This window comes from Lottia gigantea (assembly GCF_000327385.1).
Source record: "Lottia gigantea unplaced genomic scaffold LOTGIsca_78, whole genome shotgun sequence".
NCBI classification, from domain to species: domain Eukaryota; kingdom Metazoa; phylum Mollusca; class Gastropoda; family Lottiidae; genus Lottia; species Lottia gigantea.
Window position 1 is genome coordinate 139,136 of NW_008710601.1, and position 69,798 is coordinate 208,933.

The following is a 69,798-nucleotide window of genomic DNA, read 5'->3' on the forward strand; positions in this document are numbered from 1 at the left end:
GTGTGCATTCAAGAAAAGCGTTTCTACAACTAATATATGCTCAATGTAAACATGTTGTTCAAAATATAGATGCTGCATCACAAAAAGTTTTCAGAACGTCTTTAAATGATGAAGCATTTTGAATTAGAACTTTTTACCAAAAATTCAAATCATGAGAAATGAGAAATCATGGGATGGCAGCATTGTAGTTCATAATTCAGGAAGATTCACCACTTTAATACACAGTGCTGTCTCTTTCTAATCATTATCAAGCTGAAATTGATGAGAATTTTTTTAAAACTTAAAGAGGTTTCTGTAATCAATTTTCAATATTCATGCTAATGAAGGCATAAAGTAAAGTTTGTACAGGGTCAAACTGGCAGCCAATAATAGAATAAATGAGAAAGAAGGAAGTTTCCAGCATGAAAGTCATTTCAAGATGTCAGACTGGAATCAGATAAGGGATGACTTATTTCAGTGACACCAGACTATTCTGGAACATTGTTTATTGAATACAAGATTCATAAACCATTCCAAAATGGCTGATTTTAAGAATTTCAATTTCAATTTCCAACTTTTGAGGGATTTTTAACATGCACAGCCTGTAGCACTCAGGACCTCAATTTATTGTCCAGTCTAGACAACTAGGTGCTTCTCTATCTATGCCAGCCCTAACAAGCTGCATCATTTTACAGAAGAGAAACAGTTTGTAAAATTGGAGGCTTCCAACTTATGACAAATGATATCCATGTCACCAGTTTACGGTACTTGTATCATGAACGCACAAAGTCACCATGGGTACCTTTAAATCAGATTTATATTGAATTGTTTACAAACATAAAGCCAATAAAGATCACCAAAATTTATATCATAATAATAGAGTAAACCATTATTATAAGTTATCATAATATGTTTATCTTTTCCTTAACCTTTTATTCCACTTCTATCTCTTTAGATGAATGAAACAACAGTAGAAGATTAGCATCAAGAACCTCATCAGTTTTCTTCAGTCCCTTAGGTCATTACCAAGCTTATAAACATATGGTAAATATTTAGAACAATATAAGAAATAAGACACTAATATTCTGATATTCGAGGTGGAATTGATGTAGATTTGCCAGTAAATCACTAGGTATATACAAAATATTAGAAAAACTCTCTAGTCTTAGAGATAAGAATTTGAGGTGATTTAAACCAACATTAAGGGATTTTAGATTTAGTTATATTGACAGACCTAATATCTTAGGTGTATCAAAGGATTTTGTCATTTAAATACTTGGATTCCTAGTGGATAGAGCTCAGATCATTTAACAGAATGAAAATCCGAGATTTGGTCAGTCTACAAAAAACCACCAAAAACACAGAGTATTATGGACAGTTGAAATTAAAACCATCAGATGGAAAAACTGTTTAATTCTGATGTTGGCCTTGAGGTGCACTTAAAAATAAAGCATACCCTGTTTGCTCAAAGGTATTCCAAAGAGTAAACTCTTCAATAATCAGCCCCCTTTAGTGTTTTTGTAATCAAAATAGCATAAAAAGAGTGAGTAGGCCTCTATATACAATGTGACTACTAGACCAAAAAATTTAAATTTAGGCATTATCATCTACAAAGAGGTATTTAAAATAACATTAAATTTTATATGAAAATATAACACATCCCTTCTTCAAGAATGAACATGTGACTTGACTTTTGACAAATATACTCACAAAATTTGAACTGGTAAATTGAAATGTTACACCATGCATGTTGATATTCTAGACCTATTTTACACATTTTAATTAATTTATGACTTAAGGTCCCTTCAATTTAAATTAACCTATTATAAGACCATAACATAAGGTCATATGTTACATAGTGTACCATAGATTCTATTACAATCCACTCAAGGGATAAATTAATCTGCTCTGCTCTAATTGTTAGTATGACCCAAGCTGTTTAATACAATATTGCCTTCTAAAAGAAGCTTAATTTTCTTAGGATGCAGCCACGTGTTCTTGAAACAATCTTAGCACTAGGATGTCCTAGGTTCTTATCTTCTAACATTGATTTTAGAACATCCTAGCTCTAAGATTGTCTCGAGAATACGTAGCCTGCTGTTGGGAAAGAAAAGCTACTATGAATAAATGCATTCATCGAGAATTCTGACTCAAAAGTCTCAATTATTCCAACTGTGTTGTGGAATACGACCAGTGGCTGACTCTGTTAATTTGCTAATGTTCATATAAGTCCTCTATTCTTTTTTTTGACAGCTTGCCTCATGTCTCAAACCCACCTCTTAAATCTTAGTATCCTTTTAGGAGTCCAAAGCTTTTTGGTACAAAATGAGCAGAAAAAGAGGATCGTAAGCTTTTGTCCATATGAAGGTAAATGAGTGATAGAAACGGTCGAAAAAGTGAAAAAACTAGGATCAAACATTTTTCGTTCAAAACGACCAATCTCAGTTTAATTCAGGACATATTTCTCATAGAAAGAAGCACCAAGGTGATATATAACCTGTACCTTTCTTCAGTACAAGAAAATCTAATCAATGCTTAGAAAAATAACAAAGCTATTGGTAAAAGAAAATCCTGGTTACGCATGATGTAATATTTATACAGAATTAATGGTAAAAACACACGTTTTATGTCTCGAAAAATACCGAGAATTATTTATCTGGGATCATTTGCTACCGTTGTTTGGGTTAACTTGACTGCAAGAAGAGCTGAACTAACTTTGTTTTAGCTATAACAGGCTTTTTTCTCATCAACCTCCTCGTTTGTCCCTCAACACCTTCAAGTTAGAATGTCAAAAAAACATGACCCAACTAACAGAGATTTGTAGTATGTAGGTAAATTTTCTGTCAACTTGTATGAAGTCAAGTTAATTGTGACATGATAAATACTGGTTTTTTATACCATTACTATATATAAATAAATGGTCAATATTAGCTTTTATGCCTCCCACTTTCTCTATGTGTATAATCTCTAGATATGTTTATAGCATTTCAAATAAAATCATTGTTTGTATCATTCAACAAATATTACGTTTTTGTTTGAATGTGATTTATGTGGACTGGCTTGATTAACTACCAAAAGCACTGGCCATAATTTTGTTCTCAACTAAACCAAAGCTTCACTATAAAGCAAATAAAATTCAGTTTCTCAATCTTATTATTATGATTAAAAGTGATCACAAGTGTGGCCTTTTGACAATTCAATTCATGAAATTTTTTCAGAAAAATGACTGGTCACAATTTTCATGCATTAAAACTGATATATGCATACCAAATTGAGCACCGTATAAAATAATTCTGTTTACCATGACAATCTGTTGAATATTTATAAATGAAAACAGTTTGTATTAATGATGGTGTCTAGAACCTGAGGGAGGAGTGAGACAAGGTTCCTCACTTTACCTTTACTTCTTGACTAATATAACATTATTAATATATACTCTAGTGTAAAATACCTGTACATTATAACAGTTTCATCTTAGAATCATATTACTCTCTACAGACTCAAACATAGCTTTAGGCATGACTTCTTTCTGACCTAAATTCTTCTTACATTGTTTTATTGTATCACTTCAACACAATGAATTCCTCTACAGTATTATTCTACACTTGCATGTAAGATCTTTCAGCAGTCAAGCAACCATCATTCAGATGACCTACATTCTTATGAAGACTACATTCATATTGCTGTTTCAAAACAAAACATAGACCTCCAGCATAGCTTAAGACACTGCTTTGAGATTCAGTCTCACATAGTTTCTTTTCAACAAATCTACACAATATATTTCCCCCCTCAGTATCTGTTCTACTGAAGGTTCTATACTGTAGCTTCAAGTTATGAACATTAGCAATGCATGAAACACTTCTGACTGACTTTCTCTTTTTCAAAAGACTACATTATCAAATAGGCTTGGATTTACTCTCTTTGAATCTTTATAATTTAGAATCATCAAAATACACAAGGTTTTTTAGTATTGGCACTGAAAAATATGTTGCCTATTTTCAATTAATGAAACAGTTAGTTGCAAAGAAAATCTGGATTATTTTCTGCCACAGGATTAGATGACAATATGTTAGAATCAGCATCATGACAAAGACCAGTACCTTTGAAGGTTAGCTCATTTGACTCTCAACTTTCTTCCACCATACTTGAATGAGACCTTGAACCCTGACCCTCGTAAGAAAGCAAGTGCTGGTTTCACTCAGACACTACAGGTCTCAGTAATTAATTCAACATCCATGTCTTGATAACATGATGGAAGACAAAAACTGGATTCAGACACTGTCAAAATTAAAGTCTGTTGACAAAGAGCGTAGCTAGTTAAGTTGTCAACTAAACCCCACCAATATATCGTTAACATAGACATGAAATAAGAGCCAACTTGTTAGACTATAAAAGGGGGATAATTTTAGGGACCAGGGGTCAAACACAGATCAGGTGACTCTTTTTGACAGAATGATTGAGAGATCCTTATATTTTCATAAAGATAGCGACCCCATCCTGGCTTAAACATCAGGGGATCACTGTGGCCAAACCAGGTGTATACAAAATGTAATAATAGCTCACTTCTAAAATATTTATCATAGAAAGTATGTTTTGATGTAACAAAACCCTCTTTTACACTGAACTAAATCTCTAGGTTTGGAGATTAAAAAGGTTTCATGTTCAGGATAAAAGAAAGTCTTCTTGACATTTGACTATTGTCTGCCTACAAACAACCACCAAAACAAGCTCTCTTTCTTCTAAAAATCCCTCTTGAAATTTCTCCTCAATCCTTCTTTCTTCCGATATCCCTCCTTGAAAATTTCTTTCCTTTTAGGTCCTACCTTAACTTGAATAGAGTCATCAATTTAAAAGCTTTATAAAATGTCAGTTTTCAGCTTTAAAAAAAATACCTTCAGTTTGGTGTCTCAAGTGTCAGTTTTTTGTGATGGAAATAGTAAGAAATACAATAAGACTGCATGCAATATTAATCTCTTTGTAATAAAAGTCTTTGATGTCCCAGTTCAACCCTCTTACATGACACATTTTTTCTTCTAATCAAAATAACATTAAACCTACATAAAATGATGAAATATGTTTCCATTTCGTCAATAAAAGACTGGTTTTATTCTTATTCAATTCACCTTGATTTCTATTCATTGGGTATTTGTATGAATTTAGCTCCAATATAACTTATGAAGTGTAAAAATATGTACAAATTACTATATATTGATACAAGCTCGTGAAAATATTTGATACTTTTGATGCAATAGATTCTTATTACAAAGCTTTCTTACAAGATATCTTAAACCAGAAAAACCATGTGAGCATTGATAGGGCTTCAGGATTCAGAATATTTCATCTGATGATGACACATGTAAATTGTATTGAAATGTTATGTTCTTTGTTATTAAAGTGTTATACCATAATATATTCCCTTGTGTTTTTTGTTATATGTACTTTGTGCTTCTAGATGTCTTCAAATCTTATTGGAACCTATTAAGTAATTTTTGATGCTCAAATTCAAGGGGTTTTGATATACATTCAAAATATACATAAGAATAACTTGCAGTATTTCAAATCTACTGTCAAATATTGGTAATTAGGAGCTTATTTTACAACTTAACAGTAAGATTGGGAATACACAAGGTGTGAACACTGACAGACTATCCGTAAAGCAGTAATCTCCAGAAAATATGATCAATTCTATAAATCATAGATCAGTGTTCGCTTGTTAACACCTTTCTTAGTAATAATGTACTAGAGCTTACATTTCCTGACACCCTCCCTCCGTATTCCCTTCCTATTGACAGTCCTAATCAATCAAATGTCTAATCAAATTCAATTAACTGTAAACTCTTTGTATTGAGGCAGAAATTAGCCCGGCTTTCTCTTCTCTTCAGCTGTTTTTATATTGGGTAGGTGAGATGGTCTCTTGGCTTCTATTGAGGTTTTACACAATGAAGATTTTGCCTGCTTAATTAAGTGTTATGCCTTTTTTATGTCAGCAATAGAGATGTCTTTCCAAATGAGATTTTAAAGAATGAATTCAGAGGACTTTCGGTACACATCTGTATCAAGATTTAAATTGATGGAAAATCATCATGCATAGTGAACATTGGTAGTACATTATAGATCATGATAGTCATTGAATTTCACTCCACATTGCATTAGTTCCTAAGTTTTTCTTAATGATTTACAAGCTTTCTTACTGAGTTAATAGAGGACACATCGAAGTCTAACAAAAAGCTGATGATTTTATCACATGGTCAGGCTTTTGCTATTTATTGCTTTGAATTTCTTGAAAATTTTAATTATCTATTCAGTAATATAATATATGTTAAAGATTTCCAGAGAATTCAAAATAATGAAATGAAGTTTTAGAATATTCTACTTTTTTAGCTAGGCAATTCTACTTTTCTGCACCTGATTGAGCTAGGCAATTCTACTTTTCTGCACCTCTTTGAGCTAGGCAATTCTACTTTTCTGCACCTGATGGAGCTAGGCAATTCTACATTTCTGCACCTGGTAGAGCTAGGCAAATTCTGCAGATGATATTTTGGTTTGACATAAAGAATGAGGCCAGCTTAAAATAACTGGAATGTAATAAAGAATATTTATGTACTGTAATACATGATAAGAGTGCTATCTTGAAGAATTATAAGACAAAAGAAGAATGTAATATTTGATATTTTGGTGAGGTTTTTAAGTTTATGATCTGTCAGTGTTATCATATCATTCATAACTCATAGTAAATATACTTCTTTTCATATAATCTAAACAGTATGTTTTTAAACTACCTTATTTCTATATATCTATATTGTATATCAGGCTTAAAATAAAGTATTTTGGATATAAGCATTGGATGTAGAGGAAAAGTGATATAAGGTGCACGGTAAGGGCTCAACAGAATCTCCTTCCAGCTCATACAAATCATGACAAAATTGCAAATGAGGCTTCCTGTTCCCCTGGTAAAAATTTAAAAAGACTTCAGATTTGCTTTTGTACATAGTTCACATTTCAAGTTTTCAAAAAGGTTAGAAAATGGCTGAACATAAAAATTCTACAAATAGTTTTATATTTTTCCAAATTTCATGCAATTGTTCCTATGTTTGCTTACTCGTTCTAATTTGCATGATAATTCAAAGACAAACAAATTTTAGGAATGTTTCTTTTGTTTTTATTCACATGAAATAGACATAAAGTTTACGTCTGCTGTTTTATATAAAGATTAAGATAGGGATCTAAAGACATAAACAACATTATTTTCAAGTTGTCTAAACAAATGCCAGTGAATTTATGACATTTCACTTTTGCTTTCACCCAAAACATGTTTGACCATAGTAATAATAATCTAACCTTTGACCCCCAAATTACTATTAGTACACTTAGGTATTGTGATGTATCTGTAACCAAACTGAATTGTGTTTTCACAAAGGAAACTCTCAATTGAGGCGAAAAGGCCAGGATACATACAATTAATCAAAGTCAATTGTAATATGTCTGAAGTTGGCAAAGTTTACCAACTCTAACAAGGTTTAAGTTGTAACAAGACTTTGATCTGCTGGATGGTACAGATGTTTTTTAACCATGAGCTGAGTTAAAGTATTTATGATTGATTCAAATACTGGTGTAACAATTCACCTTTCAGAGGATTTAGTACAATGTCTATTTATACCAACAAGTTTGTTAAGCATTGAAAACTTTCAGTCAATGACCTTGAATACAAAATCTCTCCAGAAGTAAGTAATTTCTTATCAAATTGATGTATTCTAATGCTGAAATCCATAGTCTCTACTTAATTGTGACCTTGGCCAGTGCTTCTATAAGAGAATATCTCTCATAACATCTAGTACTGCAGAAAGGTATGTCTGAACTTAGATCAGTGGATTAATTTCATCAAAATTTATTATATATCAGGAGTACAAAATTGACTTGATTTGCTAAATTGACTCTTCCTTGAGAGTAAACAGAATTGTCAAACCAAGTTGCAAAGTGGCATTAGGTGTTCTGAAACATGCAGTCCAACCCCTTCACAAAACACAATGATTAACAAATCAGTGATTCTTAACATTTCTAAATATCTAAATTCGGGACAAGTTGACAATCAGAGATTCTGTGTGTATCAGAAAAAAGCCAAATGACATACATGGGATTGAATTAAAATTTAAAAAGAGTTCATAAAGTTAAATCAAGAACAACAATAAAACATTCAAAAGACGGTCTAAGAAAAACATTGTCACGAAATTTATTTCATCATTGTGTTTGTGCTAGACAGAAAAAACAATTTGGCTGAGATTTTCACTTAAAAATGAGCTTTTATGTAACCATTAGTTTAAGCTTATAGCATGATTATATAAGATCAAACGACACGACATGTGCTATATGGACTGAATTTAAATGTTGTGTCGCTAAACTGCTATCTAGTTACGCCATTTTTGTGATATCTATTAGACCACTGGGACCAACCATCAGTTTTTAATGAGACTACAGTACAATAGGATGGCAATTAACCACACTTATTTTCCCTCTTAAACAGATTTTAATATTCTTAATTTACATCATGTTTGTGTGCCTTAACTTTCAGGACACATGTCTGCTGTTGGCGCTTAAATGATCTTACTCTTATCAGAACCAGAAAATTGAAATGTTCCGGAAGGATTCTTCAAAAAAGATTTAGCATTAAATTTCAAATACTACCCTTTTGAAATGGTTGGTGCCTCTTACTATCAAATGGTTGTTTTGAAGGAAAAAAGTGTCACATTTTTCTGGAACATGCTATTTACCAAGTAAAAATTGAGTTGGTTTATGTCATAGTTATTTTGAATTAAATTGGACAAATTCCGATGGTCTACATACAAGCACTATCCGTATTGTGACAACAATTCCTGAATGGCATGGACTTTGATTCTAATTCCATTTAAAGGTTAACATGATCTGAAAGTTCCATTAGTCTGCAACTCTAATTCTGGTTAATGTAATTGACATGCAGAAGTTGAAAAAACTGGTGCATTTATTTGATGATTTTTCAAGATTTTTAAGATATATTTTTTTTAAATGAAAGCGTTGTTAGAAGACATGTTTTGCATGTGAAAATGAGAACTTTCTCTTGCTTTCAAAAATTAAGTTTTTGTAGTTGGTGTTGAAGTTTCTGGGTGAATGACATTTATGGAGTTTAAACTAATTGTGTGAATGATACCATCCTGATGCTCTGTTTCAATTTGGCAAGTGTAAAGTATTTTTTTACCTATTAATGAATTTTGAGAACGAGTTGAGTTGCTTTTGAAGTTTCTACAAGACAAACTATCCTTATTCAATGATGATATTGATGCTATGTTCATATGTATTCACTCATGTTTCAATAATTTAATATTTTTCAAATAAAGAATCTTAATGATAATTATTGGGTTTTTTTTAATCTTGCAAAATATTTTTGAGATTTAAAAAAAAGGAATTGTCAACCAAAACCCAGCTAATTGGTCAATTCTTGAACACTAATTTGCAGGCTAACAGAAGACAGGCTACATTATCTGCCCAAAAATTCACATGGCTTTACTATAAGTTATTAAGAATTAACAGTGAGTGCCACGTCACAGTTTAAAAAACGAATTTCCTGACAAATTTTGTTGAGTATGGGATGACAATTTGTAATCGTGCTGTATATTATGTTGTAGAAAGTGATTATATTGTGTTGTGTTAAATACATTGTGTTGTAGAAAGTGATTTTATTGTGTTGTATTAAATATATGTGTTAAATATATTGTGTTGTAGAAAGTGATTTTATTGTGTTGTTAAATATATTATGTTGTAGAAAGTGATTTTATTAGATTGTGTTTAATATATTATGTTGTAGAAAGTGATTTTATTAGATTGTGTTTAATATATTATGTTGTAGAAAGTGATTTTATTAGATTGTGTTTAATATATTATGTTGTAGAAAGTGGTTTTATTGTGTTGTGTTTAATATATTATGTTGTAGAAAGTGGTTTTATTGTGTTGTGTTAAATATATTGTGTTGTAGAAAGTGATTTGATTGTGTTGTCTTAAATATATTGTGTTGTAGAAAGTGGTTTTATTGTGTTGTGTTAAATACATTATGTTGTAGAAAATTATTTTATTGTGTTGTGTTTAATATATTATGTTGTAGAAAATTATTTTATTGTGTTGTGTTAAATACATTGTGTTGTAGAAAATTATTTTATTGTGTTGTGTTAAATATATTATGTTGTAGAAAATAAAAAGACTTACATTGTATATTGAGCATGGACTCTGAACTCTGGAGGGAAAAACCAGTGGTCACGTTGGTAGCTATACACTGATAGGGTCCTTCATCTTCACCACGTAACACACGTAATATCCTTAAATGACTTCCCTCTTGAAACCGTCTGCTTGTGTTAGGTAAGAGGTTGCCAGATTGTGTCCATTGAAAAACAACATGGCGTCTGTCTGACACATCACATAATAGTTTGATTTCTGTTCCTTCCACCACATCTAGATCTCTTGGTGATAAACTAAAGTAGAAATTATCTTGACCTTCAACAGCAGTTATTCCTGAAATGATCATTATAAAGTCTGAATTAAAGTAACTTCAACATAAAAATTCTTATGGAAATTTTTGTCAAATCAAACTTGGTTGTCATGGTTACAAGAGGGACAAAATCTGTTATATTTTCATCAGATCGTACTTAATTCCACTGCTGCGTCATACATACTACTGTTAAGTTGTATGCCTTTTAGGTGACAGCTAATTATTTGCAAAAGTTATCTTATGGTTTGGTTCACAAGAATTTTATTTATTGTTTATTTTTTGCTATATAGATTTCCGATAATTTAGGGTGTGCATTGTAGTTGTAACCGTAGTTGTAACCATACACTAATGTATTTGTTTGTGAATTGAGTAACCGTATAAAGATGTGTCATTTTATTCTAAATCAATATTAATGGCTATCATTCAAATTCGACATCAGGCTCAGTTACCAATAATCACTCACTCACTCACTCAGACAAACAAATATTGAAAGAGATATTGTATTCCTTAATCTGCTCTTGAAAGTAAAATTGGTGAAAGCTGGAAGAAACTCTAGTCCTTCACCTGTTAAACCCTATTATTACTAACAAATATTGAATCTTTGCTGACTAATATTGAACACTTTAGCAAAATTATATGCAACAAATCCAGTATTTTTGAAATTGTCAAATTAAATGTACAGAAGTCTGGTTGGGAACTGGAGTGGTTAGTAAGATTTTTTGACTATGACTGGGAAATTTAATTTTAATTGCCCTGAAACAGCTTGTATGGCTCCTTCTGAGTCCTATTTTCAAAATGTCAAAAACCTTAATGTTGATAATGAGTTGAAAAGCATATTAGCTTCTTTGAGAAAGGGGGAGGAGCTTAAGTAAACTATTGCCGTAATCCTGGCAAAATATTCCTTATTGCAAAATACTAGACATTACCCTACTTCATTAGCCCAATATAGAGTAGAAAAGACACAAACACATTATTTTCATTTCATTAATAACATAAAAATGTCATAACTGGCTAAACAACCAATAATTCAACAAGTCTTATATTCAATTTATTTGATATGCCATTCTGATTCTCAACTGATACTTTAAAAAAAATCTTTGATTCAACATCACGAATATAGGGTCAAATGAGTGTAGGCAATTCTACTCAAGAGGCATGTTAAAAAAACAAGAAATATTGGCATAAAGCAAATTCCTGTCAAAACAATGATATATGGAGACAGACATGAGTTTTTGATGATCTAAAAAATGACCAAATCCAATGAAAGTTTTTACAAAATCAATACCAATACCATTAACTAAGAGACATTGTAGAAAGATTGTGACTCTAAATTTAGACACCAAAATCTCGTTCTACTGAAGCAATGTACTGTATACTTCAATTTCAAACATAATAAGACAACTGTGGTACATGCTTTTATTAATATTTACCAAGCAGTGATCCAACGAACTTTTATGATATGTACATTTAAGCTTAACTTTAAAATATTCTCTGACTTAAAGGAACAGTTTTGCCGTTTTCCAGGGTTGATTTGGGTCTTGAATACATGTAATTAGTCTTCAGAAGTACCAGAAATGTATAAAAATCACATAATTTCTTCAAAAATTCATCAAACTAGGAGTTTCGCCTTCTATTTCTACATAATTCTGGACACTCATGGATTTGAAGGCTCAAATTTCGATGGTGAGCTGTGAACACTATTACTGATTAGCTAATCTAAAAAATTCGGAGACTAAGTTATGATTGGTCAAACAAATGGCCAACCTGTACCTTTAATAAAATCATAATAGTTTTTGTAGCACCATAAAATGGTCAAATCAACTGAAGTCAAGGATAAAATTTCATAGTTGAAAAATTATGTAGATGGTCAGAAACATATGGGGGAGGGGTAAATAGCACCTGCCAGAAATTAACTGAAACCTAAAAGGTTTTGCTTATTATGTTTGACTCTCGACACAGTAATAAAGTCCCACCATCTCAGCTCGGCAAGTAAAAGTTATGTTCATCTCAAGTGTCTTAATTAACTTTCTACACAAAAAACCTGTTATTAATGTCAATGACATAATGTTCTCTCATAAATCATACATATATTTACAATTTATCGTCATTCTGAGACATATTGGAAAGACTTGCTATGGTTGCTCTGTTCCAAGGAATATGAGGTTTAGATCCAAATTTAAATGCTTTTTGTACTGCATCAATTGGACAGAAATAATTTCTAGAGAAAAAAGTGGACCTTCATTGCTTTTATTTAGGGGTTTGCTTCTATTTCGGAAAGAAGAATATGTGAAATTTACTTATATGAGACATAAAGCAAAACTTTGCTACTGTGGTGCCGGTAGAAGGTTAGGGGAACATTGATCCAAAATCAGACATTCAATTCCAACTCTTAAATGTCCATCAGTTGAAAAGTGGATCTCAGTGAGTAGCAATATTGGTGAAACCTTGATCATGGCACCAATTTTGATGATATTCTATGTAAAACAGAGCTATTAACAAACGCCATGCAAAACTGAGTACCAAACATAACATGGGTTCATATTTCAATTTGAATGAGTCCTACAATATTCTACATTTTTCATTATGGCATATAGTGGGAAACAGCATTGTCTGGAGTTAATATTTCAATCTTAAAATATTACATAAATTTTGCCAAAATATATTTCTTAAAAAAAAAAAGAACCTGGTCTCATTAATCTTAGAAAATGTCGGAACTTGAAGGTTAACAGCAGAGATTAGACCTATATAACTAAATAACTATTTACTTTACCAAGATACTTAAAAACACTAGCTTGAAAACACTTACAATGGGCTTAATAACCTGGTAAAATTAGACGGTTAAGTCAACAGAAGTCATGGAGGTCGAAGGCTTTCTATTTATTGTACTGAAGAGGTGACCTACCTACTAGTTATCATATACTAAACCATAATTTGACAAATACTAGTATCTAGATATGGATCACGTCCCCATTCAGATCCAATTTTGGGCATAAAATACCAGACGTCATTTTTGCACAATACCACCTTGTAAAGTTCAAAACAGGATGGATTTTCTTGCAACTCAACAAATCAGGAACACATGGAGCGCAAAGGCAAAAAAATGAAATTTTATATTTCTGAACATTATTGGGCTCATGAAGACTGAAAAAAAGATGCTATGCAGTGTGCAATGTCAAAACTTGATGATATCTGCCTGTCGCACAAAGGTCCTTAAAGGGACAGATAGGCCATTTTTTTGACCAATAATACTCTCAGAAACTTTTTAACTGAGCTAATGAGTAATAGTGTTCACAGCTCACCATGGAAGTTTGAGCCTTCAGGTCCGTGTCTATCCAGAAGTGTCTGTGTTTGAATGTTAAAATAAGAAATAGTGAGTAAAATTCTTAGTTTGAAGTATGAACTGTTAAAGTAGAACATCAATGAAACTCCTGTTATCTGAAATGCATGGACAAAGCCTCTGTACATTCATCTTTTTCTTATCCAAAGTATTAGTCTGGTTAAAGTCTCTTTAAAGTACATCTAGACAATCAAGGTGAGGTAAAAAAAATAGTATAATGTAATATCTATTTTCAGTCAGATTATTGTGAAATATGAAAGATCTGTCAGTACTGTAATCTAAGAAACAGCCTCATCTACCATCATACAGCTACAAGACTAGGTCAAATATTCCTGGTTATTTCCTCTCAATTCATACTCTAGTATTTCTAATATATGAAGATAATGGTAAAAAAAAGGAGACATGGTTTTACTCTGTCAATGATGAAATTTGGAAGCGGCTGACTTAGAAAGACTTATAATCGTTCAGATTGGGTATGAACTGTGGTCCTACTTTATACATGCTGTTTTAAATCTGTAACAGTTGTAAAGAAAGTATGCTTATGTCACAGTTCATAGTAAAATGTCCCATTTTACAATGCATAATGTAGAATGTGACACAGTTAAATGAATGTATGAGCTAGGTTGAATGAAGAATGTGACAAAGTAAGAAGCTTGAGACAAGAATAGCTTCTGTAGAATGTGACAAAGTTAGATGAATGTATCAGCTATGTTGAATGAAGAATGTGACAAAGTAAGAAGCTTGAGACAAGAATAGCTTCTGTAGAATGTGACAAAGTTTGATGAATGTATCAGCTATGTTGAATGAAGAATGTGACAAAGTAAGAAGCTTGAGACAAGAATAGCTTCTGTAGAATGTGACAAAGCTTGATGAATGTATCAGCTATGTTGAATGAAGAATGTGACAAAGTAAGAAGCTTGAGACAAGAATAGCTTCTGTAGAATGTGACAAAGTTTGATGAATGTATCAGCTATGTTGAATGAAGAATGTGACAAAGTAAGAAGCTTGAGACAAGAATAGCTTCTGTAGAATGTGACAAAGTTTGATGAATGTATCAGCTATGTTGAATGAAGAATGTGACAAAGTAAGAAGCTTGAGACAAGAATAGCTTCTGTAGAATGTGACAAAGCTTGATGAATCAGCTATGTTGAATGAAGAATGTGACAAAGCAGAGTGTCAGAAACACTGCTTATAATGAAGAATGTGACGAAAAGAGACAAATATAACAACTAAATTAATAAAGAATGTGATTAAGTAACAAGAATATGACAATTATGCTTATTAATGAAGAATGTGACAGTGCTTACTAAGAATGTGACAAAAAAAGACAAATGTAACAAATATGCTAATGAAGATTGTAATAAAGTAAGAAGAATGTCAGAGTTATGTTAATGAAGAATGTCACAATGTAAGAGAAATGTAATAAATGTGTTATAGTGTGTATAGAAACCTGTTATTATTATTATTAATTATAAATAATGAATTAATAATAATAATATAAAGACTAATAATTAGATACCTGCTGACAAATATAATATCAACATTAGTAAGATAACAACTACTACAGTTTATCAGGGTTTGTATTTTTAACTTTTGTCATTCTTGATCAAAACCATTTCTTATTGGATATAATTTTGCACAACTCATCCAGCTCTTTGCATTTACTTTCCATTCACAGAATTTGCAAAGTTAATGTTTCATAATTCTTAGAATTCACATAAAAAAAAAAATTCATTATTATCATATTATACTACTTTGTGTTCTTATGCATAGTGTTTCAGGGAGCTGCGATGGCTCAGTGAGTTAGACGCTTGCTCGCTAACCCGAAGGTCCAGGGTTCAATCCCGGCATAGGTCGAGATAATACCTTCGAATTTTTCAACCGGGTTTCCTCCTGTCAGTGATGCAGGTAAGGGGGGCCGACATGGAAAAAGCATCTAGTCGTTTGGATGGGACAACAAACCGAGGCCCCGTGTGCTACTGGCTATGCACGTTAAAGATCACTCGACAGTTTGAAATCGAAAAAGAGCAGACTAATGCCGCTGTCCTGGCAAAATTTTCCTCATGGCACTCTGCATGGCGTTGCCCGTCTTCATTAGCCCACAAGGTGAAGAAAAGTAGGACGTAAAATTCCATTCATTTCATCTCATTTTCATAGTGTTTCAACAATTTACATTGTTACCCTAAGGTTAATCCATGGTTTCAACCATTCAAATATGAATATTGTTAACCCATTGTCCAATACATCAAAAATATGTGTCTTATATTATGTAAAATTCTACGAGCAACCCAAAATCAGCAAGTATCAAAAATGTTAAAAAGGAACTAGGGTAGATAGGACAGATTATCAGATATCAGATTATGATACCTATATCTGTCTATATACTACAATATCTTTATTACCATTTAACCTAGTTCCTGAAAGATACCAGGTAAATTTCAGCATGTTTTATATCAGTTTGTAAATATATGAAATAGTTAAAGACTCTAGAATCACTGGTATAGTACAACAAAAATATCCACTATGACCTCTTAACTCCATCAACACCTAATTCTTCATGGAAACAGACATTTTCTTTTCTCAATATCTAGTCTTATTCATAAGTTCAACTTCAAGTTACTTGGTACACTATATTATTAGTCTGGGCCAGTTTTCAGATTTTCTAGTATTCCAACTGAGTTGCTTTATTAACTTAGGTGCTTGTCTGGGCTTCTCAGTCAGGTAGCCTAGATTAGGTAAGGTTCAAGCAGAAATTTGCTTCACATAATTTTATGCTTTGGTTATCAATTTTGAAGAAAGGCTATTGTAGAATTTCTTTTTTGAATTGTAAAATTATCATTCAAGTGCCAGACTTTCCGAAGTCATTCTGGAAAATCAGTTTTTTTGTGGTACACAAGAATTCATTGAGTCACCAAAAAGTTTTGGTCTGAACAAAAATTTTTCAAAAATATTGTTCTTCCAAGATGCATTTCTCCCTTGTTTAAGACAAAAAAGAAAAGAAAATGTCATTAAACACAAGAGTCCAGAGTGAATCTTAATAGAATCAGACAAACTTGTCATGTAACAATGTGTAATAAACCACAGCAGTTCAAACAAAGCCAAATTTAATATGTAAATATCAAAGAAATGATTTCCTTTGTGTCAAAACCTGCACCAAATTTCATAGCAATCCACCCGAAATTTTGAGTAAACAATGAGTGAAGATGAAAAGATGATGAGCCTATAATAGTTATAATGGAATGAAATTGGATACACTGGTGTAATAAATGAGATGGGTGGGGTGGCTAATTCTTACCACCAAAAGGTCAAAGGTTACTGTCTTTAAATTATTATATCATATCTGATATTTGCAAGATAATTATCTAATTAGCATTTTTACTTAATTAACAATTATCTTGTGTTTATCAAAGGTTGAGTCTCCAGTAGACATCAATATTACATCACAGTTTACAAACAACAGGAAGCAATTCAAATACAAGGGGGAACACACCTTTATATTGCTTGATTCATGATTCATTTTCTTCTTGCATGAAACGGAGTGCTTATTCTTAGTAACTCCCAAGAAGCAATTTTACCTCTTGTTCTCAAACCTAGCAATTTTGAAATATTTTTTCAAAGATTTGACCTCAGCTTAGATTAATCAGTATGTTATCTTCGGATATTTCAGCCTAGGTTCCTCTTTTCAGTGATGCAGGTGTCAGAGGAGTTAACTATGAAAACCTTTACATTTACAACCCTATCATGGGGATTTATCCTTCAATGGACCTGGACAGTAATTTTTCAACCTGAATTCCCCTGTCAATGATGCTTTATGCTCACCATCACCAGATCTGCTCTTAAACATGATCTAACTGTGCATCACTATATCTGATACAATATTTTAGGCTGCACCAGAACTGAAACTTGCAGCAGAAATCTTAGATTACCCAGGAGGGATGGAAGCAGTACAGATTGTGCACCAATATTATGAGAATTTGATCTGTATATTTGGTTATTTTCAATGCTGATATTTATTATGAAACTGAGAAAGGTTCAGTACGTTTCACCTCCACAAACAATTTTCAATATAAATATATCATAGCAAACATCTGGGTAATTTGAATAAGAGACTGTATTAAAGGGGTACACCTGGTAAATTAGAATTTATATTTCTTTTGTCCAATGTCAATATTAATAAGAGGATCTTAGTATATTAATTGTCTAGCTTGATATATGGCCTGATATACTTCATAAAAGTTGTTTTGTATAACTGCTCATTTTAACTCTAAGGGTTCACCCATTGGAATTGGGTAAATTAGAATTATTCCTTTTGTCCAATGTCAATATTTAATATGAGGATCTTAGTATATTAATTGTCTAGCTTGATATATAGCCTGATATACTTCATAAAAGTTGTTATAGTTGTCTATAACTGCTCATTTTAACTCTTGGAAAGTTTGGACATTTTCTGTAACAATATATGGATGAACCAAATGGGTCTTTTAGAAGATACCCTACTAAAGGTACATATAGAGACAATGGATTTCAGTATGAAACAAAACTATTTCAAAAGATTACGGCTTACTAAAAAATGTCCACAGAAGTGAATTTAAATTATTACTTCTGAAGAGACTTACAAAATCCATGTTATTGCTTCAAGGGAATATACATGTGAGTCCATTCGGCCATTGTTATGCAATTTTTGGTCATTTTTTCTAAACTTTTTGTTATGCAGTTCATGCATGTAACTGACCCACAGTTATGCAAGACCTGTCAATATGCACAGCAGATGATTTATGTTGCCAAATTTCTATAAGAAAGTCAGCAAACATGTTTGTACAGCTGTCAAAGATGGCCTTCTTGATTTCATTTTATCCAAATCAACCTCTCGTAAACTTGCTTATACACACTCTTAAAATAATCTGAACACACGTAAATTGCTTGTATAAGAGAACCCTCCCCTAGGTTGGTACCGGTGTAAAACAGCGACTTGTACCTCAAGGTGATTGCCATTACGATGTTTTTGGCACAAACTTTCACTGGAAGAACAGAAAACATGGCGTGTAATGTAAACTGATAGACATTTTCAAATCTAAAGATATCTTACTGAAAATAGCTGGGCCCAGGTTTCAAGATATTCCAGATTCCAGCTCTACCCATTACCACCAACGATGCCATCTTTTTTCTGATAATACCTGTTGGGTGTCACCTGAGACAGGTATGAATTAGTCCGAAACTTTCTGCTTAATTAACTTTTTTTGACAGGATCGGGTGTCACGAGTTGCAAAAAGGAACACTAATCGAGAGAATTCGGTACTTTTTTTCCATCCACCCAACAAATACAAATTGGTACAAAATACTTAAAGCTAGGTTTACTGTATTATATACCAATTCATTTTTATCTAAAAATAGAGAAAAAAGAAAGAGACCCTTTTTAGCGAATAGCTAAAGAAACGACCAACGACGAACAGTCGACTGTGTGGTAGCAATTGATAAACTGAACAGATGAATCTGGAATGTAACCTGTCTTTGATCTATGGGTCAGTAACGTTTAATAGTGTTCTTAACACAAACATGCGTCCAGTGCAAATTCATATACAACCATAATATGGTGCACAAATAACACTTTCTGTTAAATTAAAAGTATCCTTGAGCCAAGAGCAAGGCAATCGACATTTCAAATGAGAAACAAGACGAAACTCCCATTATACTGCACCAATTTACTGTTATGTCTGCATTTAGGCGAATCTGCATCTATATATATGTACGAAGATAATATTTATATAGGAATTGAAATGAGAAGAAAACAATTGAATTTATTTTGCTTTCGAAGAAGAAATATGTGATATGGCAAAAATTAATATCTGACGAAATTCAATAATAATCCGTTAAAACGAGAAACATCAATAAATTTTGCTAGGATTATATCAGATCGATTTCTTACTATTAAAATAACTGAAACATTGACTAGCTTTATAACTTGTGCATTAACTGGAACTTATCTAATCAATGGAAATCGAAAGAATTCTGAGTTAACATTGATGTTCTGTTAAAAATGCATTTCAGTTGAAAATTATCACGTAGACTTATAACATATTCTGACTTACGTTGAAAATTTTTTCAACAGAAAAATACATATTACATTGCATTCGAAAATAAGTGTTCAACGATCAAGTTCATTTGAGCTAAAATTGGTAGTGAAAGTATCCAACATTTCAGTAACTTTGAGACTTAAAACATAAATACCAAAGCCATCATCGATGATGTAAAAGAATTACAAAATTGTAAATGTTTGACAAAGCTTTGCATGATCAAAATATGCAGATCTACACAGCACACACATTTCGTGTATGCTCTAATGGTCGAATTCTTCAAATATTCATAACAGTAATCCCCTGTATTCTAACGGTAATATTTCCTTAAAACCACTTAATCCCCCTATTCTAAACAACTTTTATATATTTTCATAATAAACTCTAATCTTACACTTTGCTGTTTCGTGTTTGACGCAACAATTTATACACAAAATATGAATTTTTAACGATATTTAGACATTGCGTGATAGTGAACAAAACAGACTTGTATACGTTTCTTAATCCCCCCTCTTACATTTAGATGATGGTAAAATGTTAGGAACTCGTTTTGTACGAAGGTATATCTCTGAAGAGTGATTTTCTATTATCGATCTGTGAATTATATCAATTGCTATCCTATAGTTCATTCATTAACGTTCACGTGTGAAAAGGTAAATTAATTAATTAATTATATGAAAATTGAAAGTTAGATGTCATGACAAGGTAGTGAAAACTGTAATTTCTGACTGATCACAATGTCTCTTTCCATTTCATTACTTTTCAATACAGATAGTAACCACGCGTCAATACTTTGACTTCGTCATATCGTAAATGAAATGGAATTGAGTATTATGTCCTACTGTTTTGTTTCCGTTTGGACAAATGAAGACAGACAATGCTATGCAGTGAATAATGAGGGAAATTTTAGACAGGACAACGACATTACCCCACTACTTTTTAACTCTAAAACTGTCAATGGAATTCTCATATGTACAGTCTGTGACAAATATAGGACCTCGGTTTGTTGTACTATCCGACTGACTAAAGAAGCTGTTTAACGAACGAAATTAAGCGAAATTTCGCCCATTCGTTCTCGATATAGGTGATTTACAGACTAAACCACAAAATCAGCCTGTGTTTCAATCCTCTTTAAAAAAAAATATAAAAACGACATTATGTTAAAACAAAGTTATTAATTAAAGATCGTCTTAAAGTAACAATGTATACAAAGTGCAGTATTTTGTGTAAGAATGAATATTGGACCTCAGAATTGCACGTGGTCTAAGAGAGTACTAAAGCTAAATTAATATCAGTCGTAAATCATCGAAAAATGGAAAGAAAGAGTTGAAATAAATTGAAGATAGAAGATAAACCGAGGTAAAAACGAGGAAGTTCGTAAGGACGGTAAATCATGGTTAACTTGTTAAAATAACAGTAAATTCAGCGTATAACATGATATTATACCAGTGTTATATACTAGTGTTATAATATACGGGGTTATATTGTATACCAGACAGTATTCGTTATTTAACTACATTTCTGTTACAAACTTTGTAATCCAATGATCAATTTAGATTCTTCACACATTTTTTTCAAAATATATCGCAATCTTTGTTTTAACTTCGATAATCTTGCTGACTTTTTTTCGGCACGATCAAACCGTTATACTAGAGTTATCATTTTATAGTACGTAATAGCTGTATTATGTAGTAGCTACATTCAATGTTTGTCGTAACGTAGCAGGGTATGCTCATCTTTGCGTACTACGACGATAACACCAAATTAGCAACATTAGTGTGCACAAAAAAAGGCGTCGCTTTTTCCTACTCGTACGTTTGAAAAAAGTTGGTAGTTGGTAAAAAAAATATTTTGTTATTTCTGAATATATGACAGAAGATCGAGCTTGCTCAAATTGAATTATATACCCCATTATATGCCTAAATACCTTAATGTTTAGTTAGTTACTTTTGATATACTGAAATAAGCAATCGAAGTTAAATCTTATCCTCGAGTTAAGACAGAAAGGGTTCAATATAAACTACTTACCAGCTAATATAAGAAATATCACTATCATTTTGTTCACTTAACTGCTATTACTGCTAAAAATCACCGAATATATAACCTCATTGAATACAAAATAACATTTAATTCATAACACTTCGAATATCACAAGCTATTTTATTATATCACTACTGGCACAATGGTCAGTTGTCACTTTCAGGCCACAAAGTGCTGACAATCGGCTTTAATACAGGCTAGATGCCTTGATCCATGATCAGCTGACGACACTAGAACGTTGATGGTCCAAATTGACAACACTTTATTAAGTAATGGATAGTGTAGGTATAAATGACTTGGAAAGAAAATCACTGATAATGATTGTTCATTGATCAGCTAAAGCTATAAAAACGGTGGACATGTTGTACATACGCTACCACACGACTAGTTGTAACTTTTACAGTAAAGTACCATTACAGAGCAAAACTCCTCAATACTCTCCCTTGCACACCTGTCAATATCACATAGACCCTCCTCCTTAAACCACCAATCAAATCACCGTAAATTTGACAGTTAATGGGGAAAAATGGAAAATCGTCTGCTAAAACCACGTGAACGTTTTCTTTTCCATTGCCTTGACGAAGATTCCAAATCAATGCTTTCAAGACGAAAGATTCACAAGTTAGTTCACTATCACTTCAGTTAGAAAATTCAAACACAATATTTCCTCATAGAACGTAAAACACAAGCTATTCACAGTGTAGCACCATCTCGTTAGAATAAACGCCAAGTTCCCTGTTTTAAGTGAAATATCAGCGTTGATCAACGTTTTACGTCTTTTTACGACATAAAACCAAGTTATCCTATCGATTTCCCAAAAGCTCATTAAAGAATATCCCGTTAGTTATTGGCCTTTAGGAACGGGCTCAGTCAGACGAGGCTTCTATAACCGTGTGGACAAACGAGCCGAGCGTGGCAATTTGTTCAACTTTCTTCAAAGTATATCTTTAGTCTCGTTTCAACTTCTGTTATTTTCTTCTTCGATGTTCAATGTTGTTGTTAGTACTGATACATCTTTTACGATGCGTTGAGCAAAGAAAATACACGGAACATGAAACTTGGCTATACGATCTCAGCTCAAATTACATTAGACAAGTGTAAAAGCTTCTTTGATTTATTTCTAAAGGGAAGTAACCTAAAGTTATTCTTTGTTGTTTAGATATATTATTACCTGCTATATTACCTGCTATATCAGGGAATTTCTATATTTTTCTTTCTATTACCCCTTTTAGGATCCTTGGTCGTTTATATTACACACATTCCTCCTATAAATCCTTACTATTTCGTGATTTTCTCTGTTTTTCTCACTGATTTTTCTGCAATCTTTTTCATGTCTGAGAATATTATCCTCTATTTAGATTAAAAAAAATTACCTTCTGCAATGGGTAAGGATTTGCTGTTAGTAAAGTGCTCTGCAAGTTCAGTTGTATATCGAATTCTATCACTTATTTCTATGAGAATTGGAATATCAGCTTTTGTGTTCTTGAAGACATAAACATGAGCGCACATTAGCACTTCGAAATTCGTTTTTAAAGAGGAAAATTGTCAGCCAAAAGTTTTTAGTTGTAATTTTTAGAAGAAAATATATTTCCGTGTGAACTAGCAAAAAATATAATTTTATCCTCGCAAAGTCATTCTATGACTGTTTTCAGTTGAGATTTAGAATTTACTAAAAAAAAAATCCACAAATTTAGATTTACCAATGATTTGGCAAAGAAAGTGGTTCTGCGCTGGAATGCATCGTAGGGCCTACTGTTATGACGATAGAAGAATAATTCATTCTAAATTTTTCATAATCAAATTTATGAGTGGGTCAGCCCCTCTGTCGTGCCTCGCCGATCGACATTGCTTTCAGTCCAGAAGTCTTTTACTCGACGGTTCCCAAGTAAGTCAAGGGAGAGCACTGACGATGATGTAAAAGCGGCTACGATGGAAAAAAAAGTCGATGGAGTATTCTTGATATGAACTTGAAGCTTGAAATTGCAGCGATTCTTATAATTCCGACGTGCCGTTGACTTTTATTATGTTAATCTATATATCACAGAGTATCTTAAAATGATGAGTCGTCATTTTAACATTGAAACGCAGATAATTCTGGACAAACATGGATTTGAGCTGTGAACACTATAACTGATTAGCTCAGCTAAAAAAAAAATCCAGTTTCTGAGACTAAAGTTTGATTGGTCAAAAAAAATGGCCCACCCATCCTTTAAATATTCGACATACGAAAATAAAGGATAAAACATAATATCCCCAATGAACATTTTTGAAAAAAAAATATGATAAATTCTTATGTATCTTGTGGCTATTTGTCTAATTTAAAGTGTGTCGTGTTGTATTTGTAACGCCATGATGATTGTAATATCTATCTAGCCATAGGATTGTTTCCTTTAAATTAGAATATTGCCGATAATTTACTCAATTATTCGCACTGTCAATTTATAATACAGACTGTGTCCAGTCGAATAATGATAATTTAATTAAGAAAATACTGTAAGTTTATCCTCTATTTGGCAATTTCCAGTCCGTTGAACAAACGAACTATTCGTGACACAAAAACTTCCCGATATTTATGTCAGGAGACCATAAAGATGGACTCAGACCAAGTGGCCGAGATAGTCTGTAAATGCTCAATACGAGACTATCGAGACCGCTCAACTATCCGACTAAGATACCAGTATCTACAGGAAGCAGAACACCAGAAACTGAAGTTGTCAGTGCTCTTAAGGCGACTAAATTCATTAAGTGATCTGGTTCTTACAGACCTTACCCATTACAAGCAGTCTTTGAATAATCCATATTCTAAGATTATAGAGTGGCAGGGAATTTTTCAAGTGGGACTTTCTCGTAAAACAAGCGAAAAAGTCACCAAAAAGGACTCTACAGCACTTGGTGTTCCTAGACAATCACCCATCCAAGTACTAATGTACGCCGACGTTGCTTTACTTCAGTGATCAGACGAGAACTGTTCTTTCAGCGTGGTATGGCTCTTGACATTATAATACGAATGCCATAAGATAACGACAGAGATCCAAGAATGAATCAAAGTGGCCGTCTTATATTGAATAGATCAGAGAAATTGATTGAATACTATAATATTGCAATTTTTACTCAATAAATGGTATTACAGTTTTTCCTCATCTACACCACCAAACTTTAAGGCCGACCGGTTATCAGAATGGGTGCAAATATTGAGAATACCATTAGAAGAATAAACTGGAATAATTCCAAAGAAGGAATATGCAATGAATTTCATGTGAGGGTATTCAGACTCAAGGAATTAATGTGAAACATATAGGTGTCTTTATGTCTTACGATCTTGAGATCTTCAGACAACTGTCCCAAAAACAAAACCTAAAAAAACATGTTGTTACTCAGAGTTTCACGCTATGCGATCTTCAGACAACTGTCCTTAAAACAAAACCTATAAAACATGTTGTTGTTACTCAGAGTTTCACACTATGCGATCTTCAGACAACTGTCCTTAAAACAAAACCTATATACCATGTTGTTCATGAATTTCACGCTATGCGATCTTCAGACGTATGTCTTATACATTTGGCCAACCTCATTGAACATTTGTGTAACTTGACCTCATCGATACTTGAAAATGGTAGTGACTATTTGTCACGACAAACATCAGAATACAATAGTTAAAGATCTTAACACGGGATACAGCCTTTATATTGAAACATTGAATTTCAATTTATTTCTGTTGTTTCAGTAATCCTTTAATGGTCACCATTTCCTTCTTCACACCTTTACAATAATAGGTCATTTGAATGAGTGAAATGTATATCATAAGCCAACTAGAGTTGGTGACCATCTAACCAACCCATATTCCTGATGACGGTGTGAGAACCACATTGAATCGTTGAAGTAATACATATTCCAGAAGTATATATCCATATACTTGTCTTATTTATCTATATACACAGTAATAATTTATCTTGAATTTTAAACTAATTCAGCTAATAATTCGGACCAGTCTAATAAAATTATACTGATTTTTTGTTTTAATTTTATACCTGTTATGGTGAATTGCAAATTGAAATTCCCAGTAAATAAATGACATCTGCAATTTTTTTTGCTGTTCAGTCAAAAGTCTTCAGAAGTACTAGAAATGTACGAAAATCATATAATTCCTTTAAAAATATCTGAAACTAGGAATTTTACTCACTATGTCTTTTCTGTGTATCACAGAGTATCTTAAGATAGCTTGCCAGGCAAGGTAACATACGCCCACTGGCAGCTTTTGAACATAAATATTTAGCAGTACAGTAACAATCACCAGTATGAAATATTCAACCTTCAGTCATACACTTCTTTTGAACTCTTTAGCACAACACTGAATAATATTGAGTATGAGTTATTGCCCTAGTTCTTGAAAACGTGTTCAATCTTTAGCTCTTGAAAACTCTAGAAGGCAAATATTCAATCTTAACGACTGAATAATAAAACCAAGTTTTGTCAAAATCCAGAATCATGCCTTTTAGTGTTTAAGAGCTAAATTTGAAAGCGGTTCAAGAACAAGGGCAATAACTCATACTAAATTTCTTTTAATTCTGATTTTCAATAGGGTTCATCCTTGGATGATTACGAACATTCACACCAAGTTTCATCAAAGTGATTACGTGCTAAAAATTGAACGCGTTTTCAATAACAAGGGCAATAACTCATACTAAATATTTTTCGATTTTTCTGATTTTCAATAGGGTTCATCCTTGGGTGATTACAAACAACCATACCAAGTTTCGTCGAAATCAGTCAAGAATTGTGCCTTGTGGAGTGTTTACAAGCAATTGTGGACGGACGGACGGACCGACCGACATGGGTGACGGCAATATACGCCCCCCATGTGGGCGTATAAAAAGTAAATGTAATGTTTGTAACATATTGGACTGAATTCTTTCCTTTTGATCGTGGTCATTCAATATTTTATATATATAATTGACCACCAAGATAATTCAACACTTGTTTCATACAAATGAGTATAAATATGAGTGGAATAATAGAGTTCCACAGTTCCAGTTGTTTTCATCTTACACCTCGTATGTATATTTGAATCTTAACTAACTAGTTATGGAGAACAAATAAAGTTGTTGATATTTGAAAAGAAGTCTTAATAGATATACGGGAGCAGAATTTTATAGAAAAGAGCTACAGGTACGTAAAATTTTATTAAATTTAAAACATGTCAAAAAAGATGTTATATTCCTTTAACTATCAATAAGCGGCATAAAAATAAATATAAATATACTATTTACATAAGAACATATGTTCATTGTAATCGATACCGTCTTGTATAGTATATTCTTTTCATTTTAATTATTTTGATAATGAAAACACTTTAAACATGGGTGAGTTTTTTTGTTATCTTTTTTTTATCTTTCTCCACTTAAATTTGAATTTTCTCTTTTTTCTGTGATCTCATTCATTCTTCTGTTTATTTTCTCTCTTCTCCCGACTAATTTATCTTTTCTCCTGTCTACCTCTCTTCTCCTGCCTATATTCTCTCTAATCCTGATTACATCCTCTTATCTCCTGACTACTTCTCTTCTACTGATTATACTCTCTTATCTCCTGACTAGAAAAGTAGGACGTAAAACTCCATTCATTTCATTTCATTTATCTCCTGACTACCTCTCTTCTACTGATTATACTCTCTTATCTCCTGACTACTGATTATACTCTCTTCTACTGATTATACTCTCTTATCTCCTGACTACCTCTCTTCTACTGATTATACTCTCTAATCTCCTGACTACCTCTCTTCTACTGATTATACTCTCTTATCTCCTGACTACCTCTCTTCTACTGATTATACTCTCTTATCTCCTGACTACCTCTCTTCTACTGATTATACTCTCTTATCTCCTGACTACCTCTCTTCTACTGATTATACTCTCTTATCTCCTGACTACCTCTCTTCTACTGATTATAGTCTCTTATCTCCTGACTACCTCTCTTCTACTGATTATAGTCTCTTATCTCCTGACTACTTCTCTTCTGCTGATTATACTCTCTTATCTCCTGGCTACCTCTCTGACTAAATTCCATCTTCTCCTGACTACATTCTATCTTCTCCTGACTAAATTCTAGCTTCTCCTGACTAAATTCTCTCTTCTGCTGACTAAATTTCGTCTCCTCCTGACTAAATTCTATCTTCTCCTGACTAAATTCTATCTTCTCCTGACTACATTCTATCTTCTCCTGACTAAATTCTCTCTTCTCCTGACTAAATTTTCTCTTCTCTTCATAGGCCTATAAACTTTTCTGACTAAATTCTATCTTCTCCTGACTAAATTCTATCTTCTCCTGACTATAGGCCTATTATCCATTCTCCTGACTAAATTCTCTCTTCTCCAGACTAAATTCTTTTTTTTCTGTTTATTTTCTCTCTTCTCCAGACTGCAATTTTACTTCTTTAACATCTGCACTCTAATTTAAATTTTCTATAATATATTGTTGCAGCAACGATACAACAAACAGCCAAATCAACTCTGCACAGTCTGGTTCTGGTTGTCGTCGTCATTCTGTTAATAATGATTTCCCACATGTCCTCATGGTATCCAACACCCAACATCAGAAACGTTATTTACTCGGAATCTCCTATTCACCAGAAAACTCTACGGAAAATTGTAGCAGCTTCATGGTCTCCGGATCATGATAAACTTCTAAATAGGCAACAGCCGACAAAAAGGTTTCGACCGAACTGGAATTCAAGCTCTTCAAAAGATTTCTACGATCAATTCCGGAAGGACGTTTTTCTTATGCTTAAAAATGACTCCGCTGAGCAATCACATCGAGCATCACCAGAATTCAAATTCAATCGAATTAGTGACAGACGAAAGGAACCAGAGTTCAGCAGCACAACTGGCCATCCAACTTCATTAACTGATGCCAAGAATCAGTCAGAAACATCGCCTGACGACCTAACAGTAGACGAACAACCTAGATACTCGTGTAGACACAATAAAAAGTGGAAACTTCCGTCATGTAGTAAATTAATAGCTGGTAATGAAAGCGAACAATTGGATGCCCGTTATTTTACCAGAGCGTGTTGGAAAGAAGTACCAAGTAACGAAGATTTGATCAAAGCTACTTCAAATTGTGAAGATTATCGTATGACTGGAAAATATATCATGGATTTTACTGAAGAAGAAGCGAAATTTCCTTTGGCATTTAGTATCATGATGTATAAGGACGCAAACCAAGTTGAAGAACTATTAAGGGCCATATATAGACCTCATAATTATTACTGCATACACGTGGACGCTAAGGCAGATTTGGGCGTACATCACGCCATACAAAATATTACCCGATGTTTAAAAAATGTACAAATGGCTTCGAGAAGTATAAAAGTCGTGTGGGGCAAATTTTCGGTTCTGGAGTCAGAGTTAATATGCATGCGAGACTTACTTAGTTACAGTGATTGGAAATATTTCATAAATTTAACTGGTCAGGAATACCCTTTAAAAACTAATTCACAAATAGTGAAAATATTGAAATTGTTTCATGGTGCCAACAGTGTTGATGTTGCTGAAGACAGGTAAGTTACTAGTTTATTATATCTACCAGATGCCAAACGCAAATCCAAAAAAAATCATAAAACTAAGTAATAATTAATTAAAGATGGGTTCCCTTGAAAATGCTAATACTTATATTGATAGAAAGAAGAGGTGTTCTAATGACAAATGTCCATAATTAATTCATAATTAGCTAAATTAGAAGAGAATTATCAGCAGAATTCCAATGAGTGACCGATCAAGAAAGGTCAAAAAGCCTTTTTTTTTTATTCAGACTGTACAAACATGGACATTATGATTGGTTAAAACTCTTAATTATATGCAATAAGAACATAATGATATGATTAAGAATTAAGAAACCCATCTTTACACTAAGTATTATTGGAACATACTTTGAAGCGTGTTTCAAGAATTATTTAGTTTAATGGATATATCGTCTTATATAGAGATTCTATTCTTTAGTCATGGTACCTGGTAAGTCCAACTGATGAATATATACACTTGTTGACCAAGTTTGAGACTTTAAATTGCATGTCCATTCTAAGGGCTAGTATCCTTTTTAAGAATGTCGATGCTACTAAGTGTAAGTGGTCCACTGGTCGTTGGCTTTACTCCTTTAAATCTTCAGATCAATATGGAGAGCAAGATGGAGAAGAAAAGGCCGACCACCTCATGGTATTAAACCAAGGAAAGGAAATATTCACGTTGTATTAAATAGACAATTTGTAAACTATACAATCATCAATCAGGTGTCTAAAGATTTTATAAAATGGTTGAACAATACTATTGTACCCGATGAGACACTGTTTGCCTCTTTGAATCATAACCCACAACTTGGTATACCCGGTTCCTACATAGGTATGTATATGCCTCTCTAGTACCATATCATTAGAAAGCCTAAGGATATAATGCGACAAACACTCTGTGAACGAGTTCCTCGGCGTGATTTGCAATTTGTCGATCAATATACCCCTTTTCAAAAGTATGGTTAAATTTAAAACATACCAATGTCGCCTTCCTCGGACTCATAGGCTATGCTGCTACCAACAGATGGGATAATGTATCAGTTAGCTCAGTTACTGTCCTCTTAGGTCTGAATATGTAAACTACCAATCATTCTCAAACTCAAAGCAGCAGTCTACCATCAACCCAGCCGACAACTGTCAAAATATCTATCAGAGGCTGGAATAGAGGCAGATGGTACGGACTCAATTCCAGGCCTGTAGGCTCAGCTGAGGCTCTGGAACCTATGTTCAGGAGTCACCTCTCCCGCCTCACTTGAATGTCCTAACATATAAATTTGAAATTTTATTAATTAAAAGTGGTTTCTTTTCAGGAAACGCTAGCACGACTAATTGGAAAAACAAACCTTACATAAGTCGCTTTAAAGTGTGGAGACATTGCATGAATCCTTATTTTAATTTTTCGTGTGGAGGTAAATGGGTACGTGACATCTGTATATTTGGCTACAAAGATCTACCCATGTTGACTCACAGAGTAGAACTGTTCGCCAATAAATTCCATTGGCAATACCAGTCTATTACTTTAGATTGCATGCAAGAATGGTACAGAAACCAGGTCAAGATGGAAGTGAAGAACCCAAACAAAATGTGGATAAATGAAACATATTACAAGAATATTCCTTATTTGAAAGATACTATTAAACTTTCAACGTGAACTATTTATGAGAATCTATGTACCATCATTTTGAGATCCCCTTTCATAACAAAATAGCGCTGTTATAGGTGTCGCTGTAAAACTTCCGGTTTATATTTTGGTACACAAGAGTTAGGAAGAGATAAAGGAGTAGACGGGAATGTAGTCAGAAGGAGGAGGAACAGACAGGGAAAGCATGAGGGGGCTGAGAGACGGGTAAGAAGTTAGTAGATGGGAAGGCAAGTAGGGAGTAAGGGGAATAACAGACGGTAGTGGGTACGTGGAGAAGGGCGTCTGATTATCGTCAAAGGGATATTCTGTTATATTGGGAAGTAGTCATCGTACCTTCGTGCAATGCTTCGAATTACAGTACTTAGACGACTTATCATTGGTTACCTTCTCCATTGTAATACCGATAACGATAATATAATTGAATTTTAAAAAAAAAATCATAAATAAACTCAGTGGTCAAAAAACAAAACTTCTGTCTCTTGAATGTAGACTTATATAAACATTGCTATTTAAATACAAAAATTTGATCCGCAGTTTATAAAAGATCCGCAGTAATTCAAAGTGTTCTAATGCAATACTATACAGGTCATAATGAAATAATCACATCGAAAGATCAGGTTTGCTAACTGAAATAAAAATCCGTGACAATTTCGTTAATCAAAATCTCGACACAAGTATGTCAAATGCGAGCGTAAAAGTTGTATAGCTTAGCAGTGAACTCCTCCACAGAGAAGTACCATTAGATGTTTCGAAAAGAGTAAGCATGCTTCACTTTATATGTTAATATGTTATGTTTCTGGATTGTTACCGGTTCGTAAATTTGATCGTCTCAGCTATTTTAAGTATATACATGTACCAAGTTCAGAAAATTTTCGGGGCATAATGCACCAAAATCATCTTTTCCTGCAGAACACCCTGTATTTGTTCCAGAATGAAATGAAATGAATGGAGTTTTACGTTTTTGCACCATGTAGAATAATGAAGACGGACAACGCCATGCAGGGTGCAATGAGGGAAATTTTGCCAGGACAGCGGCATTGGCCTAATCTTTTTCGATTTACGTTCGAGGATGAGGCATCTTTAACGTGCACATCCTGTAGCACACAGCGCCTCGGTTTATTGTCCCATTCGAACGACTAGACGTTTTTTCCATGCCAGCCCCTCTTACCTGCATCACTGACAAGGGGAAACCGGGTTGTATTTGTTCCACCCATCACACAATGTATGTAATGCTGTACATGTTGTATATTTATCTATATTACCAATACCATCTTACCTTAAAGAACAGAAATTTCGTAACATAAAGATAAGATAAATTGATATCTTAGTCAAAACAATGCAAGATGATTGATGCCGAATTTGACCACCCCATCAACCTTCAGATGTTAATATCATGAAATATGGCGTATTAAAACTCATCTCGACAGATATTATTTCAACAGACGTCAATATTGGCGGGAAGACAAAAGGCTAATCCATCATTTGCAGGAACTAATCATTTGGTCGAATTGTGGCAGGTAAATGTTTGTAGTTAGTTGTCAAATCTTGTAGGCTAGCATTAATTTGATGATAATAGATGGTGCGATGAGTAAGAAGTTAATTGTATTTTACCTGTAAATAAGGTAGCGGGGTGCCAAGATCTAAATTTTAATTAACTCATTCATCTGTCTTAATCTATAAAACTGTTGAAAATGTATGTAGATCTACTAACTATTTTAATATAGGTAAAGCAAGGATTCATTATATATTTCTATATTGGTTATAAACCTTCTTTCCATGTTCTTCGTTAAAAGTTGTAGGCATAGGTAAAGCCAGAAACAAGGCCTATACTCCATATAAATACCTAGTATTTGGTATGGTATTCCCATAATATCTTGAAAATAGACAGTTCTGATTTGAGATTCTGAAAATAGGATGTATATACCTTGCTGAATGGAGATTTACGTACTATTGTCTGCACCATGTCGGCTAATAACGTCGTGCAGAGTGCAATGAGGGAAATTTCGCCAGGACAGCAGCATTAGCCTGCTCTTTTCTGATTCCCAACTGTCGAAGGATCTTTAACGTGCATAGGCTTTAGCACACGGGGCCTCGGTTCATTGTCCCATTCGAAACTATGCCGGGATTGAACCCTGGACCTTCCAACCACCACCACCAAAAGGCTCAATTCTGTAAAATTTCATCTGAGACTGTTGTGGAATGCTCGATTCGGGTAACAATTCATGTGAAATTTTGGTCGATAGACTCAATAGGTCACCTTTTATGGAAGATGTTGGATCGGTAGATTTCGAGAAATTGCACATTGATTTAAGCGAAATTTGACAAATATTTTGATATCATTCATAGCTAAACCATTCATGAATCCATCAAGACATTACCGGATATTCAACGATGTGCCTCATCCGGTATCATAATACAGTTGAAGGGAAGGTGTACGAAGAAGGGAAAAGCCTACCGTTCAACTGTTTTGTGATATGGATACCCAGTTTAAGATAAAATAAAATACTTAGTTTTGGTTCCTGTCTCGTCTTGAGAGTCGGCTGTCATGTTACTATTATATATACCACATTTGTTGACAATTTATTTGATTTAAATGTTGAAAGTGTTAAATAGGTCCAATAAACTGGTGAAATTAAAGATCAGGACATCAAAAGATGTTAATAGAAATGTCCTAGTTAATGTTTACAGTTCTAAAGATTGAATTGAACTTCCTTTATGAACTATTTATTTCCTCTTAATTTTTCATATATACAAATATAAACACGAAAAAAAACAGAATGGGCTCTGTACATTTTCATGTTGGTGAAAATCGGTCATTGGTCGTTTCAGTGGCATGAAGTACAACATACAAGATGATAAAATTTACCTGGACGAAAAGTCAAGTAGTCACAAAGACAAATTAACAAAATGACTTAGAATTTAGACAAGAAGATTGGCCAAAAATAGAAATTAAGACACTACGAAGAATTAACCAGATGAAGAAGCGATCCACGAAGAAGAACGAACAAGCTGAAAAATTGGGAGCTTAATGGATAACAATAAAACAACGTGAAGAACTGGACAAGAGTGTAAGGGGGGGGGGGGGGAGCAAAATACCAGATGGAAATCACGAGACGAGGAATAATGGTCAAGATGAAGAATCATTGAATTAAAGGGATTGTAAAAGAGGTTTTTTAAACTTTTTATGTGTATCGGGACAATGATAGTATCAATTTGCGCCATTCCAATTTTCAATCAGACGTTTGTAGTTCTAGCAATTCCACTAAAACTTAGTGTTTTATGATGTCACCTTAGCAAAGGATGTGATACAAGCAAATTTTGCGAGGGTGAGGTCATAAAACCACAGACATCTGAATGAAAATTGGATTGGTGCAAATTGATGCTATTAGTGTCCCCGATAAGCATAACAATTTAGAAATCCTCTTTACATTCCCTCTAAGAGGAAAGATGTATAATCTAAACATGAAGAAGGAAGGTTTGTACAAGATGGAAGCCGCAACATGCAGAAGAATGTTCAAGATGAAGAAGCGACAAATTAATAAATTAATAAAAAAGATACTTTAATTTAAGCCTATAGGGAAACTTAAACTAATCTGTGCATGTATATTTGCAATGAGAGGCAATGTAAAAGATATAAAGATATACATGAAATCCCTAGTGACAAATTAAACAATATGTAAAAGTGATAACAAATCAGGACCACCGAAGCCTAAAAACCATTAAATAATCATAAAATACAAATTACCACTAACTTTAAAACCATAAACTGTTTAGTTTATTCGTTACCTTTTACAAATAAGCATTTACAAATATGGCGGTTTTCAATGAAATTAAAATGGTTGTATCCAACACTTCTAAGTTAAGTCAACAATGGTGTGTTTATGTAGCTTAGCAAATCGTATTTAAATCTAAAAATATTGGACTGAGCGTCTCCTAATAATTAGATATTATTTTCCTGTATATACAATCCTTTCTATTCTCTCGTTGTTTCTAGCTTTTAGCACATTACAATTAATTCACTTTATTTCAAAACGCAATTATCATTACGTAAGTAACACATACATGTACGATCATAAATGAAATTTCCTCTTTAAATATTACAGATTATTGAGTGCTGGTTGAGATTTCGCATTGGGTGATATTGGCTAGTGGAGACTTATAAATAGTTTTAGTTGCTCAGCACATTGTGTTGGTTGTTGTAGATTTAGACCTGGTGAATTGAGTTGGTTGTAGATTTAAATCTGGTGAATTGAGTTGGTGGTAGATTTAGATCTGAGTGAATTGGGTTGGTAGTAGATTTAGATCTGGTGAATTGAGTTGGTTGTAGTTTTAGATCTAGTGATTTGAGTTGGTTGTAGATTTAGATCTGATGAATTGAGTAGGTTGTAGATTTAGATCTGTTGAATTGAGTTGGTTGTAGATTTAGATCTGGTGAATTGAGTTGGTGGTAGATTTAGATTTGGTATATTAAGTTGGTTGTAGATTGAGATCTGGTGAATTGAGTTGGTTGTAGAGTTAGATCTGGTGAATTGAGTAGGTGGTAGATTTAGATCTGGTGAATTGAGTAGGTGGTAGATTTAGATCTGGTGAATTGAGTAGGTGGTAGATTTAGATCGGGTGAATTGAGTTGGTTGTAGATTTAGATTTGGTTAATTGCGTTGGTGGTAGATCTAGATCTGGCGAATTGAATTGGTTGTAGATTTAGATTTGGTTAATTGCGTTGGTGGTAGATCTAGATCTGGCGAATTGAATTGGTTGTAGATCTAGATCTGGCGAATTGAGTTGGTTGTAAATTTAGATCTGGTGAATTAAGTTGGTTGTAGATTTAGATCTGGTGAATTAAGTTGGTTGTAGATTTAGATCTGGTGAATTAAGTTGGTTGTAGATTTAGATCTGGTGAATTAAGTTGGTGTAAGACGCGTCGTTATTTTTACATAAATAAAACATTGTGATGGTTGTAGATTTTTGCATGGTGTTTGTTTGTAGACGTAAACATGCTACATTGTGTGGATTGTGTTGGTTGTAGATTTTCGACCGGTATCATATTGTGTTTGTTGTAGATGTTGGCCAAGTATATTTGTTGTAGAGTCAGACCACAAATTTCGATTTAGCGTAATTATTGAAATTGTTGTAGATTCTGTCGTGGTTCATTGGTATAGATTAAGATAGGTATAATTTGCTGGTTGTACGTTTAGTCCCGATATATTGTGATATCTATATTTCTAAACACTACTCTTCAACGAGAGTATACACTGAAATATTATAGATGTTAGTACATGACCCACAGTAGACCTAATATCTGGAAAACTAGAAACAAAACGTACGCGAAGGTATCATTAGATGTAAAACTATAGTTGTTCCGTATCATTAAAATACAACATATGTTTTTACCATGGTATAGGTAATTTATAGTCTTTACTAAAATAACATTATTAGTTTACTCGTCTTTTACTATAGTTTTAACGATATACTAACTAGCTTTTATGGTACCTCCGATAACTGTTCTTGGATTCGGTACTGAAATCACTTCGATTGCCGATGACATTAAAATCACAATGCCCAAACTTCTGGCCTCTGGTTTAGTCTCAAAAGGACAGATGAAATAGAAATAGCGTAGAATAAAACGTTCATTGAGATCCTCGATTGTCTTTTATATATATAAGAGATGTCGATAAAATTTACCAATAAGAAACAACAAAAGAAATATAAAATACCAAAAAGATCTTGACAAGTAAACATACTATAGGAATCTTTCCGCAGAAATAGAGCTTATTAAACAACATCAAGGAGGATACAACAAAAAAAGGCTACAATACTGTAGTCAGTGGGCGTGCATGTAAATTGTACATACATGTGCTGCACACATTCTTAATCTATTCATCTACCAATATCAAAAGCAGATTTACACACTAGTATAGATTGTTTACTGATAAAATGAAAAGATGAATTAACACTTTCTTCTCACGGTGCTAACCAAGCCAAAATATTTCCAAATGTTGAAATCGATGCCAGTTATTCAAAACACCGTAACGACCAAACATATTCTGTTTCTACAAACAGTTTTCTCTATATAAAAATAATATAATCAACCTGTATTTCTTATATTACTTGCTCTAAATCTATCATTTTCACATTGCACAAAAAACTCTAGCCCAGTTCTCTAATGTCTAATTTCAATCAAAGAATGTTATTCTAAAGTCACGGGGTGTCGTTTTTTCTCCAAATTTCATTGCTGTTTAAATCATTTATGGGACTTGTTTGAAGCGATGCGTGAAGGGGGAGGTACCAAACTCCACGTGATCTATCATATGATTTGTCAATGCCAACCCTTACCATTCTGTAGAAGTAATACAATCACCACAGGTGCCGTCTTTAGTGGACCTACAAGGCAGTTATCATCGAAAAACCAAAATAATTACCTATTCCAATCAAAGTAGAATGATGTACTGCAGATTGGACAAGTACATCAGATGTGTACAATCAATGGTGTGCTAGAAAACCAAACAACACTTATCAAAATATCTCTTCTAAAGAATCTAGGAAGAAACTAACCTGAATGAATACAAGGTGTGGAAACCGTAGAAGTTGAACTTAAAGAATGGTTTATGGCATTCAGTGGGTTTTGAAAACGGGAATGCAAATTTTGCTAAAAATTGAGAAACAAGTCAATCGACACACAACTGAAATAAAACTCCGTACAAGCAAGATGATTCCGTCAATCAAAAATCTCGTCCAAAGAATGGCAAAGTCTGTTGTAAAAGTTGTATGTATTGGACTCCAAAGAGAAGTACCGTCATGTGTTTCGAAAAGAGTGAGCCTGGTCCGATTCGCGCGCGAAAGTTTTGACATTCGTTTCCCTCATTGCACACTATCTCATGAAGGTATCTGCCTTGACAGTCCTGTGCAATTCAGTGCAGAAAACATAAATCTGCACTTTGTTTCATTTATAACTGTATTCTGTGTGAAGGCATGATCAGACGATAGAAATGATGAAATAGCTGGTAAAATAATTATAAATGAATATCTGACTGGTTTTTTGATATTTTTATACTTGTAATATTTGTCTTGTAAATGTTTAATTATAAGCACAATATTTATATATAAACTGACATAAGACTTGTATATTTTACATAAAAACATGCCATATTACTAATTCATAAAACATTCTTCACTAATTGAAGTATACATAAAGGTCTATGATCTATATGAGAGGAATATATGAGAAAATGTATCTACTAATTGAAGCAGATTTACAAATAAGCTCCAAAGACTGGCCCCAATCGTTCCTTGGACGTGATATATTGATGGTAGATCCAGATTCATCGGGCTAAATAATGAAATGTACATCGAAATATAATCTATATCATATTTATAATATTTATGATTATAGTGATGTTCAATTCAAGCATTCGACATGATTTCAAATAAAGTCCGAACGCCCTGCAAAAAAAATCACCCCTCAAAGCTTTTCACTGAAATAGGATTTCTTTTTTATTTTTTCATGAGTGTAATGTTTTCATCAAAGAGTTGAAGTTTGTGTACCAGTAGGTTTTTATTTTCTCCCGAAGAAAGAGATAGACTAAGTGCATCACAGTTGAAATTGTAAATGGTTTTTCTACCATGTTCACATGTGGATAAGACATCTTCTATCTATATTGGCCAATATGTTTATTGTGTTGTCTATGTACAGTCTTCAATTTGTAATTATTATGAACACACTAGTTTTCCAGACCGGAAATAGCTGAAATATATTCTATGCAGACGTCAAGCTGAAATCACATGGAGTTCCACAGCGGATGATATGACGTTTATTACAGATATATCTTTCGTGTGACATGATGAAAGTTGGTAAAGGCAGGTTGATTAATCATGCCGCCATGAATAAGACCTCGTAAAATGATGAGCATGATTTTAATTATATCCTAACCTATCATGATTTCTGATACAACCAACATAACGCATGACAGAAATCGAAAAAGAGCTGACTAATACATGTAATGTTATAACGTATGCCGCAATTGCACTTCGGAAATTTTCTCGTATAAATTACAATTAGTCAATAAAAGTCATTGGAATTTTCATTATTCTGAACTTTCAGACTGGTCATGTATATTGGGTGAATTTTAAACTGAGAATCTGAAAGACGTCTAAAACCTTAACCAAGATACTCTCACTTTTTTCTTCGGATTCTTCAATAGAACTCCGAAATTCTTTTATATTTATAGGTAGAGCTTAACTTGGTGAAAGTGAGATTTCTTGGTGGTCCAGATCTCATCTTGATTTTTGTTACCTGTAACCGTGTGGCAGGTTTATACCTAATTTATAGATCTCTTATAACTTTATATCAATTTTATTGTCATCTTTGACGTATTTAGAGTAACTGCAGGTCTTAAACTACACTTGTAACATTACCTCTGTTAAAATAACCCCTCTTTCTTCTCTGTTTATCGTTAAGAAATTTGGTTAATGAGAACGTGGTTCAATTATTCTAGAATGATGTTAGATACTGACAGTACATGGAACTGGCTGGTATTTATACAGAAATTAATGAAACCTAATTGACAGAGATAGAGGGGGAATTTGAAGATATTTATTCAGAGTGTTAGAACACTTTACTGTTACAGGGCCTATTGCAATATTGAAAAGAGATCATGATTAAAGGAGTACCTTCACTATCCGTTCGACCAATCATACCTTAGTTTCAGAAACAGAATTTTTTAAGATTACATAATCAGTAATAGTGTTCACAGCTCATCGTCGAAATTTGAGCCTTCAAATCCATGTGTATCCAGAATTATTCACGTTTGAAAGTTAAAAATTCGACTAGAATTTTAGTGAAAAAATACTATATATAGAAAACACGTATATAAGAATAGACAGTGTAATTTCTAGTTTGAGGTATAGTTGAAGGGATTATGAGATTTTTGTTCGTTTTAGTACTTCTTACGACTATTAAAGCACATTCAAGACCCAAATCAATTCCCGAAGATGCCGACTGTTTCCCTTTAAGTAAGCCTTCCTGAAATTAAAGATATTGGATAGTCGAAGTAACTCAACCATTATTTCATGTATAGCGCCAAGAATAAAAGATAATCCATGCTTAACATAGAGTACCGTTTCAGATTCAGACCGTCAACTCAGATTTTGATCAAACGTTTTAAAATTTTCGTAAGAGATCTTAAATTTGGTATTTTTAATGAATCAGTTCATCCAACAAACGATAAGTGATAACCTCTTTCATAACGAAGCAGAATAGGTATAAAAGTGAATAAGGACTTCAACCATGATTTGGGCCATATCTATAGAGACATAAGAAAGGACGAAATGCTGGAAATTAAGATCCAGATGCAGGTAGCAAATTGTCAAGTTGTTTGCAAGATGATGTGAAGCTTTAGAAAATTGAATCCTTTTTGATCGAAAAGATTTCAGACATAAAACTAACCGAGATCATTCAAAAAAAAAGACTTTGAAATCACGTTAAGCAAATCTAGCTTCCACTTCAAGATTATCAAAAGCGGAAATTATCCAGTCTTGAGTTGATGACAAATCGTTTACTGTACGTTTTCAGTAGTTGATATGTACAAGACGTTTATTTTCTTACCGTGCTCAAGAATGTCAGATATCTAAGAAACTGTGTGTGTTGGCAATTTCTAATTTAGTTCTGGCCTAAAATTACATCAACAAAGTAATCGTATTTTGAAAACGTTTCTCACTTTGTCAACATATTGGAAAGTTTTAATTTGATTCTGTACGGTGAAATAGAACTGTTTTCGCGACCATCATGAACTTTTTACACTTTATTGCCATTTTTTTATTTGGCAAATATTTTCTTACTAGGGTTTCTATTTCCTTAACAAGCGCGATGATTTGATTGAAATGAAAGAGCCTTGGTTAATTTCCACCTAATGCTCAAAACTGATAACTACATTTCAAATTTTAGCCAAATTGAAAAATATTAGGAAAAATCATTTACTGAAACAAGATCAATTCGTATCGTAATAACATTAATGAAAATAGGTTGTTTGATTATTGGGAGAGGAGCAAGATTTGTAACCAATTGCAACAGGCATCATAGTCATATCGGAGGAGTCGCGGTTTTTCGTTCTATGTTATGTTGAAAGGAGGTGGGAGGGGGTGGTTTCTTCTGTGCAATCTTCAATTAAACAGTAATTATGTCTCCATAAATAATGGCCAATTTAAATTAATATTTGCAAGATATTTTGTTGAACCATTTTAAAATAAAATTTTGCTTTTAGCCTTACGATATAAATACATCTATTTAAAAAAAAACAGTGAATCGACGCATACTCGCACACCCTCTCTCTGAGAAGGGCTCTGAATGGCTGTATTTGCTGGCGTACAATCCAATCAAATCGTTACACTCCCGTGATACAAGATAGCTATTGCTGTGAAGGAATAAGACGCAGTTCGTAATAACTTGACATTGTGAAGAGGGCCCCTACCTTAACTATTGACTTTAGTTTTACTGAACTAATTGAAACAAAAGGGATTATTCACTATTAAGATTCACTGGTATTTATCGTACCCTGGTCAAGTCATAGACGCCGGATGGAATTCAGAATGGTGCAAACAAAGTTATTATTAATATTGTCCACGAAACATATACGATGGTAAGAATATTCTTTTGAATTCCATCAATCACGTTGGATGAAATCTGCCAAAATAAAACCACATTCATGACTGATAGAGGGATCTATTTATTTCAATCCATTCCAGTCCAGACGACAGTTAATAAGGGAGATAATCAAACTGACTATAAAATACTATTATTAATCAGAATAGGTGACAATATTTAATTACGTATACATAACGTGCTCATTAGGGCTTCAAATTACTACCATTAGCGACTTTCTCTCTCTGTTTCTTTGATGGCATTAATTTAGCTTTGGTTGTCATTTCACTAAATGGTCTGGACCAATTTATATCGGAAATGACAGACAATTGACAAAACAAATTTGAGTAAAATTGTTATTAACAGTCAATATATACTGTTGATGCTTATAAATGATGTTTGGGAGTATAGGAAATTGCTAATGGACCATTGCAGAGATCAATTATTGGTCGGTTTAAAAGGCAACAAAAGCGAAATGAATCTCAAAGCTTTAACTTAAGGTACTAGAAATGAAGTTTCTCTCAGTGAAATTATGAAATATTTCATGTTATATGCAGTGGGGTACAGGTCCACCCCCCTAGAAAAGTGGTTTGCATCCCCAATTGTACCCCCACTTTATTTTCAACAAATCTAAATTTCTCCCTTTTTTCTCCAAAATATTGTGTCAGAATACACAAAATCAAATTTTGTTTTTTTTAAATTTTCTTTAGATAACCCTCTCAGACGCTCTACCAGAGGCTTGCGACTATGACACCACTACAGAGTAGCCAAAATTTGAATTCAGATTCAGCAGTTGTCCCCCATTGAGTCAGTCTGCCCCTATTTGTACCCCGGGTCTATGAAGGCTGGCGCAGCCACGGGGTATATGTTGTAACAAGATACTGGTTGATAATGGTGAGTGGTGGAGTTGATCTAGTATGGACACACGACAGGAAGTCTGTTTCTTACTATGTACATATAAGTGCATGTTTTGAAAAACGCAAAAATCCAATCAGTGACTTGTATATTATATATATTACAGCGTATTCATTTTCAGTTTTATATATACTATTTTTATATTACAAATGTCATGACATTATTTTATTTTAATTGTAATAAATAACCTTCTCAAAGGGATATTAATTTTCACCTAATCATATCTTTTCAATGCTTCTAATTATATCATTATCATTTTTTTCTTACTTTTATAATACTAATTCATTATGTTATTTTTCATATATCTGTGTTTTATTTTATATAGTTTATTACAAACCATTGTACAGTTTGTATATTCTATGCTGCCCACAAAGGGCGTATATATACATTAAAATCTTATCTTTTCTTAGTCATAGACTGAGTTATCAGATTGCTGGAAGCAATCCACTTGTCATCTTCCAACCAACCTATTATTCAAGACTACAGTTTAACCGCACGTTCTCTAAGAGCAAGGGACAGAACATATTTTGTGCAAGAGGTGGACTAATAATAATAACTCCACCTTGTTTATCTAGTGTATGCTTTTGGATCGAACAAACGCATTGAGTTTATGTTTTAATGGGTTGAGACTATTTACCAATGTGTCAAGAACCATACGTAAATTTCGCGTGGCAAATAATATATGTTCCTCAAAAACAGGGTTCAATTAGGGTGGTATCGCATCGCAATTTTCGTATTCAAATAATCCTTTTTGCGATCCAATATATTTTCAGATTAGCCACAATTAAAATTTAACACGACTATTAGCAATCAAATCAAATTGTATAATTTCCAGGTGAATTTTAGGCTACGCCCGGCGGTCTCTATAAACCTTTTGATCCCTTTTATCATTCCTTTCAATATTATTATATTTTTATATTATGTTGGACGTCAATAATTGGTGAGAGTCTACCACCAGAACGATTTGAATTGCTACCGAATTTTAGGAAATGGGAATCAATTTTTTTAATTTAATTAGTAACGTGTTATATACTTCACGGGAAGGAATTTTCGGCAATTTTATTTGACCACTGTGGCTACTTATGGAATTGTTTTAAAGTCAGTTTTAACCGTAAATTATTAACAGTATCGAATCTTACAGAGAGAAGGAAGACGGTCACCCATAAAAAGTCATCGGAGTACTATTACACGGAGGTTATAATGAGTCATTCGCTATCTTCCGCTTAGTTGACTTGAAGAACTGTGGAACGTTTATTCTAGACATAGCCTGATGCATTGTATCTTATTTTACATTACGATTACTTTATCATTATCATAAACGTCATTGGTAACTTTTTGAATTGATTCCGAAATACGAATCAAAATTTAAATTGAGTAGTCAAAACTGGGCTGAATTCGCGAATCTCTCAATCTAAATAACCCGAAGTTGCAGACAGATATTCATGCCGATAAACAAACAAATATCGTTTCATTTTTGACAAATTTATGGCAATTATTTGGAGCACATGAGCATTCAAGTCGAAATTAAGTCGGTAATATTAGATAGAGTACCTTTATAGAGGTTTATTAAAGAAGAGCGATAGTGATACATCACGTAAATTATCATGGCGAAGCAAAAGCTGGAAGAAGGGAGAGAACACTTTTATCTTGCCCTTACTTCTAATGATTTTGTATAGGTCTGTAGGTAGATTTTAACATAGTTTATAATGAAATAATTCAAGACTGAATCCCATATTAAAAACACTATATTACATGCTATCTTTAGAAAAACAATTTGCACAACCCTCCTTTTTTCCAAATTTCAGGTTCTGGTCGTGCAAACTCTGCCTGTTACAGCACTGTTAGTCTCAGACGTTTTCCCCAAACCAAAATTTAAGCCATTTTCATATGAAAATCAGGGTGAAACTTCAAAGTCCATTTGCTCGAAAGTTTTCAAAAAATGCGAATTTCTTTTTTCGACTGAAATAGGTTGAGGAGATGTTAATCTTTCGTTTGTAACAAAAAAATTACTGGGCGAAGTTATGGCAATTATAGTTTGGGGTTAGGGTCGGAGTTAACTGTATGCTATTTATATAGTAATATCTTCTGGTCCATAGATATACAAGGTTTGGAAATTTGACAATTGAAAAGGACACACTTCCCATCCAGAATTTTCCTGTGAAACTAAATCATATTTCGGACTCAAATTTGCCCGTCAAATCATATTTCCAAATAATTGTACCAATAAAATATATTTTTACCTAATAATCTTAAGGCAATCCAAGATTCTCAGTAATATTTTGTAGTTGATATTTCAATTCATTTGGAAATGATTACCAAAATTCAATTCATAAACAAATTCATGTGGTAAGAAAGGAATACAACTTCTGAGTTCACTAAGAGCTCAGAGAGTAAACAAACTATATCTTGATATTAATTGGATTATGTTAAAAAGAGATATTAATAAATTGACTTACTATTGACAAATCATCAGCTCATTGCATTCAACACAAATCATTTTTCTATAACGTAATTCACGTGCAACATTCATCAATCAAGTACACTGTGTGGTCAAAGGGGAATAATTTCATCATTGTGATCTGATTACAAAATTGATAATCCGAGATATAAACAGTGGGGGTACTGTGTGGGGGAGGGGAAGCCAGTGGGGATGCAGGGGGGTGGGCCATTTGCCACCCTCCTAGAAAAGCGGTTTGTACCCGAACTTTATTTTCAACAAATCTAAATGTCTACCTTTTTTCTACACAATGTGTGTCAGAATACACAAAATAAACTAATTTTTTCTAAAAATGTTCTTGAGAGAACCCTTTAAGACGCTCTATGCGAGGCTTGCGACTATGACACCACCACAAAAATATGAAATCAGCCTCAGCAGTTGCCTACATTCCCCGATAACTGGTTCTCGGGCTCGCAACAAGACACGATTCCTTGGAGGGTCAATAGTGTATGGGGGCAATCCTTTATTTGGGGCCCCCTTGCCCACTTGTAACTATGGTAAGTTTTGACTATCGTCACTTCGTGGGTCTTATTATTCATGCGTGCAGCTCTTGTCTACGTCATGGAACACAGTTATTAGCACCCTGGTGGTGAGCCACTCCCTATAGCAACTTTATTCCCGCTGAATATTCATTTAATTCTAGAAATGATTTACTGATACCATATTTCGGTCTTTACTTTTCTGCAACTACCTATCAAGTAGTTTTCTAGTTTGCCACACAAAATAAATATATAGTTAATATTCACTGCTTTGGAAGCACTATTTAGGTTCTTCTATTTGTGTTTGTATGCAAAAGCCTACCCAACAGAAACAGGTGGATACCTAGTCTGAAACATATGCCTCCAGCCTCCAGATGTTTCTGTCTAGTGAATATTGAGACAGATTTGGGAATACTATTGGGTGAAACAGATGGAAACAACTTGACCATTCCGTTAGACATTTTGATAAATAAAATACTGAAATCATATTATTTATTTTTATTAGACACTCCTATTTCTGCCTCTTGTAGTTCATTTAAAAATGTTTTTGTTTTATTCATTAAAACTTTGATAGCTTCACACACTAAAACATCAGGTGGCAGTATTCCTGTTGATTCCACAGAAACTGAAATATATTAATTAAAAATTTGTAATGTAAATAAATTAGGAAATTTTAATTAAGTGGACTCAGTGAGAACTGATGTTAACTAACAACTGTGATCAAGGGTTGGTTTAGTTAACAACCAGATCAAATTTTTAATCAAAAAGGGAAAACATTAATAACTGATGGCAACTGCAGTATGTCAGGAAGCAGAGGGCTCAGGGAAGACTGAAACACTGCCTTGTATTCTATGAGTTATTGTCAGTTGCTAAGAGTGTAGTAGAAAATCACAGTGTTGTCAGAAGACCTTTAAGCTGTGATTACATGTGTGTGCAAATTGAACACCTCTGTAAGTGAAACGGATGGCCCAGTAAGCTGACAAGGTGCCCAAATTGTGAAATAGTCTTTATGACATCATTACTGTGGATCACAATACCATGCAGTTTCCCTTTTATGATGATGGCTTTGCGGAATCGATAGAGGAATCTGATTAATTGAAACTTACAGATAAAATGGTCTCTAACTCTGTTTAATTTAACTAAATCTTTTAATTCATCATGTCTATATACTTCTCTACTACACATATCTCTTCTAGCATGTACTACCTTAGCTTTCTTTTTCCCTGTTTAACACAAAGTAAAATATTATTCATTATTTAATAAAGTCAGATTAAACCATTTAATCCATATTACTAAATTATTCTGGTAGGTGGTTACAGATTACTGGGCATTACAATAATACTTGATCAAGAGTCTGAAACTGCTAATTTTTGTTATGGCTGTAAGGAACTTCGATGGCACCATTTGAAATATGCAACTACAAAGTGAAACAATCACAAGGCTCCGGCCTGCTCCATCTCAGAAACACAGAAAACAGACCTGTACTAAGAATAGCTCTATGTAAACTTAAGCATCCATGTTAAAAATTCATTTGCAGTTTCCTACTAAAACAGGTTTTGAAAACGACTAATATTGGAAAGATCAAACCGAAATCAGTATACCTTTATGTTGTTCTATTTCTATAACACCAGGTGAAAAAACTTTCTGTAATTTTTCAGCTAATTCATCTTCTATGGGTTGTTTTAATATTATTTCTGGTAGTAATCTGTAGGATGCTGTTGCTTAAATATATATTCAATATTGTCAAGGGCAATAACTCCTTACACACTTTCACTCATGAAAAGATAATTTGTTTACCAATGGACCTTAGATAGAATAAATAATCTAAGTACTAATGATTCAAACCTCAAAACGAAACCCAAAACAACATAATAAGGAATATTAGCAGCTAATGAACTTGAGGAAGTATATGAATAATAAGTGAGAAAGTATTTCATATTGAAAAGTGGTATCAGGTGTCTAGAAGAGAAAGCATACCCTTCCTGGCGCCTTACCTGTCATTGTTGCTCAACATACAGAACAAACAATTAGGATGGCAAAAACAAAATCAAAGATTTTTAAATTTTCATGAATATTCCATATGTGTGATTTGCTAGTGTAGATATCAAAACTTACTTACCAACTGGAGAAAACTTAGCATGGTCTTTTCCAATACCTTTTACACAATGCATTACAATGTCCATTTCTTGACCGGGCCTTAATTTAGCTATTAATATATCATCATGAACTGGTTTAATATCACCTTCTTTAAACTGAAATTATATTTTCATCATGTGTTTAATTTGAGACCCAAATGGACTAGCATAAAATAGGCATATGTTGCTTGGTAGGTCTACAAAATTATCTATCTGTTCTTCAAAGAAAAAGTTGCAATTCTTTTGGGTGATCAATGAGACTTGCAGCCATTAAATGATTTGGATTTCACCAAATGGCTAAACCAAGCCTTTTTTGTATATATCTGTCAAAAATAGTCATCAGGTAAGTGTAAAAATGTTTCTGGTATAAAAGACCATAAAGGTTGACAAAATAATTACTGGTGCCTTATATCTGATTTTCACAGAACTGAGATATTTTATGGTTATCAAAAAGCTGATATTCTAACTTACTATTTCAGATTGGTTTCCTACAGGTACCCATTTTAAATATTTGGTAGTTACTAAAAGAGAAACATCCAATTTAGAGTTTTTATCAAGACAAAGCAATTATTATATCCACTTACTGTTTTTGTTATAAAAGTGAACACAATCACAAAATATTTTCAATGTTTAAATAGTGCTCAATACATCAATTGTGTGATATTTGCATATCAGGTATACTAAGTTGTTTATATTTGTCAAAAGTTGTGTCTTTGAGTGCTTACAATTCAATATTTACCTTTATGATCTTTATACATTTCATCAGGATCTGTAGCATCTTTCACTTCTTTATTTCTACTGCATTTTACTTTTAGATGAAACTCTATTGTATCTTCTGCTGTTCCTTCTGTATCACCTTATAATGTTAAATATAAACATCTTATTAATTAAAATAACACACAAAACCACAAAATTAAACAACATGATCAGTAATTTGACCATTTTTAGACTGATATCCATTATCCAATATTCCTGTGCATTTGTCTTTCTGTCCCCAGGTTTTACAAAACATAAGTGTGACCTGATAAGAAATTCTATTTACGTAATCTTTCAATAATACTTCAATGGCTGCATTCTAAACCCTTAATGGCTGCAATCTATCCCAGTTGTAGAGTCTGTGCATACACAGACAATTATGGTTGAGGAGAATCCCATGTTATAGGGATTGTAAAGAGGTTTTCTAAAAGTTTTATCACATATTAAGTCCATTTGTGATTAGTGACATCATCAAACACTTAATTTTAGTGGAATTGCAGGAACCACAGATGTCTGAATGAAAATTGAAATGGTGCACATTGATGCTATCAGTGTCCAAATACAAATAAAACATTTAGTAAACCTCTTTACAATCATTTTTAACTGCCTTATATCACAAATGGCATTAAGGTTCAGAAGATATGTAAGATAAATGATAATTGTATAGAACAATTACATACCTTCAGCTCTGTATTCAAAGAGTCTAGGATCAGCTCTAATAGGTATTAATCCTAATCTGTGTGCTAATACTTCATCTTGTATTATAGATGTATTATTATACATAAATACCTTTTCTATAGCCATAGTTGGTACCTTAGAAAAATATAAAATTTTCATATGCAGATTTGAAGTTTTGCTACTGTACTGGATTCACTTTCAAATGCACATATTACTGATATTATGGCATCACCAGCACATGTGAAAGTCAGTAAAAATTGGCGCATATTAACAATAGACTTAACATGTGGTAAGAGTATTTTGTGTTGATCTACAGGCTGAAAAATCAGAATTATTTGTCTGTGATCCGATTTCAGAAAAGGAAAGCTTACCTCAACCAACAAAATTCTTCTAAAAGCATTGGCTATGGCAGCATCTACTCCTATCATATCAAACTCTAGTTCATCTCCTTCTAACTTCTTAACATCTATTTTAAATTTCTATAAAAAAAAAATATTGTTAACAGTGATCAATTGATCCAAAATATTTTCCAAAATAATTGCATAAAAATGATTTTATTCTTATATTATCACAACATCAACAAATTATAAAAAAGCCTTCATACCTTTTCAAATTTCTTCAGATTCCAAGAATCATCATATCCATCATAATTTCCCGGGAAATCTGTACTATGAACCTTAATAACAAACAGTTTATATTAGTAGAATTGATTTCTCATTTTATAATAAACAGCTATTTGAATGATACCATTTACCGCCTCGAGTCCTTGTCTCCTGTCCAATCAGTAAATTTTAGTTAATTGTTTATTTTTTTGTGAATCAGAATACGTGTGACTAGATACTACTTGTCACTTACATTTTTTAAAAAAAGGTCAATGCCTTAAGTAATCCCTGCAATCAATTTCAATAAATAAGCTCCTGATGACAGTCAGATTAGACTATCTTTACTTTATTGTAGCTTATTCCTATGCACATAAGAATACTCAAAAATATTTTTGTGGCTGACAAAAGAAGATTATGTTTGGTCAAGAGAGATGTTAAGGCCTACCAATCAAGGCTGTTTATGACATCTATCAAAATGATCATAACAACGACACACACTCAGTCACTGCATAAAAAAAGTGCAAAATAAAAATTCGACATTTTGAGGTGATAGTTTCCTATCCTACAGTAGAGTAATTTAACTTGACATACATTGTCTACACCGTGTTCATGTAACGTGACCCTTGAACGAATTTCGTCTATTCTTTCCATGTCTATTGTATAATTTCTATTTTGTTTTCAAGCACTTAATTTGTTGTGATTTTTAACCAAATATCAAAACATTGCAGCATGGATAGGAAACGGAAATTAATAATACTCATGCGCAGTTGTACAGGAAGTTAATAAATGAATTCATGTGCATGCGCACAAAAGGGGAGGAGACCGGTGTTGACATAAAATTATTCTGAATTTGTCTGCAAAATGGTAATTATATTCGACAATTTAATAGTACTTCTGTGAGAATTACATTGTCCATTTTCAAAAACTTTCTATGCGTTTGGTCTAACTGCCGTATTATCACCATTCCCAAAAACATTGTTAAATGATAAATGAAATATGCACCTTTTCCATCATCCCCTCACTAGAATCTACTGACTTTCATCATTCGTCATTCATGATTCTCTTTTTCATTTAATTTTGACTCTTAAAGATAAAAATTTGATTCAACTACCGTACTGCTAGTCTTTAAATTCTAAACGGCAAGATTCGATAAGTAAGAAATTGTTGCCTTCTAAGGTACATTGCAATATAAAGTAATGTACATGCATAATTTTCTTTTCAGATTCGTTTTGTTTTGATTCAAAATAGAGCTGGGAAAACTCGTTTGGCAAAATGGTACATGCATTTTGATGATGATGAGAAACAGAAGCTCATTGAAGAAGTCCACGCTGTCGTCACTGTGCGAGATGCTAAACACACTAACTTTGTTGAGGTGAATACATTTAGCTACAAAATTAAGTACCTTGATTAAGCAAGCCTATGCTATAGTAACATCACCTTAAGTTATGGATAAGTTGTACTAATAGAGTTATATATATAGTTATATTACCATATGATGAGTTCAAAATTCTAACATTTTTTTTAAAATTTATTGACTTATTTTTCCCTAAACTCTTAATTGTTATATTCCATTTCAGTTCCGTAATTTTAAAATAGTCTACAGAAGATATGCTGGTTTATATTTCTGTATTTGTGTGGATGTCAATGACAACAATTTAGCTTATCTAGAGGCAATTCACAACTTTGTGGAAGTTTTGAATGAATTTTTCCATAATGTTTGTGAATTGGATCTAGTTTTCAACTTTTACAAGGTATTTATCAATTTGTGAATACATATCATAAAACTCTAGTTAGATATCACCTTTCAGTATAAATCTGATGTTGAGTTTGTCTTCAATTAAATGATGTCAAGTCAAAGTTTCCATTACCTTGTAAACATAATCCAGTGTAAATATTGCCCGACATCATGAAATGTGCATCCTCTCAATGACATAGATGTGGAACAATGCTTGTATGAATCCATAGGTTACATGGATGGAATCTTTTTATCCTTTGATATTTTTCCTTGTTTAGATTGGATGACTTGAATAATGAGGCCCCCTGGAAGAGTTCATAGCTACCATTTTCACTAATATCTTTTTATTTGGTTGTATTTACAGGTATATAGTGTTGTAGATGAAATGTTTTTAGCTGGTGAAATAAGAGAGACTAGCCAAACTAAAGTATTAAAACAATTATTAATGTTATCATCATTAGAGTAGTTTGTATATAAGCTATTGGAGCAGTGGTTATTGTGTTATTATGTTGGGACAATATTGAAAGCTGCAGTCAAACATCTTGTGAAAGACATGCTTTGAACATCAGTGGGATAGAGCTTAGGATTGCCCACAATCTGACAGGTCTTTAACCAACCTTTGGACTCTATTAGGCCATGATTCATCTGAACACAAAGAAGAATTTGATCTACATGGATGATGAAAGAGCACTCTTAAGATCATAGAAATAACTTTTGTGGTAATTTGTTGCCAAATAGTTTATAAAATCTGATTTAAAGAATACACAAAATTCGCTTCTGAAATTTGCCTTGCAGAATACAAAATTTCAAATGAAAAATATGTTGTGGTGGTAAAATGAATTGTACTAATTAATAGCCCGCCCCTAGATATTACTTGAGATTGTTATTGAACCCTTACATGTGTATCACTTATTTATCTTGTATTTTCACTCCTAGTACATGAACAATATTATTAGTTTCAGGTAGATAGATAAAACATTTGTATTTAATAAAAGGTCAATGGCAACTGTAGTGTAGATGGATATGTATATTGGTGAATTTGTTAGTCTGATTTTATTCATTATCAATTATCATTCCATTAGATGTCTGCAAACCTAGTTTCATTTAATCTTTATCATTTATTGCATATTATTGATATGTTTACAAAAAATGAAACTAATGATCTAAGTGAGATAACTCAGAGAACCAGGCTATGTATTCTCGAAACGATCTTCGCTAGGCCCAATCCTAGGCACTCGGGGCCTTTCTGTCCTAGATTAGGAGGTCTTAGCTTAAAACCGTTTTTGAGAGTAGGATAGGATAAGGTCCTATGTTTTAAGACAGTTTCTAGGACATCCTAGTGCTAAGATCGTTTTGAGGGGCCAGTGGTTTATTTCACCAAATTTTAACTTGATATTATCAAGAAATAAAGCAATCTAGCTGATTTCATAAACTGAATTTGAAATCAATTGCTAAACAGGTCAACAATGCCTTAATATTACTTCAAATAAAATGTTCACAAATGATATATTTGAAAATCATGTTAAATTTTGAGTTTTGATTTATCAGATAAATATATCATTAGATTACATGTCATCTTTTGGTTCCTTTTTGTTATATTATACTCATAGTCCTTAAGATATATTATGCTATATAAATGGTATTAAAACTACATACTTTATTCTTTCCCTGCCCAATTATGAGAAAGCTGTGCTAATCTACTTAAAAAAATCAGCTGTTGATGATAAACCTACTTATTATGCATTTATTGACAGAAAATTACATCAATGTTGGATGTGTTCACTTCAGGAATTTGCATTGATGAATAAAGGGAAATAACTCTTCTTAAGTTGACAATATTATCCCCCTTTGACCACAAACCTCTAATATTGTCGAGACACGAATCTTGCTTACCCTTATAAGTGAGCATATCTTAAGCCTTAAGAAAAGTTATTGGTTTTGTGTGAATTCAAATGCCCAATGAAGTAAAAGTCTTATTTCATCTTCAAAATTTATATCACTATCCTTTCAGGTGTTGGCAGTTATATTTTGCTAATAAAAAATACGGTGGGGTCAAAACTCCAAAAAATAAAGACCAACAAGTAATATTTGGTTATACATAGTTTTATTATAGGATAGTTATAAATGTACAACAAAATATAATGTCTATATATTACAAATTGGCCCCATAAAAAAAACCTCAACAAAGCAATATAGTGGTTCATTGTTTCCTGTATTATATACATATTAAAACTAGTACCTAATTACTTAAAATACATGTACAAACATCAATCTATAACCATCAACACCACTTCCTAATGTAGATTCAAAGCTTCTTTGTTCTTATGCCATTTTTTGCTACTTCGTATTGTAATTCACAAAAATATATAAGGAGACAGCTCTTTGACATAAATTCTTTGTGTTGTTTTAATGAACACCAATGTACATCTGTAAATTCATTTAAAATGAGCAAAAAGACATTATTTTTGGCAATAATTACATGCAATATAGTATTTGTAATGTAAGTTAATTCATATACTCAAGAATCACAACCATAATTTGAATAGAAATAATAATTGCAGGTATGTGGTTAGGTTTACATTATGAAAGACCTTGACATTGACATCTATATTGTACTTTCATAATCTGAAACTAAAATACATCAAAATGTCAGTTTTGGAGAACGAAGGTAACTAACTTTCCCCCCCTATTGTTAATAATTAATGCATAAGAAACTGATGTGGCAAAGTCATATACTTTGAACTACAAGTAATCTTGTATATTACATGATAATAATATATTTGATCTAAGAAAATAACAGCAGTTTCACAGACCATTCAGGTAATTATGAAACCGACAAAGTAGTTTAGTGTTTAAAAGCTGCAGCTGAATAGTTACCATTCTATGATATTTTAATCATGATTTTACTATAAATCACCTTTTTCAAAATAATTTAGTGTATTAAATACATCTGAATGAGAATTCAAAAATATAATGCACAATAGCCACAAACATAATCAAACAGATTAGAAAAGTAGATCAGGATTGCTATGCTATAGAAGACAAAATAAGGAACCTGCCCAAGAAAACAATTCTCAAACTAAAAACTCAACAAAATTATACAAAATGATACAGAAATGATAGGCTAAGAATTATAATAAAAGACTACGTACATAGAAATATTGAGCAAAGATTATAAAAAAGATCATGCAAGATACATGGAAGGTATATATATTACATTTATAAAACATATAGCACTATTTATATTTTCATGTTTTAAGACAAATTTTAATGAAATAAGAATGCAATTTTGAACTTTTGCATCATTAATGTGTCCATATCTTTTTCAAAATGTCAAATTTCTCGTTGCATATTTTATCACACAAAAAGACATAATTATTCAAATGAATGAGAAATTTAGTTTAGTTTGATTTTGACTTTAAAATAACTTGAAATTTACCATTAGGCACATTATACGTTACGAAAATCGAAATAAACATTTAAATGGCACAATAATGAAAGATGTCCAAGAATTACATTTCACCAGTATCTGTTTGTAAATGAACAGGAATTGATGATAAAACAGGAGCACCATCTGATTTTCTTGATGATTGTTTGGGGGATCTTTGACTATTGTGGCGTCTGGGGGATCCAGGAGATACTAAACGTTTTAAGGGTTTGTTTGGGGAAATACATTTTGATTTAGGGGTTTGAGCAAAGCGTAAAACATTTCTTGGTGTCAGACCACCAGCAGTTCTTAAAACAACATAATCACCAATGTCTTCATCTAATTTTGTTGTGGTGGATTCTTTACCCACAACATTTGCACAATCTTTTAAAGCTTGTCGCTGAGGAGTACAAATGTCATTAATTGTTTCCATTAAAGAAGAACTTAAGTCCACATGTTGACCTTTAAATGATGGTGTACGTCCAATGGAAGAGTTGACTGATTTAGCTGGTTCCTCAGATTCTGCTTCATATGTTGGATTAAAAACATCATCCTCAGGGGTGTCAGTTGATTCTGTCAATGCAGAAATATTTATTGACTCAGAACAAGATGCTGAAGCTGAATCAATGGAACTTATGGAGATGGAGCTGTCAGACACGATGCTATTTGTGCAAGAACTTTTAGGCTTATTCTTATCAGTATAATAGACATTAGGTCGAATTGATGGTTTAACAAACTCAAAGTCTTCAGAACCAGAACCAGTACTTGTAGCAGGGTCTGAAGATTTCAACAAATTTGTAGAAATGGGAACTTTTGCTGTTCCCTTTGGTAAAGATCCCTTTTCTTTAGCAAGCATTCCAAGCTCTCTAAATTTAGATGCTTGGACATCGTTTTTGGCAAAGATGGTAGGAATTCGAATTGGAGACATGCCTCTTTTTCTTGTGGTTGAATTTGGAAAACGATAAGGGGAAGCGAATTTTTCCTTGGTTTCTGGAGTTTCCAAGTTTTTTACATTTTCAGCAACTTTTCCACTATTATTTTTCTGTATATTGATGATACTGTTATGTTTAGGTATACTTGTATCAGCTCTTTTAATAATATTACTATCAGATTCAATCTCTATTGATTCAGTTTCCATCTGTTCTTCAGAAGCAATTTCAGTGTCAGTGACATGTATAGTTGGAAGGTCCATCACTGTATCTTCCTCTTCACACTTCATGTCCACCAGACTGCCCATATTGATAGAGGCCCTACTGCTGTCTCTGGAAAAAGATTTCTGTGGTGATTTAACAGGAACTTGAAAATCTTCGGCACATTTGGAGCCCTTTTTATCAGAAAGGAACCCAGCACGAGCTAAAAGTTTATGGGTTTCTTTACTAATTTGTAAGTTTGGTTTTATATTTGGAGGTGGGCGGTTAAAACTGTTACTGGTACAGAACATACTCTGTGAACGTACAACTTGACATTTGGGTACATCAGACTGGTTTAAGTCATAGGATGATAAAGATTTCTTGGGATTTCCAACATTTTCAGATTTTGATGTTTCACTTTCATCAAGATCTAACCTTGTGGAATCCATCAACATACTTTCTTCTATAAAAGCAGTATCTAAAGAGGATTTTGGATTAGTGTTCATGTTCAGCATGGTGTCATCTAAAAGGGATCCTTTACCACTATCTGTTGACATACTTCTTTCAATCTGTGGTTGGGAACTAGCCAATGATGCTTCTGATACCGAACTCATCAAACTATCTGTACTATTACTGGATTGGATCTGTTTTTCTTTGGAGGACTTATGAGAAACTATCACTGGCTTCCCACCTTTTGGCACAAAGACAACTGTGTTGCCAGAGATCGTTGAAAATCCAGTTTCTGATTCATCTGAATCATAAGCTTTATCTTGCTTGTCAGAAAATCTGGAAGGGGGTGGAAAAATCTTTTGAGAATGTGTTGAAGCCTGTGATACTGATGATCCAATTGAAGTTCCAGACAAACTTTTGATGGAAGCATTATCAGCATTTCTCCTCTGCTGTGCTTCTACAGCTTCTTGACAGGTAAGAGTAGTTTCAGACATTGTTGGAACCACCATTGGTATGGGATTACTGATATCTGATTTATCAAAGCTTCTTCGAAGTTTCTTTAAATCACAAGGTTTGCCTTTGAGTAAACCATTAGTTATGGTATTAGGGGCTCCACGTTTCAGATTAGCATAGTCTGCAGAATGTGAACGTCGAGCAGGTTTCTTGGGAGATCTGTCAGCAGTAGGGTCTGAAGATGAAGTGTGGGCATTTCTTTGTAAGGATCGTCCTCTTTCTTGTGTTTGGTCAAAATCCGGAACATCTGCCTCTGAGATGAAGCCTTCGTTGAGGGAATTAGTTTGTGATAAAACAGAGATATCTGGTAAAGATGGTGATGAAGGTAATTTAGATGATAATGGTGAATCAGACTGACTTTTATATATACCAGAGCTCGGAGAAGAGTCTGGTGGGCTTGCCAGTCGTTCACCAATACTACTGGTGGATGATATACTTTCAGCATCCTGAAAATACACATTGTTATAGATTCAGGACCAAAAATTTTAATAACATTACAACCATAAAAATACAAATGGCTAAGAGGTCATCCCATGCCAACAGGTGATTCAGATATATAATCTCTAGGAAGGTTGATGTAGAAAGGAAATATTTGGTGTATCAGGAAAGTAAGTGAAGTACTAGTAAGTGAACAGGAACAAAAAGTAATCAAATGTATTTTATTGCTTTGATAAGGTGCTTCCCTGCAATTGAATAATCAAGAACCATAAAGAGTTCATATAAACTCCAAAAAAACAAAACCGGACTTGTAAGACAAACCCTACCTTATCACTCTTACTACCACTCAATCTTCTAAATATGTTCTTTCCCTTTGGTTTCTTGATGGAACCATTGGATATATTATTACTGGTATTACTTGTATTAGCATGACTACTGAAAAGACAATTGTACAATTTACTATCAATATTTCTATCAATATTTTAATTACTGTGTAATTGATTATAACTGAATATATAGTACTAACAAGAAAGCTCTTAAAAATAACAGCGTAAAACTATTGAAAGTTAAAAGTTAATAAAAGTTTGTTTATTACACAGGAATTTTATTGCTTACTACTATATGTCCTATTAATTGGTAGACATGTGTTGAATACATATTGTTAGTGCACAAGTGCATTCATTCCAATGAACCCTTAGCAATGCTAGCTGAATGCAGTTCATCAATGGATAACCCTTGGACTACTACACTAATGTTTCTGCAATCTTACTATCGTGTAAAACTCCCAATGTAAAAGTGACAACTAAAAAAAATATTTTCATTTTTTCAAAGTTAGTCCTCTTGTAACCAAATTTTTTTTAGATTTAACATATATTTCTTTGATTATAAATTTAATTTAAATAAGGATTAGGCAAATCTAATCTGATGAAAATCTAAGTTACACAAAAACCCTGTAATCAAAAAAAGCGACAATAGAAATCAATGAACCATAACAAAGGCCTTGGGGTCACAATAATCTGATGCCCTACCCTGGGGCTGAGTATAATCTGTGGCTAGATATATGTAAATTAGAGGTGTGATAAATAATGAGAATAAGCCACCTGTTGGATATATTTTAACAGATTTTAAACCTATAATAAATACTGACAGATGTTTTTAAATGATATTTTCTTATCTCACTAAGATTAGGTTAGATAATTTTTTTTCTTATTCAAATCAATGCAATTCATGACATTAAAGTGCAAGTGTGCACCAATTCACATATAGTTTAATGTAATGAAGACTATAAAGCTGATAATTTTTCTTTATGTTCCAACGAAGTAAGTTGATAAAACAAGGACTTTAATAGATAACCAATATAAAATTCACAATATCAACAAACTGAAAATTGTGGAACACTGGGAAAAGGATTCAGTCAAAATTCCTGCCTGTGGCACACATACCCTTTAATTTTATCTTTTGATCACAATATCATCGAAAAAACACATATATATTGGAACACTGGGAAAAGGATTCGGTCACAATTCCTGCCTATGGCACACATCCCCTTTAATACCATTTTGATCAGAATATCAATAAAAACCCTTATATTTTGGAACACATGGAAAAGGATTTAGTCACAATTTCTGGCCGTGGCACACATCCCCTTTAAGTTTATCTTTTAATATATTATATAACACCTTTGAAGACATAAATTTATATCAATGACCTATATGAACGTTGACAGTTGAAGTGAACTAAGTTAAAGAGATTTTACTTTATTTATCTAATCCAGATGGTAGCTGAACCAGAAAAAAAAGGCAAATTAACGAGGTCAAGGTTACAGCAGACTATTAGTCTACAGGTCTGCAAACATAGGTCTAACTCATTTATCACAACCACCAGTGCCTACTCAGAGAAATGGCAGTATCAAATGAGCCAAAAAATGGAATAAAAGAAAGTACAAACCTCACTGTTTTTTTACTACTGCCAGGACTAAACAAGAACTTTTTACGTGGGGTTTTCATATCCTTTGTAGTTGGTGTAGGGGTAGGTGTAGCTGTAAAGTTAGGTATACAATGCTCACTAAAGTTTATACATGGACTATCAATTGTACCTAACCTCTCCATTTCTGAAAATTGTCAAATTGTCTTGTTTTTCTCAAGAGAAAATTTAAAACTAAACTACTTGCATGCTCAGGATAGACTTGGAGAATGGAAATTTGAAGAAATAAAAAGAATAAAAAAATAAGAGTAATCAAAAGATTCCTAATCAAAGAGCTTGCTCAAAAGAACAAGGCTTAATATAAAGAGACATGCCTTTAAAATGTCCTCTTTTCAACACACTGACCAATCTGACTAGACATTCAGTATTCTAAAACTTTAAAAATATACCTTAATGCAATCTTCATAGAATGAAATGCAAATGAAGCAATCAATAATATCATACCTGAAAGATCAATCTTTCTAGCTGGTGTAAAAGGTGTATTACCTAGTGCTGTTTGTTGTGGTAAATGCTGAATAATGGCTTTTCTGCAGAAAAAGAGGTTTTAGTTAGAAATTTTAAGTTTCTATCATAGCATTCATATAAAATGTTTTTAATTATCACTTGCATATGGTTGCGAATAAGATTAACGGTCATAAGTTTCGAGCACACTTATGCAAATGAGTAGTGAATTGCATTTGGAACTCTAGACCAGTCATTATTTGCAACCATACCAATCGCTTTGGTATGCGGGCACCTTTTAAACTTACTTTTTAGTGGCTGAGAAAGGAACGAAATCACCAGAAGCTTTTCTCTTTCTCATAACAACTGGTGTAGCTGCTATACAGGGTGGTGGCTGATCTGTAGTTATATTATTCTGTGATATAGAACATTCATTAGCTGTAAGGTTAATAGAACATGTACTGCCTTGCGTGGTATTACCCTGTGTTGAACTAGTATTACCAGTACCATGTTTAGTATGTTCTTTACCATCTGTTGATCTACGTAATTTTGCTATACCATGTGCAATAGTGCTTACAAACCCTGCAAAGATACAATGGAATTAAAGTCAATTTTTGATGGCTTTGAAAGTAACTTTTTTTAAAGTAATAAATGTATCTTAAATATTACTGATGCTCTTCATTCTTGGAATTATCTAGAGCCAAAATCTGAAGTAATCTGACAATAATTGTTGGAATCTATATAAAGCTAATATCCTTTTTAAATTTTGCCAGGACAGCAGCATTAGCCTGCTCTTTTATTGTTTCCAACTGTCGTGGGATCTTTAATATGCACAGCTTTTTCCAAGACAGTCCCTCTTTCCTACATCACTGAGCCACCCTGCATGGATCAAGGTTAGGACCTACTAATAGGCTACTAAATAGAATAGATAGATCTTTACTCATTGAGCTGTTGCCCCATAAAAATTGATTACACTCAAACAAGTTTAATACCTTGAAAAGATCCACTACGTTTACGCTTCTTTTCTTTTTTCTTACAATCTTTAGAATCTTCTAGTGTATTATCATCGCTAGCATCTAAATCTTCTTCACCATAGATTTCTACCATTTTACATGTTCTTTCATACAGATCATCAGAAACTAATCCTACACAGTCAGCATTCTTTATCAACAACTCTACTACAGCTGTTTGTATTTGAATCAACTTTTCTTCAGTTGAGTTCATTTTTTCACTCTTGCTATTCACATGCATAATATTTGGTGCCAAGACCACAGCAAGGTTACCAACATCCATTTTATTGGTATCAGAATGGAGAGCAATAAATGCCAAAAGTTTCATGGTATATCGTAAAGCACTAAGATATTCAGAGGGAAGCAGTAGACATAGTAACAAGATAGCATGAGTAGCCACTGGTAGACTACCCAGTTGATAACAACGGATAAATGTATCATGGTAAACACTGGTGAATAATGGTTCAGGTAGTTCACGATAAAACTGTTTAATAAGTCCTGTAACATCGTTAACGTTAGCATCACTAAAACTCTTTCCTTCTTCTATTTGTTGCTAAAAAATAAGTTAGGAGTCAAGTTTAATAATTACTATATTCACAGCCATTCTTATTATATATAGAACTTTAGTAGGCTAATTAAGACAAGCAATTTACCAAGTGCTCAGTGTATATGAGGGAAATTTTGCTTGACAGATACAAAGGAAGGTAAGACAAAGTAGGTTTAGGATTTTTTCAACTCTAGAAGTGAAAAAAACCTTATACCTACATAATGGAGCATATTGCAGGCAATAAATTCAAAAGGAATACCTTGAGTTCTTTCTGTCTACTGATAGCTCCTGACTTTCTAAAAATACCCTCTTGAGTAATATTAGCTACAATAACTTCCTCTGCATCAACTAAAAATCTGTAAACAAAAATTTCAAGATGCAGCATAAATAAGCATCCACATATTTGGGCACATATTTGTTTAGGACACCAAAAAGTAAGCATAGATATCTTAATTGTTTTGAAAGTAAAGATTGTTACAAATGCTAGTCATGTTTGGAAATGCTGTCAGGTATGACTAGTACTGTTTAAAACTCACTGTTCTGACCTTTTGCATTAAAATAAAAACTTACTTTGGTACGTAGCCACAATCACCAACATAAACACATGGTACATGTGATAAATAATTACCAAATATATTACTAGCTGACATTAACCCATCCTGAAAAAATCAGAGAAGGAAAACTTTTATAACTCAATATAAACTTAAAACATTTTTCAATGGGCCCTTCAAATAAGCATATCAACCAGAATAGGCCTAGTAAAATAACATGGTCAGGAGAAGGTCTAGCATGTATGTGGATCTATAGTATTTCAAGTGGGTGGTGGTGTTAAGGACTTAGATTTGTAGACGTAGGTAAAGGTTTGATTGCCTCAATTTGAAAAAAAATGTGTGTCATCAATAAGCTTATGATTACAGACAGTTTCAGTCAGATTTACCATGATCATGAGTTTTTGAATTTGGTAACAGATTCAAAAAATCTATTTCTTCACAAAAACAGCTGACTGTTTCAGGACTGCCAAAAAAATTATTTTACATAGGTATTATATTCTCTCTGCCATCTTCAATCTTATAAACTAACAGTAAATCAGTGATCATGTACTAGCCTATATTGTGATCCAGGCAGGTCTTAACATCTGCCAATCTGGACCTGCAAATCTCCTGGGCTGAGCAGTTAGTAGACTAAAATTTGGATAGGCCTAGAAAAATTTTATGCAATAATGTTAGGCTAGATCTAGATAATCAGTGCACTATCTAGAGCTGAGACAACTACCAAAATTTGAAATGAGATTTAAACTCGTGGCCTTGAACCTAATATGACCACAGTATCATTATTAAATGATTGTTTTGAGGTCAACTTACTTGATTTGGTCCACGCGATGTATTCAACTTTTTTGTCTTCTTGCTCTTCGGTAACTTGATGCCCTTTTCTCTCAAATCTTGTTCCGCAAGTTGCCTGAGTCTATGAACATGGTCTATAGTAAATATATTTCGATATCCTTCCATTTTAAGAACATAGCATTAAAATTTATAACAAAAACATGAACGTCTCACTGCATTATCAAATCCTCCATCTTGTTGTCTTCAAAACTCGCTCTCTTTGTTCTGATTGGTCTAAAATGTGTGTCAATCAATATAAGGAAGGGAGATAATCAAATGGTAAAATTGTGAGAAAATTGTAATAAATTGTTGTAAATTACGTTTGTACTACAAGGTAAAACATTGTATTTTTCTTTGCTTTTACTCTGTCGTATAATTATTTAATATAATTTATTGCACGTGCTGTAATAAACAGGTGCTTTGAGAGTGAAAAACTGAGGTTTAGAGAAATTTTACATTTTGATATTTTTATGTTTGCAGAGAAATTTTTGTAGACTATCAATAATACAAGTCTACTGTAAATTGTTATCTCTGTGTTTTTGATTTGATTATTGTTAGATTTTCAAATAACAATTATCTGCTAGTATTAAATATGGTTATTTGGGCACAGCCTTCTGCCGGGAGTTGATTACTTCTTTATTATAATACAGCTAATATGCAATTGGAAATAGGTTCATTAATTACATAACAGTTAATGATTTTTACATTGGATATGTTAGTCTACAAAAGGCTGATCTTACATTGTAAAAAATGCTTTCCATTGGCACTTTTTTTTTAAAAAAGTTACAGTGTTGTGTTTATAAATGAGTGGATGATAATTTGATATTACAAAGTAGCTTGCATAATTATCTGAAATGATTTGTTTCTAAAATGCTGAAGATTGCTGAAGATATTGCATAGTTATAGCAAAAATCTGATTAGATAAAAAATATTATAAATGAAAAAAAATTGTCTTGTTCTGATAGCAAAGGAATTATGGTTCTCAATTTTGGTTCTTGGAAACACTTAAATATTGCTACATAAGAGATATGGTGGTCTCTTGAAGAATGGTTTAAGAATTTACTTATCATGTATCACATTCTTGTCTTTGTGTAAAGGTTGTGACCTAAACATGGAAATGGACAATTGACAATTTTTTCAGAATTCTTCGCATGTTAATTGAGATAAGCTTATCGTTTTGGGTGTGTTAAGGAAAATGCAAACAGGAATGTCTGTTGAAATCCTGGATTTTTTAATTTGATAACGGATCCTAGTATGATTTCATGCGTATAATACACTTTATTTTCAATGAAAAAAAAGTAAAAAATTCAATTCATCATCAACAATACAATAAGATTTCTGTATTATTTGACAAAACTGTACTCTTTTAAGGACAAAAAATATCAATCTGAGTGAGAATCAACTTTTTCTTACAAGTCTTTATATTTTTATTTAATATCCAGCTGTCACGTGTATTTAGGGGAATCTGCCTTTTTTCGTTTTATAAACACAGTTTGACTAATTGGTTGCAGTAGACCATCTCGTCCATCCTTTTTTTAAAACTGATGACAACAGCACTTTGATTACTATTTGTATATGTATTAAACTCAATATTACCTGTGTAACAACTAACTCTCAACCAATCATTGGTTAAAACTTATATTATCATATGCAATAAGAACATAATGATATGATTAAGAATACATGATAATTCATTACAAACACCAATTAATCAAATAGTTTGCTTAATTTGACACTAAAAAACAAGGAAACCTATTTAATAATATATGATTATATTGTGTTATAATCTTATTGGTTTTTAGGTCTTTGGACTACAAAAACGAATTTCCATTTTAACCTTAACATTGGTGAACATTGCTTTAACCCTGTGCCAGTGCCTTCTTTTGGATAGTAACTTGTTCATCTGTATCACATATTGACAAGGCATTGTGTTGAATATTTGATGAGATACACTATAAGAGTAAAGATGTCAACAAGCAAGTCTATAAAGTAGAGAGTTAAAACCTACATGGTAAAATAAACACTATAAGATAATTAGCCAGGTAGATATAACAGTGTTATGTTTAATACAATATTAAGTAGGTCCAATATATTTGATCTATGACAGTCTAGTTACTCCTCTCTACTATTGAAGAGTTTGATCTTACTATTTGATGTCACCTCTTACTGGTATGACAATAGAAATACCTGTAATCTCTGATTTACTGCTATTGTTTCATTATCTATACCTGAATGGTATATACCACTTCTGCCGTTCAGAAGATTGTTTTATGGTTTGAATCAGTCAAAAATTCTCATGAAAACACCTTCTAAGAAACACAAATCTGCATCATATTGTGCTTTTTGATAGCTAACCATAGTTAAAGGGGCATTCCACTTTTTTTTGTAAAAAATTTCATTATCAAAAAGTTGCAAATTACACCTAAATATATTTCTAAAGTATGCTAAATGAATTTGTTTTACAAGGGTTGAATTAAAAACGGAGAGTCTAATTGTTAATTAAGCAGTTTGACCTAGTTTTAGTGTTAGGCTTTATAATGGCTTGATATTATTAATAATCCTTTAGTGACATTTAGGGGTAGAGGTGGTTATTTATGATATTATTAATAGGATGCATAGGGCCATGTTTTGAATGAAGTATTTGTTCCACCCAGGCCTGTACATTTGGGAGACGTTTTGAATAATTTTGGCATTAAACAATTAACTGCTGGATACTTTTAGTTAAAACAGCACATGTCTCTAGATTTAGGTGCATAGTTTTCACAAATTTGAGCAAAAAAAATCAATCTGCAAAAAAAGCAGAATGTTCCTTTAAATTTCGATTGTGCTTATTATGCTGAAACAATGAATCTGTATCTGAAAAAGTTACGTCTACATTCTCTAACCTTAAAAGCCTAGATTTAAACCCAATTTTGATTAACATTGTTCTCTCGATCCTTTTTGTAATGCAAAATCAACGGATTGTTGTTGCCAATTACTAGACAAAAGAAAAATAATTACATAGACACCAAATTTTCATTGCATACTCAATGTGGCTGACTTATAGTACATGTAGATATAAACCTCAAACAACTTGTAGTGTGTTACATAGGCCTACAATGTAATAAAAAATCCTTAAAATAAATGTTTTCAGAGAAAAGGATTGATTGCTAAGATAAGCCATAAAGGTATGAAATAGTGCCCTGATATTGAATTCATTGAATTCCAATTATGCTTATAATGCAGAAGAAACAATGTATCAGTATCTCAAAAATTTAGCACAACGTGAAACTCTGAGTAACAACAATCTGTTTTTTAAGTTCTGTTTTAATATTTATAAGGTATAGAGTATATAGAAATAAAACTCAAACTATATTAGAGTGTGCTACATAAAATGTAATAAATCCTAAAATCCTAAAATTATAGCAATTTTCTTGGCTGAATTTCATTTTTTTAAACAAGATTTCAAAACAGTTGATGAAATTTTCTGCTCTTGGCTAAATAGTGTCACTATTATTGCAGATTGTTTTATGACCGTGGTGAGACAGTTTTCATTGTCCTAAAGTCTTAACATGATAAAGTTGATGTCAGTATTTAATTCTAGATTAAAGTCAAATTGAAATTTTGTATAAGATTGTGTGGTGTTACATTGTTTTATGATGGTTAGATTTTCTCAGATAAGGAGATCACGTCAGAGTACATCAATGTGTTGTCAAGTCTTCAAAACCTCTCAGGTAGAACAACACCTTTATTGGATTACCTATGTATATCTGGTGTAAATATATTGTTTTATTGTCCATTTTGTGTTATGGATGATTAAAATTTCTCCCTTTTTTTCTGTTTTATCCTGATGCCTGTTTGTCTGAGATCAATTTAAGCTTTGCCCTTGGGATGACACCAAAGGGAACAATTTTGGCAGTCCTACACATGTAGACTGTAATCAGATTAATTAGTTTAATGATAATGATGATGAGAACTAGTAATGTTATAAATTGTCTAAAAATTAAGAGGATGTGGTTAAGGGGTCATTCCATCCCCATCGCCAGAAATAAATTGGTGCTGGGGCTCAGATTTTTTTACTCAGAAAATTTGAAGAATTAAGGCCAAGAGAACTCATTTCTGACAATTTTGAGGTGCCAAAAACATTTTTGATTTTGTACATGAATCAATCTCTGCTGAACTGAAGGAGATTTTGCTGGGGCTTAATTCTCACTTGCTGACAATGGATACAGACTGTAGCACATAGGGCTCAGTTTAATGTCCCTTTAAAGGACATGTAAGCTTGTCAAACCTGAATTATTAGCACATCTTGACCCATACATTGAGACTAAGCCACCACAGCTCAATAAAGATAAGCATGAACAATTTTCCAGTTTAATTCTGGTACAAATAGTGACAAATTTTAGAAAATCCTGGAGTGAGAGCCAACCTAGATAAAATTGTAGTTCTACAACAAAGAAGTATAACCAATTCTTAGATTGTTATCAAAGTAACTTGGTTGCTATAATTAATACTAGTTAATTAGTAACACCTCATTAGCAGGCTCCTGGGGGTCAGGACTAATGTCAGGGGTATCTGTTATGGCAGCAGTCTAGATGAAGATAACTATATAAGATAACAATGACAGTTGAAAGAAAGATTTCATTTCTCCCTTGTAGAATATAACAAGGGGTCATTTTTCTCAAAATTTAACTACTCTTAAGATAAAGCTAGATTTTGAGAAATACAGTAATCTGATTGGCTAATTAAACTAAACCTAAAATCGAACCCAGAAAGAGATTCTGGTCTGAAACTTTAAAAGACATGAGCCTCGGTACTTAATGTATCCAATGGAGAAAAACCTCAATATTAAAGTCAGAGTTCAAAGTGGATACAATTAAAATATATCGTCATTTTCAAAATTTTCAAAATTGTATTGCAAACTGATCAAATTACTTTGGAAAATTATGGGCCTAAACCAGACAAAAATTCAAAAGATCAAAAATTTAAACATGCCAGCAACTATTTTAAACACATTTGTTGAATTTTCTTTATATTCATATAGGATTTCTGAGTCCCATCTCTAGGATATGAATTGATATCCAAAATACAAAGAAAATTGACCTCCCTGACCCGTTAAAATTGGCAGAGCATATATCTATTATAGTTTGTTTAAGGTTGAGTTAAGAGATAATTAAATGTTTATTCAGTGTAATTCTATATTTCCCTGTCATAAACCAATCAAAAATCAGGTAGAAATCTCCTTGTTTTTACCAGAAAATATTTAGTATCAAAAATCATAACTTAGGTATTATATACCCAACTGTTGCATGTTTTTCACTTTATTTTTGCACAATTTTGTTGATGCTAATGCTTGCTGTGAAGATTAATAGTTTTTTTTATATTTTTATTCACTGTAAGTGTTGATGCTGGCAAATTTGAAGAATTAAAGGCCCAGAGAACTAATTTCTGACTATTTTGAGCTGCCAAAAATGTATCAAAATCTATATCTTTTTGATTTTGTACAAAGACACTGTAAATGAATCAATCTCTACTGAACTGAAGAAGGTTTGCTGGGGCTAAACTCTCACTTGCTGGGGCCCAGCCCCTATGGACCCCATCCTTACGACGGGGCTGGCCATAGGATACACCTATCGTATTGCAATGTTGTGTATTGACTAATATGACACCTTATCAAGTATCTTATTATAGAATAATTGGTAATATTCAGCACTAGAAAGAAAAAAGAATAGAATATTATTGGTCTATTCCAGTAGGCATAATGTTGAAATGTTCTATTGCATTGAATTACACCTTTCCTATAACAGCTTATAAAGCTCAATTTCAAAATAATTTTATAAACCATTATCAAAGTCTTTTTTTTCGACAATTCAACAATTATTGTAGTAAGGACTCTCATTTTGGAGAACGTCAACATTGTAAAGTGTAGATAGGATACCATACCGTCACTGATCAGGAAGTTACAATACTGTTATCTTACTGCAATATCCAAGCCTTATAAGATGTATTACACAAGAACTGAATGTCAAATTTTACATCTGAAATGTGATACAGATAGCTGAAAATATGTTGTGGGTATATATTAGAGCTTCATTTTTCAATTTGTTCAAAATTAAGTGTGTTAGTCTGTTAGAATTTTAAGCTTCAAATAATACCACTCTTTCTGTATTTTATGAAGCATTGTATTTTTCCAGTCTTTTAAGAAATTTACATCGTTGTAATTTCTCTTGGCACGCAGCGAAAAAAAGATTACCATTTCAATTAAATCTTTATTACTCAAATTGATAATTGATGCAAAAGAAGTATGTTCTTTTCTTGTGACCTTGGCCAGTGCTTCTATAGGAAAATATCTTCTACAACATCTAACAACACTCTATCTTAACCTTAAATTTGTACCTTGTTTTATCATAAATCTTTACTTTGTGACCTAGGCCAGTGCTTTCATGAGACTATGTTCTCATCACCATCTAACATCACTCTGTTTCATTTACAACTGCCGGCTAAATCTTCTTAGCATTATTTCTTGAATTGCATAATATATACTCTTTACAGCAATTAAAGTATTAAACTACAATAAATAAACCCAAGTTAATTTGCCAACAATATCAAGGAAGTAGATATGAAATATCCAATATAAAAGCAAAATTATTTACATAATGAAAGCTATTGGAAAATATATTGAAGTATTGCCACCAAAAATTAAAATAAAACGGTAGATAGTATATACTAGTAGTATATTGGTATTGAGTAGTAGAAAGGTCAGAGTAAAAAGTAATTATATATTGACTGTGTACAGACATCAGCATGAATCCTAATTAACATATATTTGGTGTTTTAATTTTAGACCTCAACCAGATGTTAATCTCATTGTAATACCTACACTAACCTCAGTTTACAGGTAAGTTAGATTTACAACTTATTGGTATTTTATAATGACAAA

The 69,798-nt window shown here is 32.8% G+C and overlaps 7 protein-coding genes across 7 annotated transcripts; 3 read left to right on the forward strand and 4 right to left on the reverse strand.

Moving 5' to 3' along the window:
* Window positions 1-10,156: 10,156 nt before the first annotated feature.
* LOTGIDRAFT_168677 (hypothetical protein) lies at window positions 10,157-21,950 on the reverse strand (the record flags this gene model as incomplete). Its single annotated transcript, XM_009066569.1, has 2 exons — window positions 10,157-10,509; window positions 21,923-21,950. The coding sequence occupies 2 exons, from the start codon at window positions 21,948-21,950 to the stop codon at window positions 10,157-10,159; spliced, it is 381 nt and encodes a 126-aa protein (XP_009064817.1).
* A 5,954-nt stretch (window positions 21,951-27,904) lies between these two features.
* On the reverse strand, window positions 27,905-28,198 carry LOTGIDRAFT_132190 (hypothetical protein; the record flags this gene model as incomplete). Its single annotated transcript, XM_009066570.1, has 1 exon — window positions 27,905-28,198. A coding segment is annotated over one exon (294 nt), but the record flags the coding sequence as incomplete, so codon positions are not given.
* Window positions 28,199-29,079: 881 nt separating this feature from the next.
* On the forward strand, window positions 29,080-30,341 carry LOTGIDRAFT_179636 (hypothetical protein; the record flags this gene model as incomplete). The annotated part of the gene is made up of 3 exons (XM_009066571.1): window positions 29,080-29,486; window positions 29,926-29,930; window positions 30,106-30,341. The coding sequence occupies 3 exons, from the start codon at window positions 29,080-29,082 to the stop codon at window positions 30,339-30,341; spliced, it is 648 nt and encodes a 215-aa protein (XP_009064819.1).
* Window positions 30,342-30,867: 526 nt separating this feature from the next.
* Window positions 30,868-31,140, forward strand: LOTGIDRAFT_132178 (hypothetical protein; the record flags this gene model as incomplete). Its single annotated transcript, XM_009066572.1, has 1 exon — window positions 30,868-31,140. The coding sequence occupies one exon, from the start codon at window positions 30,868-30,870 to the stop codon at window positions 31,138-31,140; it is 273 nt and encodes a 90-aa protein (XP_009064820.1).
* A 14,994-nt stretch (window positions 31,141-46,134) lies between these two features.
* Window positions 46,135-50,561, reverse strand: LOTGIDRAFT_196653 (hypothetical protein). Its single transcript, XM_009066573.1, has 10 exons — window positions 50,418-50,561; window positions 49,829-49,900; window positions 49,596-49,703; window positions 49,227-49,359; window positions 48,530-48,646; window positions 48,262-48,311; window positions 47,775-47,907; window positions 47,257-47,376; window positions 46,762-46,878; window positions 46,135-46,280 (listed from the first exon to the last, which is right to left on the reverse strand). The coding sequence occupies exons 1-10, from the start codon at window positions 50,475-50,477 to the stop codon at window positions 46,144-46,146; spliced, it is 1,047 nt and encodes a 348-aa protein (XP_009064821.1). The 5' UTR covers window positions 50,478-50,561; the 3' UTR covers window positions 46,135-46,143.
* Window positions 50,562-50,644: 83 nt separating this feature from the next.
* LOTGIDRAFT_204724 (hypothetical protein) lies at window positions 50,645-53,212 on the forward strand. Its single transcript, XM_009066574.1, has 4 exons — window positions 50,645-50,690; window positions 51,049-51,198; window positions 51,404-51,577; window positions 51,926-53,212. Exons 1-4 carry the CDS (start codon window positions 50,688-50,690, stop codon window positions 52,025-52,027), a joined length of 429 nt encoding a protein of 142 aa, XP_009064822.1. The 5' UTR covers window positions 50,645-50,687; the 3' UTR covers window positions 52,028-53,212.
* Window positions 53,213-55,073: 1,861 nt separating this feature from the next.
* Window positions 55,074-63,068, reverse strand: LOTGIDRAFT_236248 (hypothetical protein; the record flags this gene model as incomplete). The annotated part of the gene is made up of 9 exons (XM_009066575.1): window positions 62,862-63,068; window positions 62,071-62,159; window positions 61,760-61,856; window positions 60,936-61,506; window positions 60,252-60,525; window positions 59,947-60,029; window positions 59,467-59,557; window positions 57,846-57,954; window positions 55,074-57,527 (listed from the first exon to the last, which is right to left on the reverse strand). Exons 1-9 carry the CDS (start codon window positions 63,003-63,005, stop codon window positions 55,074-55,076), a joined length of 3,912 nt encoding a protein of 1,303 aa, XP_009064823.1. The 5' UTR covers window positions 63,006-63,068.
* Between the last annotated feature and the right edge of the window lie 6,730 nt (window positions 63,069-69,798).

Excerpts from the sequence above, each read along its gene's own strand:
- LOTGIDRAFT_196653 (XM_009066573.1), bottom strand. The coding sequence starts at position 50,477 with ATGGAAAGAATAGACGAAATTCGTTCAAGGGTCACGTTACATGAACAC. Across the intron at positions 49,704-49,828 it reads ATCTGAAGAAATTTGAAAAG|AAATTTAAAATAGATGTTAA; the intron begins GTATGAAGGCTT and ends TTTTTTTTATAG. Across the intron at positions 46,281-46,761 it reads AGTTAGAGACCATTTTATCT|TTTCTGTGGAATCAACAGGA; the intron begins GTAAGTTTCAAT and ends AATATATTTCAG.
- LOTGIDRAFT_204724 (XM_009066574.1), top strand. Across the intron at positions 51,199-51,403 it reads AACACACTAACTTTGTTGAG|TTCCGTAATTTTAAAATAGT; the intron begins GTGAATACATTT and ends ATTCCATTTCAG. Across the intron at positions 51,578-51,925 it reads TAGTTTTCAACTTTTACAAG|GTATATAGTGTTGTAGATGA; the intron begins GTATTTATCAAT and ends TTGTATTTACAG.